The 68,100-nt window shown below is 32.7% G+C and overlaps 3 protein-coding genes across 3 annotated transcripts; 2 read left to right on the top strand and 1 right to left on the bottom strand.

Annotated features, from left to right (window-relative positions):
* The first annotated feature begins 9,715 nt into the window (after positions 1-9,715).
* Positions 9,716-16,962, top strand: LOC147063942 (WAP four-disulfide core domain protein 18-like). The gene is made up of 3 exons (XM_085958602.1): positions 9,716-9,863; positions 14,124-14,324; positions 15,862-16,962. Exons 1-3 carry the CDS (start codon positions 9,809-9,811, stop codon positions 16,002-16,004), a joined length of 399 nt encoding a protein of 132 aa, XP_085814728.1. The 5' UTR covers positions 9,716-9,808; the 3' UTR covers positions 16,005-16,962.
* A 718-nt stretch (positions 16,963-17,680) lies between these two features.
* Positions 17,681-41,376, bottom strand: Naglu (N-acetyl-alpha-glucosaminidase). Its single transcript, XM_085958582.1, has 16 exons — positions 41,143-41,376; positions 40,872-41,032; positions 39,470-39,645; positions 38,856-39,074; positions 37,060-37,221; positions 35,654-35,783; positions 34,663-34,808; positions 30,301-30,379; positions 29,544-29,693; positions 29,214-29,429; positions 28,790-28,876; positions 23,885-24,075; positions 20,963-21,083; positions 20,013-20,106; positions 18,744-18,914; positions 17,681-18,025 (listed from the first exon to the last, which is right to left on the bottom strand). The coding sequence occupies exons 1-16, from the start codon at positions 41,222-41,224 to the stop codon at positions 17,814-17,816; spliced, it is 2,397 nt and encodes a 798-aa protein (XP_085814708.1). The 5' UTR covers positions 41,225-41,376; the 3' UTR covers positions 17,681-17,813.
* Positions 41,377-47,629: 6,253 nt separating this feature from the next.
* On the top strand, positions 47,630-59,399 carry LOC147063940 (uncharacterized). Its single transcript, XM_085959123.1, has 4 exons — positions 47,630-48,165; positions 51,925-52,105; positions 56,603-56,681; positions 59,320-59,399. Exons 1-4 carry the CDS (start codon positions 47,630-47,632, stop codon positions 59,397-59,399), a joined length of 876 nt encoding a protein of 291 aa, XP_085815249.1.
* Positions 59,400-68,100: the final 8,701 nt, after the last annotated feature.

Below are 68,100 nucleotides of genomic sequence, written 5' to 3'. Positions count from 1 at the left end.
AGTCACTGACAGCTCCAACCAACCAGCGAATCTTTGGCCTGCCTCTTCTTCTACGCCCTATTGGATTGCTGGACATCACTCTCTTTGCCGGTTCATTGTCATTCATACGGTGCACGTGACCTAGCCATCGCAGTCTCCCAATCTTAATTGATTGAACTGCGCTGCAATCTTCGTACAGTCCGTAGAGCTCAGCATTATATCTTCTCCTCCAATTGGTGCCGTCTCTGATCGGTCCATATATTATACGGCGGAGAATTTTTCGTTCAAAAATGTTCAGGGCTCGTTCATTTCGCAGAGTTAATGTCCAGGTTTCCGATGCGTAGGTGAGCACTGGCTTTACACGTGTCTTGTAAAGAGTGCTTTTAGTTCGGCGAGATAGTATGCGGGACTTAAAATGTCTACTAAACTAAAACAGGCCAAAGTAACATTTATTCGCAGACATGATTCTCTTGTTGATTTCTTCTGTAATATCATTATGTCGAGTTACAAGAGAACCAGGGTAAATGAAACTGTCGACCGTATCAAACTTGTATGCACCAATATCTAACTTCGGTGCGCCTTCTCGTGGTGTGACATAGACAGGCATGTATTTAGTTTTTTCCTCGTTTATTTGTAAGCCCATTCTTTTGGCAGAGGCTTCTAGTGCTGTGAATGCCTTTTTCAGCGCCAATTCTGATATGGCAATGATGTCGATATCATCGGTATACGCAAGCAGCTGCACAGGCTTAGTAAATATCGTGCCGCTGCCACGGGCATCAATCTTTGCATCCCGTATCGCCTTTTCTAGCGCAATATTGAAAAGAAGGCATGCCAGAGCTTCACCTTGCCTGAGGCCGTTCAGTGATATAAATGGCTCGGATATTTCCGCCTGAAGCTTCACCCGGCATTGTACTGGTGTCATTGTCATCTCTACAAATTTAATTATTTTCGTCGGAATTTCAAATTCTCGCATTGCTTCGTATAACCGGTTTCGATTAATGCTATCATAAGCTGCCTTAAAATCGATGAACAGGTGATACGTGTTAATATTGAATTCAGTAGTCTTTTCTAGAATCTGCCTTAGAGTAATATAAATTATAAAGTAACACATGATCTCCCTCGTCGAAAGCCTCCTTGGTAGTGCCCGAGTATTCCTTCTACAATGGGTTCCAGCCGCTGGAATATCAGAATCGACAACAGTTTATATGCAGAGTTAAGGAGTGTCACCCCTCTGTAGTTACTACATTGTAGTTGGTCTCCTTTCTTGTGCAAAGGACAAATCAGCCCATCCTTCCACTCCTCTGGCATCTTTTCTGAAGTCCATACTAGGTGGATTAGGCTATGTAAATCTTTGAGCAGGCTTTCCCTCCCACATTTTATTAATCCACTCTGTAGGTTATCTATTTCAGGCGATTTGTTTGTTTTTAACCTTGACATGGCACCTTTTACCTCATTTTAATGTCGGTGGTTCTTCGTTATCATCAATGGCACTTTGTACTGATTCCTGGTCATTATATGAGTATTAAGTAGGTATATACCCTGAGTATTAATGTTAGTGTTGCCGGCATCATTATGGGGGGTATTTAAATGTTGATCAAAGAAACCCACCCACCGGGCAAGAATACGGTGTTTTCCTTGATAATCCTTGCACATTGTGATACGAGGCTTGAAACCCTTCCTAACATTATTTATATTTCTTATAGAACAGCCGGCTTTCTAGGGCTTTATAGTGTCCTTGGAGTAGGATCATTTCCTTTTTTAAATAATCACGTTTCTTTTTCTTGTGTAGTTTCTTTTCGTCACGCCGGCGCTTTTTACACTCATCGTCTGATGCCCGTGTTTTCTTCTGTACCATCATTAAGTAAGCCTCATTCTTTCTCGTAGTGACTTCGCGGCAATCTTAGTCAAACCATTCTGATCGTTCACCTGTTTTTCTAAGGTGTCATTAGCTGAGGATACTATCGCAGTCTTGCACTCTTCCCAGTGTTGATTCACCTCTTCATGGTCTATATTTTCTATAACTACCCTATATAAGTTATTTCAAATTCTAAATACCTACTAAAGTATATTTTTAGTCTAGAGTGAAAAAAATATTAAATTAAAAACTTTAAATAATCTCGCTTTCACATTCTTTCTACTTGCATTTAGAATTTCTTAATATCTTATGGTAAGTTAAACATCAAATATTGAATCTGCCAGAGTCTATAAATCAGCGCTCGAAATGGAAAATTTTGCAAACCGAAGCGCTCGATAATTTTACTAAAATAATAACATTGTTATCTAATTGTATATGACATATTTTATAAAAATAAGTGTGTTAGATTTTTTTATTATATGACATAATTTATCTGGCTCAGACGGTCAAATTATAATTTCCACAAGACGGAACGATAATTTTTGAGATTTTATGACCCGGAACGGTACTCCGGTGGGTTCTAGTCCATTTCGAGCCCTGCTATAAATGATACCTACAACCGAAAAGTTTAGGTGCATGAAACATTGACGTAAAAATAATTACGTACAGCTTTCTCTCTTCGTCCTAACTTCAAAACATTCAAGAAGTAATGTGTCATAATTGTAGCTATAAAATAATATTAATTTATAAAATTCTTTATCAATTGGCACGGTTTTGCGTGTTTAACAATGAATATGTGTTTTGAGGATTCCATCATTTCTATTAGGTAGGTACCTACCAGTTATATTTAGTTATGTGGTTAACTAGTTTCCGTTATAGGCATGTGAATTATTTTACTGTGGACTATTTTAATTAAAATTATAAAATATTTCCTGTTTGTGGCAATTTTAGTGGTTTACAAATACCTAGGGGTATTGTATGTAGGTATCGACTATTTCTATTAGGCGAGTAAAATGAAGAAAATAACATTTTCAACCAAAGATAGGTATTATAATTACCAATAACCAACAGTTTGATTATTTAATTTATTTATAATATGATTAAGGGGATAAGATTCAATTCGAGGATTGTTTCTAGGTACCTACTATCTTTCCAGTGTACCCACGGCTTATCGACTGCGTCTTTCCTCATGGCTTTCTAAAACCATTTTGGTTCCTAATGAATTTTGGTAAGTATATAAATCACACTATATAATTATACAGCCACATCATAATATATACAGCCAGAGTGGCGCACCCGGGGGGGGGGGGGGGGGGGGAGGGGCAAGGGTCCCTGACACCCCCTAAACATGAAAATTATCAGAATGATTTTAGACATTGAAATTGAAAGCCAATAAACTATACCTTTGGGCTTAGACAAATAAAAACACGGCAAAAAATGATTTGTAATAATTCTCCAGCACCCTTTTTAGAAAAAAATCTTAGATTTTAATTTCTAGCACAAAAATTTCGAAACACTAATGTCAGGTTTTTTTAGAAACCCAATCCCTAATGGAACTGTCAAAAAATTTTCGGTGTCCACCCGAATTCCGAAGCGGTGTAGGTCATGGCTGGGGAGGGCTGACAAGGCTCTAGCCTGGGCGCCCGGGCTGTGGGGGGGGGGGGGGGGGGGGCAGCGATAGATAAGTGATATAAACACACATCATAAATTAGCTTTAATGGTAAAAAAGTAGCCTGCGGGGCCATTCTTCATGGCCATGAACATTTTCAATTACTTATATAATTGTGCAATATATTTTATGATTATTATGTGTCGATACTTGACAGCTCCATTATTAAAGTTGATGTATTAAAAATCGCCAATAATTCACTGTATAAGTACCCTTAATTTGAACTAAATTATATAATGTTTGTAGACGTTTTAAATAGGATAAATTTATAATTGTATATATTATCATATTTCTTTAATATTTACACATGCTGTCTTTTCCACTTTCTTGTCATATTAGTTGTTATTTGTAATTAAGATATTTTTATATATTTGTATGTATTATGTATTATGGCGCATTGGCCAAAAGCTGTAATGCCGTAATACTCTTTTTTATAAATAAATAAATAAATAAATAAACTAAAACACAATTTGAAAAACGTTAGTGTTTCACACTGCCTTTAATCTTAGAGGTAGGTAGGGGGCCCGCTAAATATCCTAGCCTGAGGGCCCGTTTCAGGATGTGGGGACCATGGTGTAGGTACACCGAGTGCAATAGAAAAAAGACCGATAAACGAGGAATTAGGCTGTGAAGAAGAAAAAGAGCCTATGGGACTAATTTACATTCTCCTCCTTGGTCCCCCCCAATATTAAATCCTGGGTGCGCCACTGTACAGCCAGGCCAGCTTGAGATCAGCAGTTTTATGAAGATGAATAATTTGGAATTTTGGTGTAAGCGAAACCTACAACTTATTAGCATATCTGACACTCAACACCACATCATTCAGCCCTGCATTCACCGTAGGGATGGATAATTGAATTATAGTCCTGGGCCCTCACTGCGTCGAACGATACTTAATTGTCAAATTAAAAACACCAACATCACAGAACAGATAATAAATAGAATTCCGATAGGCTATTTAGTATAAATACCAATACAGTAATTTTTGACGCAGGGTTTTAATAAAATCAACCACGCATTATAGACGTGCAATAGTGTGTGTAATGCACCAATATTAAATGAGCGTCAATGCATAAACCGAGAGTAGTAAAGTTGTTAGTATTCGATGTATGACGTATTCTTGATACGTGTTTAAATTTATCCCGTATTCTTCCTTACTCGAGATTGGTTGCCGTTTCTCCTTACCTGTTAGCAGGGCTCGAAATGGACCGGAGCGCGCCGGAGCGCCGTTCCTGTTCGTGAAATCGGTAAAATTATCGCTCCGTCTCGTGGAAAAAATAATTTGACCATCTGAGCTAGATAGGCCATATCATAGAAAAACGAACACACCTATTTTTATGAAATACAAATAAAATTTTATAAATAAAGTAAATATCTTCAGAAAACTTCCGAGCAAATAAATCAAATATGTCAATGTGTTTGAAATGTTAACTGTAAGTATTAGATTTTAATTATTGATATACTTTTTGATGAAGCAACTGTCTCATTGAGTCTAATAGAAAACTGAAACTGACATGAAGACTATTGCAGTATTGCATATTCATAATATTTAATTAGGAACGTTGAAATACTTTTAGGGCTAAACGAATTAGCCTCTTATCACGCTTAGAGTGACGAGGCGATGTTGGACCTGGTTCGGCCACGTGCTGCGGATGCCAGAAGAGAACTTCAACCTGGCTTGCCTGTTCTTCAAGCCGACCGGATTCCGGCGTCGTGGAAGGCTGCTAAATACTATCTGCAGAGTGTATACGGCGGAGTTACGGGATGCTTGTTTTGACCTAGTACTAAGCAAGAAGACTAGGGAGCGTCAGGGATTCTTGGAGGCGCCGCGTGGTGTCCATATGCGTGTCCGGAAACTTGTACGTGTGCAATTCACCGTATCACACTTCACCGTGAAATTTTGTATCGGAAACATATGGCCGTATATTAAAGACCGTCCAACCTCTTTGGGTTGTATAGTACGGACATAAAATTCATGTCTAAATAAAACACGGTGCCGGTTTACACTTAACAAGAAGTCAGCAGCAAACGAATTTTGAATATAGCTGTAATACTGCATTATTTGTTAGGTTAGGTTAGGTTTTCACTCTTGAATTCATGAATTTTGCCAAAATCAGATATGAAAATAAAATAAAATTAACATTCATATCGAATCTAATAAAATTGGAGACCATATCGTATACGGTCATCTCTTTCCGATAAGAAAGCTCACGGCAAACTGTGCCACGGTGAAATGTTTTACATACAATTTACATTTAACTGTCCCTATACTCCAACTAAGGTGCGGATATGGCCGAAGAAGAAGATATGTATTAGCCCGAGGAGAAATCATATTAGGCAGTCTTGCCTATCGTGCCCTATCGGCGCCAATTTGGCGCCGGTGTTACAGGATGCAGGACACAATGAAAATCAAACAATTTTAATCACATTTTGATTTTTTTAAAAGTTGAAATTACTTAATAATATATGTAGCTATCATTTTATGATGTTAGTTATATACAGTCCATTATATTTTTTAAGAAATTTTTGATTTATAAAATCTATTTTTATTTAAATTTGTCAAACTAATGATCAGTTCGCTAGGTATGAGGTGTTTGAGACAGTAATAAACATAAAACGGCCCTCCATCTTCTAAATAACTTGAAGAGTATTATATTTAGCTCCAGTATTAGTATATTTTGCTTTTAATATTTATTTCTATCATGGACTTTTTATCTATGTCATTTTGTATAAAAAAAGGCTAAAAAAACCCAAAAAACTATTGACATTTTTTTTTCATTCCACTTATACACAAAGTTTACTTAAAATGTAAATAATTAATAGAACAATTCAAAACCTATAACTATTTAAAAGATTTATTTAAATTGAATGAATAATACATGAGTTATATATATTTTAGTAATCAGTGTGCCTTTTTAAGTGATCCTGAAAAATTGGCATCACAATATCACATTATATTTTCAAATGCAGTAGTGGCTTAGAATTGGTATAATAATATTAACCATCGAAACGATCATAATATATTATCTTGGCTACGATTTTACAGCGCTGTATGTAATGCTAATGACATTACGGGGGTTGGGACGTAGAAAACATACCAGAAAATGCGGGGGGATTCGTAGTTTCACATGTCTCCAGGGCTCGAAATGGACCGGAACGCACCGGAGCGCCGTTCCGGTTCATACAATCCCCAAAATTATCGCTCCGTCTCGTGTAAATATTAATTTGACCGTCTGAGCGAGATATGTCATATAATAAAAAAAATCTAACACAATCATTTTTTTAAATATACATATTGTTACCACCTACCTGTAGGTAGGTGTCTTCGCTTAATAATTTAATTAGTAATAAGCCGACATGTAAACCTGATCTCTAACTATACGGCTTAGTAAAACGCCTAAAACGCTTCCTTGTCTAATCATATTTAATTGTTTTATTTGTTCACAGGTTTACGTCACCGTTCGGTATGTATGTGTGTGCATCGGTGTACGTACGAAAAAATGTTTCCGCTAGAAAAGAATTAAGCGCGCGAAAACAAATCATAGCATCATAGAGTTCCTTAAATTCAACTTTTATGGAATATTATTCGATTTTTGTGTTCATAATAATTATATCCGATTATATGAATATATGTTATATGTATAATTGTTAAAGGTAAAGGCAACAGACAGGTTTACGTCGTAAAATCACAAATATTTATGTGAAGGTCGATGGATGATAATTACAGGGCCTATTATTATGTCAATAGGTACCTAGTAAGTAGTTGTAAATGCATGTAATTTAAACGTTAATCAAATCGTGTGTTTACTCCTGGCATAAGACTAAAACCGCGAGTTTATGCCGGAGATAGCTATTTAAATGCTCTAGATAAATTCATATAAAATCCATAGAATTAGATAGACGATATTTTATAACGTCAATTTATCCATCCACGTGCACAGAATATATTATCTCTTGATACTTGGTCCTTCTGACAATCCAGTAAATTCTTATTAAATAAACAAGAGGTAACATGTAGTACGAGCTAACGATAATAGTAGAATCTTTGGTCACCCCTTCTCATTATCTCTTTGGACCAATTAGAATAAGGGATGCTGCTATAAAAGAGGACGCATCCGAGAGATTTTTATCAGTCTACCGGATCATCCCTCGGGAACAATATCTTCTCTACTAGCAGCCTCTCTTCACAACACTCTGGACCAGTCTCATCAGTCTCGCCGCGCATCTCTTCATACTCTTGAACGCTGAAGTACTACCCGGCGAAATATCTTATCCCGTTTACCTACGGGTAAGAAAATTTCTCGCGCTTCGTCCGAAAAACCCACGTGTCTGTCGCCTTCACCTACATTGCCGAAGTATTGTACGCTGTAATTGGAAAACCGAACGTGTATATTTGCAGAGAAAATAATAAACAGAGTCATAACCGTACTCTCATTCAAAAAGGAAACATCTTTATTATTAATAACCCCTCACCGACTGAGCTAAGACAATTCAACGAACTACGCTTCCGCGTTTCGCTGAAGGGGGAGTTGTTAATATGTATAGAATTAGATAAGTAACACTGTTATTATTTTCGTAAAATTATCGAGCGCTCCGGTTCGTAAAATTCTCCATTTCGAGCGCTGCATGTCTCCGGTAAGACGTCAGCGGTCATGATACCGTGGTAAAGTTAATTCGCCCTAACCTCTCTTATTTTATAAATATTTCTTAAACTTCCTCTAACGCTCCAACCCTAGCATCATATTATTATCGTAAGAAAAAAGACCCGACACACTTGCACCCTATTGCACCAATTAATTCACCAGCGTGTAGAACGCAGGTCGTAGATCTTATAGTACACAATAATTATTTATTTGTGTGCATACTGTATTTATGTAGCTACTATAATAATTATGATTAATTATTAATGTCATCATTTTACATTATTTCATTGTAATTATCATGGTCTTAGAATCCGTTTGTTGTAGAACGCGATTAGAAGATTAGATAAATAATAGGGGAAAGGGTTGTACCTTGGGACGCTTGCTCTAGAAATTAAACCACTATAGCGGCGATAGTAGAAATTATGCATTATGTTTGCAACTATGTTCTCTATTTGTTCACCAAATCATTTTAGTTTAATAATTAACCAAGTCTTAATAATTAACCTTTGTGCTACCTTCAAAGTAAAATGTAGTTATCATTTTCGAAACGTATAAAAGCAAGGTATGTATAATTACCGATATTTTCTTATGTAGTAGGTACCTACTGTCGCAGCAATAATTTGTTAAAAAATGATACCTACCTATATTGCTTAGAAAATTTACTTTGTCAAAATGTATGCTTGGTTGTACCTTGAGGTACTATTCTGGTTTTACCTTGGAACATGTCCCAATGTACTGTAAAATTCTTAAGAAAGCAAAGGACTCATTTTGTATTCCCCAATGTCGACGACGTCATCATCGTTGGTAGTAGTACCTAGTCACAGTGAAAGTGTTGCCAACTCCAACAACACGCCCATGGTTCCATTCCTTCAATATTGTATTCCCACATGATCTTATTTTAAAATAAACTAGATGCAATAAAAATGAAACATAAACACCTAATAAAAAATATTTATTACTCAAGTTTTGGTTCACTTTCACATCATATAAACTACAATATTTATATAATATACCACTATGTTCCAAGATAGAACCATTATAGTACCTTAGTACCAGGGTACAGGTTGTACTTTGGGACATAAATAACCAACTTGTTCAACGGTGAGTGGTGATGTATGCATTGATGATAGCATAAATAAATGATTGTTAACTAAAATCTAACTACAGCTACTGCCTATGCAGGGGTACCTCGAGGGTTTTCTTATTCGAACAAAAGATGGCTGTACAATAATTTAAAAAAATGTCACGATGTACAACCCTTTCCCCTACAGTTTTAGTGAATTTGCGTGATTTACGTGGAATCCTAGTTGATAGATCTTAGAACAAAGTTCTCAAAACATGACTGAAAAACTGCAAGGCTTTTTTAATATTATTATTTTGCACTCTTTTTTACTATACATTTATTACTATTGAATTGGCTATTTCTCGCCATTACGAGATTGTAGCTAGAAATGAGTCGTCAGCATTTTCACACTAAATCCTTGCGGTTGACTGTTCATAGCAATATAGCCTTATAACTTATAACAAAGCAATCGGCATCAGTCTACTACTAGGTATAACTAGGCATTTAATCGTCAGTCGTATTTAGCCGAGTGAACACATTTATAAGATTCATTAGTGCTGAAGTCAGTGTTGCATTTAAAACAATTTGCATTGATTACGATGTCGCGATTCACAAGTTTATTTATATCTTGCACGTTTGTCTTATTTTTAATCGGTAAGTGAACAAGATAAATTAAGTTGTTTATTATATTATTACAAATTGACTATGGTATACATACATATTACATTTATAGTTACAATCAGGGCTTTTTAAAAAAAAAAAAAACGAAGATGCCGGAACTCACTTCTTGCCAAACTTCTTACCCACCAAAGAAAATTATATTCCAATATCATTTAAAGCAACTTTTCCTATGCCACGAAGTACATAAAAATTTAAGCAAACATATATAATTATATAAATATACAAATAAAGTTGTCAAAAATTAAATTGTAAAAACATCATATTAGATTTGAATAAAAGTATGTAGTGATTTCCATGGCCCCCAGTCCTGGATCTTTGGCGGGCTAAAGTTAAAGGCAGTGTGGCGCTCTATAGTAGCGTTTTTCAAATGGTGTTCGAGGTAAAATTATGGGTATTCAGTGTATCAACAAACACTAACCAAAAATACAATTACACAACCAGATATTTTAAAATGTTAATACGCCTGAAGGAAATTAGATTCATTTGCGAAAATTCGCGTTCACATTCATTTGAAGAAATGGTAATAGAATTCAATGCATATATCAAACGCGATAGTTTTTCAGATATGTCTTTTCATGAGATGATTCAGGAAAATTAACTTGTACTATGTAAGCGCGAACATTGTTTCGTCTAATTGCTTTTGAAACATTAAAAATACGGTGCCGGAACGCCGTTTCACCGCGTTACATTACAAAAAAGCCCTGGTTACAATCATAATAATATTATTAATACACATAACATGGAACTGGAGCAGTCTCAGAAACATACATAGGTATTATTAGAAAAATCATTGGGTTTATCGACTAATCAAAACACACGTTTATCGACTGATTATACAATTAAGCTACCGATACAGATATTTCCTATCGCATCTGAGGTATTTTCAAATTTCGTCAATAATGGGAATAATCTTTTGTAATTTCAAATGAAGATAAAAAACATCTCTACTAATTAGATTCATAAATGGATTTCTCCCAATTTTAGTTTTATGAAAATAACTTCTTAAATAGGTATTTAAATCAAATAGGTTTATCAACAGAATTGATTTTTTATTCTAAATGATTTTGAATTTGTAATAATATTATTATTAGAATCCCAAGTTTTGCTTTACAGAATCTTCCGGGTTTATTTTAACTTAGCTTATAGTTAGGAAAGGTTATCGATAATTACGAATTATTAATAATAACACGGAATTGTTTTTAGTTTCAAGACACAATAATAATATTATTATGAATCAAATTTAATCCATACTAATAAATACTTTAAAAAATCACCATTTAACCTGACAAATCGTCAACAAATGTAGAATATTTCGTAATCGGTCAGGCATTTTATCAAAGACCTTCAGTAAAGAATACTTTTACTATATTTAAATTCTGTGGCCAGTAAACTTTCGGCGCGAAAATATTCGATTTCAAGTGATACATAAACCGTAGCTATTTTTTTAGGTCTCATTAAAAAAACAAGAAACACTTACAAAGACTCTGATTTTATATTGGATACACGTTTGCTACTAACTTGTCTTATTGTAGAGACTATTTACACATATTTAAGAATACGGATATGCATACAAATAGGATAAAAATTATTGTTCTTTTGTTATTACATTTACGCATAAGCCATAAGTGAATCAAACGTAACATTTATTTTTGCATCGTATTCAGTTAGATACTTATAATAAGTAGATTGGTAAATACTATTGTCATATTATAACTTGATGACTTTAATAATATACCACAATATATAATTTTATTATAGTTACATATCTATTTACTAGGGCTTGTGATTTTATCGAGATTATAGAATTAACGAAATCACGAATATTTGTTTTCTCGAGAATTAAAGATTGGTTTTTTGATATTTTCTCATGAATTCTCGTAATTCACAAGAAAACGACATACCTACGGAATTATCTTTTCTTTATGCCATTTTTTACTGAGAAATTTAAGAAAATCTGTTCAGATTGAAAGTCGAGAGTCTTAAGCTCTTTAGTTCAAAGTCAAGGCTTTTTTTATTTGACCTAGAAATCAAATTTTCCTGAGTGATTCGATTCAGTTAAAAAAGTTCGGTTTCAGTCGGTAGCTTAGTCTAATGATTATTTCAAAGAAAAACTACAACTTGCATAAGGTTAGTTAGTATCATAATTTATGCACTTATTAAAGTTTGCCAAGTAAACGAATTCAATGTTGGTAATATTAAGAACATTCAGGCGGGTTTTAATGTCTGACGGTCATTAAATCGTTAACCGAAATTAACTTTAGAACCTTGATAATGGGGACAGGTTTTCCCATTTATATAACATTTCTGTTATTAAGTCTCTACTTATTCTGTGTAGTAAATATTTTATAATATCTACCTAGCTATCATATATATTATATTATTATCTTTGAATCGACGGGATGTTTAAATCTGACTCACAATGACGGTTAAGGTCAAAAGAATGAAGCGGATTAAAATTAAGTTAGTAGGTATTGATAATAATTAATGCCTTTTTATTTTGACTCACACGACTTGTCACGACAGAAACCTTTTTCGGAACAAACTTCTTGGCTGTTTTTCTTCTGAGAATGCTATTGAACCACCAAATAGGTGAGTGTGAACAGTGAATCATTATACAACCACAATAAAAACGGCATAGGTAGAGATTATTGAATTAGAAAATAATAAAACAGTTGGTATTTATGTTAATTTGTTATTAAAACTAAGACTTGTTAAATAATATTCAAACCAGGGCTCGAAATAGACCGGAACGCGCCGAAGCTAGAATGGCCATATTATAACAAAAAATCTCACTTACTTATTTTTATAAAACACACATAAAATTACATAACTACATAATTATTTTCAAAAAATTTAAGAGCCGTCCGATTCATGAAATTGTCCATTTCGAGCGCTGATTCAAACCAAATTAAACACTTTTCTTTCTTCGTCGTTTCGAACTCGTTGCAGACGCCATTCTTTTTATCGATGTGTACTGTTCAGTGTATAGATGCGAACGTCGTTCAGTGTGTCGAAATATTACTTTAATATTTTGTCAATATCAATATTTGACGAAATATTTCATCAAATCAAGGGATGTTTTTATGCAAGTGAAATTTTTCACCTAATTCAATATTTTTGTCTGTTTAAATTTTCACCTTTAAAGATTTTACTGCAGAATTACTCTGGATCTGTTTATGCATAGTCCGCTCCAATTTTTAAAATTAAATGCTGTAAGACTGCCATTTCCGGATTTTTATTTTGAAATCAATAAAATTGCTAATAATGATTAATTTTATAGACGGAATTTAAAATTTAAAGCATCCGCATGCAAATTTTATTTTTTGAATAGATACCTAATACATTATTATTAATATCATTTGTCATGCAAAATTATGCCATAAAAACATAGGACATCACCTATTGGAGGTCAGCCAACAATATAGGACAATCCTGTTTTTATCTTCTGTTTTTTCTACCCGGAACATTCCGTTTGAGCTGTACCTACCAAGCGGGGGTTTCAAATGCGACGCCGTTCTCTGCATTGATGTTTCTTTGAATAATGAGTTCGGTCATATTGTTATGTTATCATGTCATGTTGTGAACGTCTTAAACTTATAATTTGTAATGTCCACGATATGTTAAAAATAAATTGAAAAAAAAAATTATACTTATGTCCTGTCATAATGTTGACAACGTATCGAAATTATGTAAAGATTCTCGGTCCATTTCTATTTGTTTGTCAGCCTGTCTCGGCAGTCAAATGAATTTTGATTATACGTCTATAGAGTCACAATGTAGTGATACCTTCATGCCAATTAAGAGCGAATCCTATTCAGCCCCAAGTTGATGTTGAGGTCTCGATTGCTATGGAGCCATCTCATTTTGAAAAAGACACTTCTTGCTATCTCATTTTTTTTTCAAATTTACCGTTTTCACGTCCTGTTGGATGTCAGCGATAATTTTAATGTCGGGTCTCTAAAACGTTCAACCCGGTAATACCGAATGCAAAAGACTTCAGTAGATCCATGCTAAATTCACCTTATCACCTGACGCCTACAATACAATAGGAAAACGCTTTATTTGAGGAAAATTGATTTTCTTTTACTGTTACATGCTAAATCAGCAAATTACAAGGTAATATTGAAGGTATTTAATTAGAAATGAACACATAATTTTAATAGCTTCTTGATAATAATACACATTGATATTATATATTATAAGTTTAAATTAAAAATGGCATTTTGATTCCAGATGGAATATGGTGTCAGCAAAATCCGTTCCCCGCTGCTATGGAGAAGCCTGGGTCATGTCCGCCGCCGCTCCCTCGACTCATATGCTCCAACACTTGCGACAATGACAGGAGTTGCAAAGGCAACACCAAATGCTGCCAGACTTCTTGTGGAGGGACCGTATGCTCAAGACCGGTTGCACAGAGAAGGGATATAAATTTAGGTTAATATTGCCACCAAACCAATGTTGGATGAACGCCTCCCTTAAGTTTTCGCTGCCATGTTATCTATTTCCGCCAAATTTAATCAGTTCGGTGGGTTTTTGGGGGACCTAGTGGCTGTTTAGTGCTACTTCGGTATCATCTTTTGTACTGGGGCATTTGTAATCCCGGTGGTGAACCATTTGGTGATAAAAAAAAGTAAAAAGTAGGGCAACGTTGCTTGGAAAATGTGGCATTTTGCTGGGCGTAGCACGGAAAGAACACAAAGTAATGTAATGGTTAAGGAGGGAGATTAGTGTAAGAAGAGTAGATTAGTGTGAGATTAGGGAAGGCAGGTGATGCAACATAAGAAAAGGGCGGCTAATGAAGGAACGAACTCATACTTCTAGAGCAGTGAGGGTATTCAATAAAGCAGACGATAAAGGTCGCTTTATTATAAAATATCGACATCTTAGTTTTAAAAAATAATCAAAATATAAAGAAAATTATAAATATTGTTGTATTGTAATGGCGGATTATCACACGAGCAATATTTTAACAAGGGTGCCTTCGAACCAGTCAGCACCACAGACCTCCACGTACCTAAACAACCACTATTTGAGAGTAGGTTTTGTGGAAATGCTGATTCGAAGTCTGCTTAAGGGTGGTACTTTGCCTAGAGATTTTGCTGGTAGGAATACAATGTGATAGATGTTATCAAACCAGTTTTTCATTTTCAGACCAAATATTTCAATATTTTATGAACATAATGAATTTTCAATATAAAACATAGTAGCGGTAGAAAGGTGGAGGTAGGTTGTTAAGATCTGACATAAATAGTGCACATTAAACTTTGTCAGTCATTCGTATTTGTTTTTATTGAACTAAGACTACAATTATTTTTAAATTTATTAAACCCTGCCTAAAGCAAACCATAGTAGATAAAAATATTATTCTATCTATAAAATAGCCAAAATTATTTATGATTTAATTGCATAATTTAAAATATTTTATAGATATATGAGTATTTTTTGACTATTATTATTATCTATTATGGCTTGGTGATTTCGCGGGGTTTAATTGAATTTTAAAAACTAACCAACACCATCTGTAAATTTGTAGTCTTAGTTCAATAAAAACAAATACGAATGACTGACAAAGTTTCATGTGCACTATTTATGTCGGATCTTAACAGCCTACCTCCACTCTTCGCCAATGATACATAGTAAGCCGGCTAAAAATTGCTGAACTATCGAGAAAACGTAGATTCACTTAACTGAAAATAAAAAAAAATATTGTAGTATCTTGGAAGCGCAAATTTTTAATTGCACCACTATAATTACATAAAACATACTTTCGAGAGAGTTGTACGAAAATATAATTTTTTACTAAAATTTATAAAATTTATAGGAAAAATAACATCTTCAACTCCTAAATTTATCACGGCTTGAGAATGCTGGAACAAAGTGTTGAAATTTGTTCAATGAGCATATAGTTCTCTGCCCCTGGAAGTGGTAATCGTAGTTTACTTTTTCTTCAATTATATTTTTCTATTTACAGAGAAACCTGGAAGTTGTCCAGACTCCACCGACGGTACGTGGTTCTGTTCTAATACTTGTTATTCTGACAGCGACTGCCGCTTTACACTCAAGTGTTGCCGCAATAAGTGTGGAGCCAGTACCTGCTTACGGCCAAAAGAATAATAAGCCTATTCAAATATTTATATTCACACCAAAGAAAACTGAATGTGTTTTTCATATGTTTACTGTGTTAAACCAAAAATCATATGTGGCAATCTGCATCTTTACAGGAGAGCAAAAATAGTTATAACTCTTGTCATTCAAATAAATCTAACCTCTAATTTTCGCCATAATGCTCTACCACCCTTTTCACTTAGCACACTTGTGGGTCTATTCTATACACAAGGCGGCTATCAACGGTAATTTTTCATATTTATGTATTGAGGTATTATAATTATTACAATAAGTTAGCCGTCTAAACTGACTATCTCACTCTAAAAGTTAACACAGTCAAAAGAGGGCTGTTAAAACATAGTATTTTTTGACAGTTCAGACGGTTAACTAATTGTAAAAATGAAGCACCCCAATAAATAAATATGATACACTATCGTCAATAGCTGCTTTGTGTATAGAATAGACCTACCTGGTATATTGTAATTTGTGTAATAATAATGTTCCAAGTAAAACAAAATATTTATTAAACGCTTATGCTTTCCATGGTATAATTGAATTTTTACAAACTACTATTGAAAAAAATGGTTAAGTTAAAACTAATGATTATTTATTTGGTTCACTGATACTATTATTATTATTTCGATAGACTATTTTGTTAGATGGCTACAAACGTAACTGCATACTTGAGCGATATACTCGCACAAGTATACATGACCGCCTTATAATCTCCACACACAAGTATACTTGAACATTGCCATGAAACGTATCCAATTACCAAAAGTATTCCCAATCAAGTATGCACTTAGGTATAAAGCTGTTTACACTTGAAATTTTTATTTATTGTTTTACATTAGAAAAATGAAATGAGAGATTCATATGAATATCTTTATTTACAATATTTTTATAAAAATGTATGTATTGACATCACACTTTATCAATAATACAATAAAAAATATTAAAACTATGAAAATATGCATTTATTTTTATGTTTAAATCCTATAATATAAAAATGTTAAAAATATAATATTATGTGGGTATACAACAAAAAAATAACATCACAATAAAATTAGACTAATAGTTCCATTATGAATTGTAACTAATCAATATTGTCATGGAGATAAAACATGTGTGTACATATTTAAGAAATCTTCGACCATTTAATGGAGAGTACTTTTATTATTGTCTGTGCCTAGGAGAGAGATTGCCATACTGAATGATAGAAAATATGACATTAATGATTATACATAATATTATATATTTCTTTAATTCTAGTTATAACTAAAGCATGGCCTATTAATAGTATGAAACAATGGACCTAGTTTCCTATAATAACTGTGGCAAAATATAGAGATAGAAGCGTTAAAACTAATGTCTTTCACTAAGTCTCTTTGTCATGGCAATTTTTTTTTTTAACCTTAAATAAAGTTTAAAAAATTCTATGTATGCAATAGTTTAAACTAGTGTCTATGGCTTGTTTAAAACTCATTCACTGCTGACCAGTTAATTACCACAACTCAGGCAGTGCTAAAGACACGCCTGGCGTGTAACAGCAACAGTATCAAAAATAGCGACACCAAACACCAACACAAGTTTTGTTATTAATAGCGAAATGATTGAACTGTGTAACGTGACACAACAATACAGAATGGGCAAGGTTAAAGCCAATTGACAATTTGATTAATTTTATTAAAGAAATCTGATATGGTAAGAAACATATTTTTAAACTACTTGATAATTCATAAAGACATTTACATTCATCAGGTATTAGGTAGGTGCCTAATACTAATAAATTAAGATTACATGGAAGACATTTTTAACTTAATTATTTTTCAATATGACATTGTAATGATTGCTCTGAAATGTGTAACTGTTGATCTCATCTTCTTCAACAAGTTGCATTATTCTATGATGGTTTGATGCCCTCAGATCATAAGAAGGTTTCGCTATAATATTGATAGGCACATCGTCAAGTTTCTCCGAGGTTTTTGCCCACTTGTCATAAAGCATTTGGGCAATTTCAATTGTATCTCCTGAAATGAAAATCATGATTACAAGTTATGTAGGACACCTTACATTGGACACAGACAATCCGAATGTCAGGAAGATTGATAGAGCATATCCGAAAAAGATAGACAAACGGTTATTAACATGTTGACTCTAACATCATCATGTAAATAGTATCAGAGCTAATATGCTGACAATGGCCGAGCGGTTACGCGTCAGGCTTATAATGTCGTGGGTCCCGCGTTGGAATCCCGGGTCTGAAAAATACACACATGTGTATTTGGACTCAGAGTATGGACCCAATAAGTTAAGAAAGTGACCAGCAGCTATTTTTCATAAAAAACAAAAACCTGTTAATATAACAACCTCTACCCTGTGGAGGCCTAAATTCTCCTTAGGATCAAATATGGCGAAAATAAAAAAAATATATAAAATCAGAGCTGTTAGAACCCCAAATTTTTAAAAAGGTTCAGTTACAGCAGAAAAATTGAATGACGATTCCGGGGTCGGTTTCGTCAAATCAAAAATCAGAAAAACAATTCTTTATTTCGGTTTCGGTTCATTAAAAAATTAACATATTCACCGACGTGACTGACACTGAATGAATCGAAATCTTCATCATTACTATTACACCCACAAACAACACTGTTTAGCCTCTTGAAGCAGCGGACTCCAGACTTGTTCAAAATGGCCGTTAGGTACTGAAAGTATAATGATTTTAAAACGGAAGAGTTGACACAATACCTTTTGATTTAGTGGGATATGCTGTTTTATTCAGCGTGAATGGTCTTTCAACCATTTCAAATATCGAAATCTGAACAGCAGTCTTGTTGAATTTGTAATCATTTTTCACTGAATTCACCATGGCTCTTAAGAAAGTCTGCCATCTAGGAAGAAAGAAATCTCCAACGATTCCTGAAAAACAAAGCAAAGTACTTACATTTATGTGATTAATTAATTTAAAATCAAAAAATGTTGTTCTTTTTAATTATTTCTGCCCTCCTCAGAAGTCATCAATCAGCAGCTCTGTACAGATTTTTATAGTACATACATAGGTATTATGGAACCAATCTAGCAATCTATTCCATCGAGAGAAAGCATTTTTTGTGTACTGCACCATTCCTTATAAAATGATATTGTGTACATTAGGCCTGGGCAAATTTCTTGGATGAAGGGCCACATTAGGAATATCAAATGAACCGCGGGCAGCAATTAAAATACTATTGAAAAAAAAAAAGAATTTCAACATAACAAAATAAATGATTCTCTAATAGCCAACAATTTAATGAGACATATGAAACATTTTACGTTTTTTAACATTTTTTTTAAATTTCAGGTAGGTATTGTAGTTGAGATTCTTAAAATGCTTGTAAATGTTTATCGGTGATACTTGATCGTAAAGAGTTTCTATTGATATTCATAATTGAAAATGTTTGTTCACATATGAATACGTGTATTAATTAAGGCACTAAGTACCAAAAAAATAAAAACTGACATTTTTATAGAAAAATGTTCTACATACCAACGCCAATAACATCAACTATGGTCTAAATGCCTCAAGTAAGTCAAAAAAATACAGCAAAATATTTAAATCGTGCGTGTTTTATTTATAACGGTGTAAGTACCACTGCAGTGGTCAACGGCATTCAATATAAAATGGCTGACGACGGTGTGTTAACAATTAGGGAAGCTGCCGAGATTGCTTCACACTGTGAAAACACATTTTTCAAAAGGTCTCCTTCATGCAATTTTACTGCAATGACTCAGTATTTTGTAACGACATGCAATATTACTTTTTGGTATTCAGAGCCTTAATTAATACATGTACTCATAGTATGTAGGTCGTAGGTGGATCCAAAAATAACCAACATTTTTCAAACAGAATCTTTAGAAGTTCGAATTTGTCCGAATTAAGAGAGTTGTAAAATTTGCAGATTTTTTCTCGACGGCCCAATTGTATATAATTTCACCAAATAAGATATTATTTATCAACAACTAATTTTAATATCTTACCTGACCATTGCTTATTGGCATAATCGACAATCTCGCCACTTGGTCCCCACAGAGTTATTTGATTGCGAGCATTATATTCAAACAGTTCTCTGTCCTAAAAAAAAAATTAATCGATTAATCTGTGACAAGTGTTTTTGTGACTATCTTAGGCTCCCCGCCGACTACGATGGATTGTCATAACCACAAATCACAGGAAGTTGCAGGTGTGAAATTCCATGCTAGGACGATTTTAATGTGAGAAAATCAGGCGGCGTAATGGGGGGAGGGCATCGTTATGAGCTGTCCTAGTTGGCTATAGATTTTTATAGTCTTGAATTTTTTTTTGAGAATTCAATTTTTTTTAGCCAAAACAATGTACATAATTTATAGTTATTTACATTACACATATTTTCTATGTAACATCTACTCATAACGTAGGAAGGTAGGCTGCGGTAGGTAACAGAAAAGAGACCTTTTTTACCATGGCATATAATGACCATATGGGCCTCCACCGAATGGAGGTTGTATTAACAGATTTTTTTGTTTTTTTTTTATGAGAAATGGACGTAAGCCACTCGTTCAACCTACTAGATTTAAACTCACATTAAAAAACAACATAATATAAATTTATCAGAGCTGGCATTCAAACCTGGGACCCACAATATTATAAATTGACGCTGTAACCATGTGTATTCCACTAAAAAAAGACAACATGCACTAAAATATATATTTTACAAAAAAAGTTATGCCGAACCAGATAACATGATTATAAGAAAAAGGTACAATTTAAATATATATAATTTAGTAAAAAAAATGATTTTTTTCAAAATTATTCTAGAAATGTAATAGATGTTTTATTATTTTTTATATATAAATATATCGTTATCTGAATTATCTTCATCCTCAATTAGTCAGGATGATTGAGGTTCTACTCTTGGTCTTATTGTGGTAGTGAAAAGATGATTAAGTACCTTTTCGTTTTTGGAAAGAGATTTAGCTGATTCAAGCCATGAACCCAATAGAAAGTCCTCATTTGATGCAAGGATGGTTTCAAGATCTTCAATAATATTAGTTATCAGCGATGAATGGTATCTGGAAATAACACCATACATTATATACATTCTATCAAAAATAACATGTGTCTTAAAAATTGTCTAACAAAAATTTGATCTACTTCGTTATAAGGGAGAGAATAACTATAATTAGACATTGATAAGTAGATTGCCACATTACCAACAGGAGATTAAAGCAGTTCACACTAATATTGAGTAGTAAAAAGGGTTACCCACTACAAATTGGTTGTATCCTCGTTTTAAAATTGAGAATATGTAAAAATCAATATGCTTAATGTTACGTTCTACCACGGCTAGAGACCAGGTTATTTGTATTTGAATACAGAGCGTCGACCCATTGGGTGACAACTAATCCTCGTAAAAGCATGTTAAAGATCCCTCTCTCCCAAAGATTTACCATATAGATACTAAGTATAGGCTTTTAGGTTATTTCACAAAAATTTAACGCATACATATTTTTTGACATTTTGTAAAACAATCAGGGCCGTTCATTGGTAGACCTAATGGTAGATATGCAGCTAATGAAGTGTGGCAGATTGATATAGAATAGTGTGCAGCCAATGAGGCTAAACTGATTGTGGACTCTTGTACGATTTTTCCTGGTAAAGAAGTCTTTACGAGCACAGTGAAAAATTTCAATCTTCATTGTTCCCCCCACACTGATGAAGTTCACGTCCTGTATTATAACCAAATAGTGAATTACTGAATATTATTACAGTTAATCAATTGGAACTCAATGCAAGATCAGAGACACCACTCATGTTTATTGTTGAACAATTTATGATTTCATTTTGTTATATGAAGCGCTTAGTTTCAAATACCCCTAAAATGGTTTTTGAAAAATTTTGAGTTAGATATGTATTTAGATGAATATTTTTGTTACCTATATGATGGCCAAAGATTCAACTTTAAAAACGCCATAAATCGTCAATAATATAAATATATATAATATATAAACATAATAATATAATATATAAACAATGTGCGATAACTACAGAGGGATCACAATTCTAAACGCAGCTTATAAAGTTTTCTCATCTGTACTGTATAGCAGGTTAATGATCTATGGTGAGGAAATCCTGGGAGAATACCAATGCGGCTTCCGACCAAATAGATCTACCATAGATCACATCCATCTCATGAGGCAAACTATAGAGAAAGCGCACGAATACAACCTGACACTCCACCACCTGTTTATTGATTTTAAACAAGCTTTCGATAGCGTGCATAGGGATAAGATGCTGCAAAGCCTAAAAATACTCGGAATTCCCTTAAAACTAGTAAGGCTAATAAAGACCACACTGACGGATACTCAAGCAGTTGTCAGTGTGCAAAATGAGCAAACTGAAAGCTTCAAAATCGAATCAGGTGTTAGACAAGGGGATGCGCTATCCACTATGGTATTTAACCTTGTGGTGGAATTCATAGCTCGTGAAATCAACATAAGAGGATGGGTATATAACAATACAACGCAGATGTGCGCTTATGCTGACAACATAGTAATTACAAGCAGACCCAAACAGAGGATGATCGACCATGGTGGCACTATGAAAATAAAAGCAGACAACGCTGGGCTGCATATAAACCAGTCAAAAACTAAGTATATGGTCAGCACACGCGATCAGGTACCGCTGCAGAATATAGACATAGGACAGCATGCATATGAAGGGGTGGACAAGTTCACGTATCTCGGATCCAGCTTAAATACCCAAAATAAGACAGCAGAGGAGATAAAAATCCGCCTTATCTCCGGGAATAAATGCTGGCATGCCTGCAAGCGACTGGTGGGGTCGAAAATTCTAGGCTGAAGAAGTAAACTTCTAATATATAAAACAATTATAAGGCCAGTGGTCACTTATGGCTGTGAGACTTGGTGCTTAACTCAAAACGAGGAAAACAAATTAGCTGTCTTCGAGCGCAAAATACTCCGCAAAATCTTTGGACCACGTTGGAAAATGGGAACTACAGAATAAAAATGAACCACGAGTTGGAAGAGCTGATTGAACAGCAAACAATCATAAGATACTGTAAGTCCCAAAGACTACGATGGGCGGGACATGTGGAGAGAATGCCTGAAGTTAGACCGCCAAGGATCATGATGAAGTGGCTACCCCAACGGAGACAGAGACAAAAGAGACCCAGAGGCTGTCCAAGAAGGAGATGGGCTGACGCCGTAGAAGTGGACTGGCTTCATATAGGAAGACCCGGTAACTGGAGAAGTGTGGCGAGAGACCGGAGTGAGTGGAGAGCGGTTGTGGAGGAGGCCAAATCCCACTCCGGGATGTAGCGCAGTGGAAGAAGAAGATAAATCGTCAATAAGTATAATCAAAAATTAGGGTAAATTTCAAAACCCGTTAAAATGGTTGGGTGTGCTTTTCAAATACCCATAAAATGGATAAGCCAAAATACTCTTTAGAATGTACGAATTAAAGTAAATTTTACAGATTTAATAGATACGAGTTTTTCTAATTTTTCTCAAAACTACCTAAAATCGTTTAAGGGGTTTGAAACTAGGCGTTTCATATGATAGTACCACCCTGGTACATTGGCCCAGTTGGAATGGTCATGGTTGGCAGGTTTGATCTTGCATCCGGGAAAAAAATGAATGTTATTCTTCATATAAAATCCTATATGCTCCGCTTAGTACTGAACATGGATTAATAATATAAGTGATGTGACAGCTGATAAGAATTTATATCTAAAATATTTACGGCACCAATTTTAAAGAAAGTTTGTGCAATACATACATCCAGATATAACAGAAAAAGGCCATGGTGATAATTCGCTGATAAAAAAATTAAACATTCAAAGATTACTTACTCCAGAGCGGGTAACTTTTTGTCTTTAAACGCTTGAATCAGCAAGGGATACGCTTGATCTCCAATATACTGCAGACTTTGTCTTGTAAGATCAACGAGATCATGTCTATAGCCTTGTGATGAGCCCAGATTGTTGCGAGCATCCAAGAGATGCTTCCATGACTTCATCAGATCGCTACTTGAATACCAAGTCTGTAAATTAAAGGAAGAATAGGTTTTGGAAGATAAGGTACTAAGCTTCTCAAATCAATCTTCGACCTCCTCATTACTTAATTTACATGTGGCGTGGTTTTCTACATTTATAGTTAATATGTAATTAACTTTTCCTATGCACTCCTTTTAACTGGGTGTATGGCATACACAAAGTGTTTACACACTCTGAGATTATGTGCACGCAAGGCCGGCCTTAGAAAATGAGCATGTATACACGCTGTACTTTACACTCATTATACTAGCCCCAGTTGATTGTTTTAAATAATTTAATATATTATACACGCTGTCATCTCTTGGAGTTGTGGTGTAATACGAGGGTGGGTCAATAATTCCTTAGAAAAAAGCATTAAAACAGTTTTTATTTTTGTATTTTTTTTTATTTCTCAACATAATCTCCTTGGAGCTCAATACACTTGGTTAGACGTTTCTCAATTTTTTTTAAACCGTCAGAAAAATAAGTTTTCGGAAGGTCCTCAAAATAAGCATTTGTCCGATCGATGACTTCTTCATTTGAAAAAAAACGTTGTCCACTTAGCCATTTTTTTAAGTTTGGGAAAAGGAAAAAGTCACTGGGGGCTAAATCTGGCGAATACGGTGGGTGGTCGACCAATTCGAACTTCAATTCTTCAATTTTAGCCATTGATCGTAAACATGTGTGAACACGGGCATTGTCCTGATGAAAGAGGATTTTTTTCCTGTCTAAATGAGGCCGTTTTTCTTCAATTTTGTTTTTTAGCTGGTCCAATAAAGATGCATAATAATCCCCTGTTATTGTTTTTCCTTTTTCCAAATAGTCAACGAAAATAATTCCACATGCATCCCAAAATACTGTAGCCATAACCTTACCAGCTGATTTTACGGTTTTCGCCTTCTTTGGACATGGTTCGCCTTTCGCAATCCACTGATTTGACTGTTCTTTCGTCTCGGGAGTATAGTGGTGTATCCATGTTTCATCTACAGTCACAAAGCGACGAAAAAATTCATCCGGATTGCGTTGCATGAGCGACAACAGGGCTTTAGAGGCCACCACCCTATTGCGTTTATTGTCGACTGTGAGCAAACGCGGCACCCATCTTGCAGAAAATTTTTTCATGCCCAATTTGTCATGTAAAATAGAAATGACGCTACCTTTTGAGATCCCTGTAACCTCAATTATCTCACTCAACTTTAATCTTCGGTCACTTAACACCATATCGTGGATTTTATTGATCATTTCTGGTGTAGTCACCTCTACAGGACGTCCTGAGCGTGGTTCATCCTTTGTTGATGTACGACCACGTTTAAATTCATTTAACCAGTTATAAATAGTTGCAAGTGAAGGAGCAGATATGCCGTGAACTAAATCCAACTCATTTTTTATTTCCTTTGCTGTTAACCCTTTTATATTAAAATGTTTAATAACAGCTCTAAACTTAATTTTCTCCATTTTTGTAAACAAGCAAATTTTTTTTTTAAATGTACGAGAAACACACAACAACCCGACCAATCTGATTGAAACTTCGCAGCATACTGAATCAGTAGTGCCGCTGCAAGAAAACAAACCGCTTACAGTACTAGTCGCGCCACCTGTCGGCTTTTCCAAGGACTTATTGACCCACCCTCGTACTTAACTGAAATAAAAATCCTTATGATAAAATCGACACCTCCTACGTAAAAGGTCGGAAATGCGTTTCTGGGTATTTTGTTTTAAAGATAATAAAACGATAAACGATTATAAGATAATAAAACAAAAATTAATCAACAATTTATAGGCATAATTAAAAACTTAGGATTCCAGCATTTAAATTGATGTTATGGTGTTTTTAAAATTTATTAAAATCGTACTACTGAAAAGTTACATTTTACAATTCCGACCCTATACATAGAAGGTGTCGATATTGTTTTAATATATTTCTAAAAAAAGATATGTTTACAAGGTTTTATTTTTTCATAGAAATTCGCTGGCCATAATAATACCTGCGGGAATTTAATGGGTTATCCCATTGATACCTCACTTTTTTCTTTGATGACTCAAATCAAGTTACTTAATCGTTTTTGTACGTTGATCTAATCTTAAATATATTTAACCCTTTGGCTACTGCAATGTTTTTCAAAATCCGGGCGAGGATTGCTACCAATAATTGTCGATAAATTAAAGTATTGTATTATTTTTAGACACCTTACCACTCTAATTGATTCTGCGAAATCGGAATATTATGAAAACACGTTTCGTAATTAATTTATCGTTTTGAATAGATAATGAGGCAATTAGATATCCCGCGCTGCATATACTGTTAGAAGTAATTGACATATCTCTTTATCGCTCCATCATACGTGCGATCGCGAGAGCGAGCGAAATGCACGATCCCCGCACAAAGTTTTGATTTTTACCAGTTATTGAAACAATCGGTTATCCCACATGAGGGATAATATAAAGTACAGTATAACCTTGTTTTTACGTGCCCGGAATTCACGTTTTCCCGGCAATTGCGTGTAATTTTTTCAGTCCCGATGCATTTCAGTGCATTTAATACCCGCATTTACGTTATTCTTTCCCGCGATTTACCTCGGAAATATTCAAAATATGCGAGTTACGCGCGCTTGACAATGATTGGGTCGTGACATTCGAACGGCGTAAGGTTTTTGGAGGGAAAACTCCATGTCTTTAGAACGGCGCACGGTGATTGGTCGGCGAGCGACGCTGTGATTGGCCCGAGTTCGGTGCATAACAAGGTGATTGGTCCATTGGTCGCCATCTTTTCTTTTCGCATCGTGTTTGTGTTTTGTATACACTCCGTCTGTCATTATTCTGTCATCAGTCTTACAAGTTCGCGGTTTATTTATTTCATATTGCTTTCGGTTCGATTATTATTCATTTTTACATCCTCATTCTTTCAAACACATAATGTCTAACCAAAGGAAAGCTTTGTCAGTGCAAAAGAAAAGGAACATTCTCGAAAAAGTGAATAAACACGTTGGCTCACGCGTTTCACTGGCCCGAAATTTAGGAATACCCATTACTACTTTGGCCACAATCATCAAAAACCGTGAATCTATTGAAAAAGGCACTATTCAATGTGGACCCAGGGCGAAAAAACGTATGTACAACAGAGCGTCGAAGTAAGAAAAAATGGAGGAGATTTTAAAAGAATGGTTCGTCAGTGAGCGGGCCAGTAATATTCCCGTCGGCGGTACAATCATTCGTGAAAAGGTGCTGCGCATCGCGAATCGACTAAATATTGAAGGATTTACTGCATCAAATGGATGGATAGATCGTTTTAAGAAGAGGCACAATGTAGTCTACAAAAACCTACTTTACAAGCTTTGCTGATATTCAAGATGACACTTTTAAATGTTTATATAGTCTTGAAAGAGAATTACATAACAAAAAAACAAAAATGCTACAAACTAATATACATGATTTTTTTAATAAAAAATAAAAAAATTTTCAATAAAAATTTTGATTGAATGTTGTTTTTTAATAAAACGTTATTTTTTTAGAAACATAAAATTTATATTTTATTTTTTTCAATACCCTCCTTTTACATTTTCCCTCCAATTAGGTTTTTTTTTTCAGTCCCTTAAAAAATGTAAAATAGGGGTTATACTGTAGTGGAATTAGGAAACTACCCGGCTGAAAAGAAAAATTTTGCATGGTGACCTCGTTAAAAGATCGCGTACAAGATGCGTGATTTGTGAAAAAGGTCTTTATGGTGTTTTTTTATTGGAAAATTTAAAATATGTATTGTAAATGATTATTATTTCATTATTTTTTTTATAAATGAAACTGTTTTTATATAGCACAAATCCACTTTACTTTAAACACTGAGTTGAATATAAGACTTTCCCATTGTTCCAAATCCATAATATAAAATAAAACATTGTCCTTCCACCAAGAATTTGACTGTAAACAAATTTTTATATTGTAAACTGAAATTTGTATTTGGAATTGTTTTTATTGTAAAAAGGGTGATGCCATGAAAAAAACATACAATAGTTATAAGTTCTAAACCTACCCAGTCACAAAACATAATAATATATGAATCGGGTTATATTACACGACAATAAAACTAAATAGATAAAACAATGTTTCGTACCACTGGTGCAGTAGTATGTTCTCAAATTAACTTAACATTTCAGGCATCAACAGCAAAACGACGATCGTTGTTAGCATTTCTGGCTATTATCAAAAACAATGATATATTGTTGCATAGCATTCTAAGTGATTTGAAAAAAAAAAGGAATCTTAAATTTGACCAAATTCGTGAGTGCCAAAGAATCATAAAAATTATACAACACTAAGATGAGAAATTCTCATGTTGACATATCGTCGTTGCGCCTTCAAAATCGGCATAAATGTCCATAAATTTCACAAAAAAGGTTTTTTGCATCAAAAATTTTATAATAATTCCTGATGATTATGATAAAAGGTATTCAAGAATTGCTTTAAAAATATTTCGATGTTTTAGGCGACAGGCACTGTAATTCGCATTATTTTTAGCCTCCTGTAAAGTTTTGAAAAATACACAGCCAATTTTGAAGGCGCAACAACGATATAATGAATTTCAAATATGAGATTATAAATTGTCATGTTTGGAAGCCAATGGAAAAATGTTGTTAGGAATTATCCACAATATTAATTGTATATTATTTAACCGTTTAATCAGAGTGCAATCTTAAAAAACAGGAATTATTAAAAAAAATGTTTCGTTACCCAGGTTTTTATATCAAGACTAGGACGTTTGTTGATCACGTATTTGCCTCTTATCTTATTCAGACCGGTGTAGTTGTAAACACTTTTCTGTAAGAAAAACAATCAAATAATTTATTCAACCTCAAAAATATAATAATTAAGACGATGTCTTTACCTGCCAGAGGCACATAGCGGAAAAATACGAAGCTTGCAATTTAAGACATTTTTTTGATAATTTACAATTTCAACTGTGTTAATTAATAAATATGTATCTGAAAACATTAAAAATAACAATATTTTTTATTTTAAGTCAAAGATAAACTTACAATTATTGTAAAAAAATGTGAATTTGTTAAAGGACCATGTCGTCATATTTATTATTAAAATTTAGTTTATTAAGTTTTCTATGCTGTACCTAAGAGATTTTTGAATATGTCTTCCTTACCATGAGAAGACTCCAAGCTTCTTTGGCATTATCATCGGATGCTCCATATCGCCGGATGGAATAGTTTTTTGCCCAGGAGTCTAAGTCAACAGGATCATCACGAATTGCGGTTTCCAGCATGAGGTCATACATTATGTAGTTCTGATTAATACCCTCGGGAGTAAGGCCGACGCCAATCATTGTACTGTTTACTTTGTTTCTAGCATTGTACACTTCCTATAGGAATATGTAAACAAAGTCATATTTATATACAAACACATAATTATATATTGTCACTCGAATGCAGAACTATCCTAAGTAACATTTAAATGTTTATGGTAAAGTACTAACATTATTTATACTTTGGGTGTCTCCGAACATTCCCAGAGTCCCGCCAAAGTTGTGTAGCATACACCAAATGAAAGGTTGTCCGTAGTACATGTCAAATCTGTCATATTGTGGCCACTGTTCGGACTGAAGATCCAAAACTAAAATTCTACCCTGGAAAACAAAATATTATTAAACTAATTTTAATATACAATAACAAAAATATTAACTGAGGATTTAGGACGCCCACGGTATTAAAATTCAAATCGACACTATCCCTTCATCTTGTGCGAGGTCGGCCAGGTTTCGTCTGCCTTTTGGCTATTTAAATGTCAGTTTTTTTTGTCATGTGTGACTCGTCCATAGCCCAGCCATCTAAAGTGGCACAATTAGCTGAACTGTACAATGTGTGGGCCCCCGTACAAAGCGTACGGCTTGTGATTGTATCTTCGTCTCCACACCAACTGTGTGTCATTGATGGGTCCGAAGACACTCTTTCCATCTTGTACCACGTTTCTGAGGCATACATGACAACTGCTTTAATACCTTGGAGAATTTAGAATGATCAGTTTTTATACAAAAATAATTTAAAATAAACTGAACATATTCAGTAAATTAATCTGAAATTTCATGAAACAAATTGTTGCGCAATACATGGCTTCATTGTTTAGGTATATTCAAGGTTCAACAAGTTTATAAGGTAAAGTATTATAAAATCTAAAATAAAATTGATAATCGTATGCTATAAAAGAAGAGAGTTACTGAGAAGGTGCAATCTTACTTTGGAAATACTGGTGAGAAGTGAATGAACCATAAGAGGGGACCAATAAGAATCAATGAACATCCAAGCTTGCAGTAACCTAAGACAGTAGCGTTAATAATATATTTAAATTTCAAGGAGATAAAGAGGTTTAATAAGCATAGTGGAAGATAGCATTACATTTAGATTAAGACCATGTTTATCCAACAAAACCACATACGGTTATAAGCCACACAGCATACGGAGCGTATGATTTGGGTTCATGGAAATTTCGTACATAAGCATCTGGCCGTGGCCATACATTGAATGCCTCTCTACCATAAGTCGATTGCAAATTTAACACATTGCAACTGACAGCCCACGTTTGTCGTCAATTATTGTCATACTTGTTTCATTATAATTGAGTGAATTATTTTGATTATTGTCCAATGGTATTATCAATTTTACTATTGATACTATAATTGCTGCTTCATTTTATTCAACCCGCTTTATTTATTCTAAACTTTGCTTTCGAAGATGAAACAACGATGCAAATTTGACAAATGAAAAATGACGCGTTGATTTTAGTTTGTTAGCGTTGCATTTAGAAAATGTTCACTGTTGGACACGGGCGTCATCCTATTTGCCTTCATTGCATCCTGTCCTGTATCTTCTGGATCCAGCCCAGTACAGTAGCTTGTCTGGTATCATCCATCTATTTGGTAGGGGTTTTTTGAATACTTAGATGTCTCTATTCTAGAATCTTTGGTTTGGTGGGAGGACCAGTTAACCCTTCTATTGGCATGACTGGTCCATCGTCATTTACTTAAGTAAGTCTTGTGATGGTAGAGGGACATGGTTTTCATAATTTTTTTTTACTATAAATACTTCTATAATGGCAACTACTATGTATAGTATATATTTCTATTTATTAAATTTAAGAAGAAATTACTACAGTCAAACTTGGTTATTACAAGGAAGATGGGACCGACTGAATTTGCTTGTTATAAGTGTCACTCATTATATCAGAGAGTAGGTATTTTTAAATGAGCGGCCACATAACACAAAAAGTCGCAATTCAAACAAAAATACACAATTAGAATTAATCCCCGAAAGAAGCATGGTATTCATAAACTACAAAAGAAGTTGTTTATTGTAATGAATGCTGGTAGGTACCTAGAGACTTCACAAACCTTGGATTTTTACATGCAATTTCAACCATATGCGTGGATACATTTTCAATATTGTCGGCGAAAACACCAATTAGATAGGTACTTAGACACTTAACTAGTGTCATAAACGTAATCCGATTTCGGCGGCATCCTGTCCGGTCGAATTTTATTGCTTAGGGTCGAAAAGTTTTTAAATGATCGACACATTAACAGTTTTAAGAAAATTTTTGACGATATTTTACCTCGCTATAACCGATAAGTAGCTCATTATAAAAGTGAAGAAATGATAAATGTATGGAGAAAATCATAAACTAAAATGTCAACGAATGTTTCGACGTCACATCCGAGATCTCGCTATATTTGGGATCGTAATAACCGAGTGCGACTGTATTTATTAACTAAGAAAATAAAATAAATATATATAAATATAACTTTTTAATAATGTAGATTTAATATTTGTAGAAGTGTCATATGAATTGGTATCTATAATAATCTATAATCTATAATCAGTAATAAATATCTATAATCAGTAACTATAATATACAATATCTCTAAACATGATATAACACAGGTATAATAGCTCGGTGTCGTTTGGGCATAACCTGATAACTGCTTTTTTGGTCATTTTATGTTAAGAGTAAAAATTGGGTCACTATAGTATTATCTTCCATTTGGTAATAACCCAATTTCTATATTTCACTTAAAATGCTCAAAACGCTATTGTAATAATATGATGATATGTGAACAAACACAGTGGTTAGTTTGGTCAAAACATGACCAATGACCTTATCATAGTTTGATCACTGATAAGTGACCTTATTTTCCTAATTAGTGAAATATTTGACATATTGTCATATTCTTCTTCAGTTATTTATTTTAAAATGTTTTTTTCAATTTTAAACAAAAAAATGAACTGAAATTTATGTGGGCAATTCAAAGCTTAAAATGGCTCTCCTGTAAATTCAACATTTTGCAGTTAACAGGTTATGCCCAAATGACACCGAACTGAAACCATAAAAATGTTGAATGCAACCTTGTAATATTGAAAGAGCGATATATAAATGATAATAGTTTGTATTAAAAAAATATAATACAGAAATTATTTGAAAAAAGCATGGCAGTAGATAAAAAAAACATATTAATAAGTTGTAATCCCATTTCAAGCTATATTAAAAAAAAATTCAACAATACAGATCTACAAACTTATCTGAAGAATGGGATGGGGGAGCCATTGTCGAAAACTACGCAATCAAGACTCGTAACTGGACAAAATCTGACATTCGAATGACATTTTCAAAATGGCGTCCTATAGTAGTTCGTAGTTCCATTTTTGGCTATTCTACAGATAAGTTTGTAGGTCTGTACTAAAGCAATTCTACATAATCAAACAATTTGGTTTAACCACTCTATCGCCGAGCGCCCGCCGGTGGGCACTTTGTGATGTCATTCACACGCCACGCGCCCACCCGTGGGCGCTTTGTTTTAAAATCGTAATGAACGTGTCTAATTATTTTTTTTAAATGAAAGACACCTTCGAATATCCCAATGAACCATACACCACACAGAAATATTCATAAATCAAAGTAGTTATCAAGACAATACGATCTTTGTATCTAGGGCTGACACATATGCCGGCGTAAAATGACATGACATCACTGTTGGACAATTTTTATTATTTGTTTATGTAAGTCTTTTCTAAGTGTCTAGAAACGAAAACGGCAATAATTGATGAAGAAACGCCTATTCCACTTGTGAACAATGCTGTTTTTGTTTCTATAATTTTTAATAGCCATAATAATTTTACGACAGGCGCCTCATTATTCATATCCATAAGTTGAGTGAATAGCTTTATTTTTACGACTTCCATAATATAAAATTAAAAATAATTTACCCGATAAAAGTTACAAGTGACAAGTGACATGGGTAGCTTTGTAATGCGCTGTCCAAATGAAGCAATACTTTGCCGCATTTTCGAGCGAGGCGAGACGCGCCAGACGGAAATCATCGCGAGTGCGGCTTGTGTGGACATCGCGAGATTCAAATCGTATCATGTGGGCAAAACTTTATATGTATGTATTGCAGTAGTGTTTTATTATGATTTCCGATAGAATAATATTAGATGCATGGTTATATTTGCCACTTATTTATCAAGTAATATTATATTTTTGTTTTATGTTGAGCGCGTTTCAGTGTGCATTTCATAATTTTTCTAAGTTTGTAATATTGTTTCGTAAATTTTCGGTGAATTTTATTATTCCTAAAATAGAGTACCTACCTATAAACATTGATAGTGTGTAATAGATATATTTGTGTGTTTGTGTTTTGTCACCCTTCAAAATGAAAGATGATCATAATAATCCTGAGCAAGAAGCCGATGATATTTTATTTTCGACACAAGAATCCGAAGATGAGAAAATTATTGAAATAAAATAAAAAATCTAAAAAACACTATTATAGAATTTTTGATGAGATGACCCTGAAAATGATGACCGTGAATAGTGATGACCCTGAATAGTGAAGACTGAATTCTAAGTGAAAAAATACATCAATAATAATAAAAGTGAAAAAAATACTTATATATAATATAATAATATAAAAAATAAATAAATATTGTTGGGTGACAGCCCTGAGTGAAAAATATATCGTAGTTTTCCATGAAAAATTAATACAATCTATGTTACCATACATAATATGTGAGTATTACTATACATTATATATTTATTTCAACTTTTTCTATTTTTTTTAGTTTTTTAAAAATGTGTGGCATATAGGTGTTAATTTGATTTTAACTCTTGGCGATAGAGTGGTTAACAAACACAATCATTGTTATTTGAAAAATATCAAAACATTATAAGCACAATTCAATTGTTTTGTTTCCAAGGTTAACCAAACATCTGTTTTTATAATTTTCTTGTTACATTCGGTTTGTGCGGTTTGTGTAACACTTTATCAATATTAAATGGTTTACGATAGAACAAGTTGTTTGATAGTATATAGAAGTTTTTGGGTTATGTATGGAACTCACCAGAGGAATAGAAGTTAAGAATGCTTGAACTTTAGTGTGAGTCCAGTAATAAAATTCATGGACAAACATCCAGTTTTGAAGCAACCTAAAATATTTGGTCTAATCAGCTTAGAAAAAATGTGTTAATAAAACCAAGAGTAAACACGGTGCTATTGTCTATTTATACAGTGTAATATAAAAAAAAACAGTGATAAATCAAATGCGTACCAAATGGCGTTTGGGTCTATGTTGGTCATTGATGTAAATATTGCACTACCCACTGCTTTTAAAAATTCCGGATCATCTGAACTCGGCTTCATTTCATTGAATGGATCACTGTTGTATACATGTGACGCACCAAATTCGTTTATAATCTGTAGTAAGAAATAACAAATATTATTTTATTTGGACATTGAAAACCTTACAATCTAATTTTAATATATTGATGCTGTTCTAATGTAACAAGGTTGCATGTTACTACTTTATCAAAATATGATGTGCAAATTACTTTAAATTATGTAATCTAAAAAAAACTACACAACCATGTAGTATTGAAGCAGGATTAAAGTAATTATAAATTAGTTCTTCATGGGTGGACCAGGGGCCTTATGTTATAACTTGTGACATGAAGTCACCCGGCAACATGACATAATTGTGACGTAACCTCAATAAACGCATCGAGGTGAGCCGCCCAAGCACACGACTCATCATAGATATTATTATGCTGAAACACCTATTTGTGTATGGGGACAATGAATAACGCCAGTATTTGAATAGCGTTAATTTCTCGAATGCTATTATCACTCCAGTAGTACGTCACAATGATGTCATATGACGTCATGTCGACCGGGCGACTTCAACTCGCGAGTTACAACATAAGGCCAGTGGGGTTCAGTAATAATTGTCTAAATGAGTTTCTATTTTGTATAACTTGGCTAGTTAAAAAATATTATTGTTTTATAATAATAACGATGTATTACACATGCATAGATTTACTATTTACTGCATGTAAATTGTAGTATCAGTTCAATAAAAACAAATATGTATGACTTAACAAAGTTTAATGTGCACTATTTATGGCGGATCTTAACAGCCTACCTCCACTCTTCGCCAATAGTATTCATAATATATTCGGCGAAGATACAAAAAGAGTGGAAAGTTGAAATTATTTAAAGAATATGACAAGTATAAAAAATGATAGTAAAATGACGTATTTCACCTCTGTTAGAAATAGTTGTCCAACAAATCCAAATAGAGGGTCAGTTGGATCTAAGTAGAATGGACAGCAGTAGTCAGACTTAAACCGATTCCACGGCTCCACATCAGCCATTTTTGCATTTGGAAATAGTCTTAATGGACAAAAGAATTAAAACATTAGACATCTCACATACCTATATTATATAATTATTTTTTTATAATTTTGATAATAATTATTATCTCTTTTCAGCTTGATAATATTTGAAAAAATACAGAAAACGGCATTAATATTGACAATATTATTATATAATAACGCAGTCTACAATATGAGTAATATGTTGCTTTGTTTTCACGGTTTTACAAGACAGTCATCGGATCCGACCTGGCTTATGGCTCAGAAGGTTTAGAATAAAATGGCATCCGGCGAAAAAAGTACAACTAGAAGCTGTAATGTCTTTTTGTGGAGCCAAGAATAATAAATAATAATAGAGAATCATACAGCATAAATTGAAGAAACGCAGCCCTCAAAAATTGTAATACGGAAAACTGAGAGGAAAAAAACACCACATTAATGCGATCTCGAAACTGGAGAACTGCAGCTCACTATACGCATGCGTGTGAATAGAATTTGAAGGTGACCAAGATCCACATGAGATTGTGGATAATTCTTTGTTAGATAGAATGAAAAAAATCTTGTTATTAATTAGAATAACAAAGAATATAGGCGGGGAAATTGGGCTTAATTCGAATTTATATCAAAGGAACATGACGTGTCTATGTTCAATTGTAAATGCATAACATGGTCAAATTATTGATTTTCATGATAATGGGTCATGCTTAAAATCTCAATGAAGGAATTGAAGATCCAGAATATTATGAAGCAAATAATAATTCTGTAGTTTCAAATGATTCTCCGAGTATAAAGATAATGTATAAACAAGAGTCATGAATTTTATTGAATGACCACATTGTGATAAATGAACGATGATAAGTAGTGTACATAAATGACACAAATATTGACATTATAACATATTTGAAATGTCAGTGGCGATTGTAACACAACTGCCATAATAGTGAAAGGACTGATACGCTAATCAGAGAAAATAAGGAAATAATAATAACTGTATTGGCATGAATTTAAAATATCGTCTCTGTTCTGGCAGAACACACTAACTGGAGAATACTAGTTTTGAGTAATTTGACTTTGAAGTTGTTAAAATGTTTGAAATGGTCTATCATGTGAGTTTATTAAGTAATCGTAAAAAGGATGACTTTAAAATAAAGACTGTGTATTTATTAAGAAGGTTTCCAGGCGGAAAAGTTTGAAATAAGGAACATTTTGTTATAACTAACTCAATATGCAATTTTTTTGAATTAGTGTCTTCTGCCAGAACAGTGACGATATTATAATTTAATAAGATTCTTCACCTCTTGAAAGCTCTAGGGACGTGTCCAGAAAAAGCAGGTAGTACAGGGGTAATTCCAAGATTGTTCATAGCGTTTACGATGTAATGCTGCAGGTCTAGAGTTGTCCGATGCCATTGATCACTCAAAGGTCCTCCCCATCCACGAATATTTCCCATTCGCAGCCTGTCACACAAAGAAAATCATATTCCTGTTATGGGTTATATCGGAAGAGTACTAATAAAGAGGCAGCATCACACTCATTAATTACTTACTTACAGCGGTTAAAAAAGATTTAATAAAAGGTTAAATTGGTAGTACTAAATAAAATCTAAATAGAGACTTCCTGTTAACACACTTGCTATGGTTACTTACTTACATAATTGAAATTTTATGCAATTTCTCAACTAAATAATGATAATTATTTTATAAAAATGTATTCATGGTTTCTTATACTAATTCCATGCTTTGTCTCTTGAAAATAAATTGCAGAAGAGTGAAGTTTGCTAAAAATGAAAATAAAAAGACTTGCAGCCATTGATATACTACTAGATGAGCAGTTCCCATACAAGTGTCATTTTAAAAATGTACCACAAAAGATATTACGAATATTGTCTTATAATATTTCCTTGTAGGTATAATGCGTTAAGACAGTTAACATGGATTCCCGAATTTCACCCGTATTGCCCTGGCTGTAAAACTAAATTTGCGTTCTTGGAATAGTGAACCTAAGGGTCTGCAACGCAAAATAGACAGAGCAAGTCGTCATGCGCTGACTATTAGTTAGAGTAAGATGCAAGCTAGATCGAGCTTACTCAGTAAGTTTTAACAAAGGCCGAGTCGCTGAAAATCGGGCGTCATTTTAAGAAGCATATGATTTATCCAGTAGTATATCAATGCTTGCAGCTAACTTAATCATGAGCCTTATGCTTCAAATACATTATGATCACATTATGTGCTGTCGTGGCGACAAATTTTGTCAATGGTTTCGTCATAACGCAGAATATTTTGAATGATCACTATCTTTATAAATTCAATGATAGAGAGTGCCAACTCTAATGTATTAGTATTTTGAATTATTATTCATTATTCATGCTAACGTAACGTAACATACGGTAAAATTACTTGTGATATTGCATCCATAGATAATAATTTAATAGAAAATCCACAGAGAAAACCATTAAAAACAAAGAACGACGCGAGTCGAAAATGTGTAGGCATGCAGATAATAGAAAAAAAAGTTCACTGATTAGTGCGGTTCATGATGTAGTACGATACGCGTGAGGTGACCTCATTGTTGTTCTGGCGATTTCGGCAGATTTTGCTAACTGACAATGTTCGTTAAAAGGTCCAAAATGTACTATGGGATGGGAGCATCAGTCTGATAACATTTTAAATACCTACCTACCAAGAAAAACGACATTACACACTTTTTTCCGGTAGTGGCAGTTTATTGCAGCACGTGACAGTACATAACGTAATGTTAATGTACTTGAAACATTAGTAACTCTATTATCGGCATCACATTCATATAGAAAGGCTTCATCTCTATAGAAGAAGGTATTTTTCTTGGTTACATCCCAGAAACATTGCGAATTTTTCTATATAGCTGAAATTATTGTGAAAGATCGAAATAAGATATTTATCATTTGAACATTAATCGGATACAGTTAATGATCATTTTGGTGTAAACAATCAGTAAATCAGTAATCAGTTGTGTCATTTTACCTGTGTTATAAACTTGAAGGTGCCATGGTCGAAACTATAAGATACAGCAATTAGATTGGGGTAAGAATGTCTTGAGTAAAAATTATATTTACCATGAAAGAAAAGCCGGGCCAGAGAAATGTTGTTGGATTTCTTTGTCTGTTAAATTAAGGTTTCTATAAACCCTTTGCCAAATAGCCTCTTGACCGTGGGATGCGAGAGCCATGTTTATTCCATTCAAAGCCATCCAGTCAATGTGATTTCTCCATTCCTTAAAATCCCACCATACAAAGCTATAGGAAGTCGTGCATACATTTTGGTAGTAACGGAATCTGGTAAAGTAAAATGTTTATAAACATACCATATTAGTGTGATGTTTGATAGTTTTGACAGAAAACAAAACATAGTCATTGAGCGAGAGAAAGTGATGCAATAGGTATCTATTATATAAGTGCAGTCGAGAATAGCAACTTTAACAATTGTTACATTTGCTGTAGGCATAATTTTTAATATTATAAGTTTAATATTATTCCACTATAATTACAAGTTTAAGATTTTTTGTGACTTGATCAAAATGATTAATTTATTTATTTATACAAAAACGTTTTAAACTTTACTATTTGTAAGGTTTCTTAATCTGAGTATACATTTGAAACTTTTGATTCTTCGCACTTATCGCAGTGGCTTGTAGAACTGTAAGTTGTTATTACGATTGAAACAGGTTTACCTGTCCTTTGCTGTAATTGTGACGTCAACATCAGGTAAAACTTCTGGTAAATTTAGTTGCTTCACCTTCCATCCAATGTGAGCATTGCAGTAAAACTTTAGATAGTGGTGGAAGCCCCATGTCGCGGCAACACCACTGCTTCCTGTGATTTGTACGCGCCCATCTTTCTTCACTAGCTGATAACAATATTAAGTGTTTTTACATAATTTCGAGAGAAAGAAGCACCTGCACGCTGGATTGACCAAACCAAGAAGTTAATATGATATTCACTAGTCTTCAGAATTCGCTTGGTTGAGTTCAGAGGGTGTAAAGTATCGTTAGTCATTTTTTATTGTATGCCTTTAGCGGTTGTAACTAGAGTTAAAGTTAGAAGGGGAACATTCTAAAACCCTGTATACACGTGCATGGATTTACTGCTGACAGTACGTATTATTGTGGCCATAACAAGAAAATGCATGTGTAAACACGTATTATCGTGCAAGTTGCAAGATTGCATGCATGAATCAAAAAAGTTTCGAAGCTTCTGAATTTTTACGCGATAGTTGGAACTTGCATGACGTATATGCAATAGAACGATAGTGGCGAACCTGCCAGAAAAATACGGACACAATTAAGCAGTGAATTTGCTTGAAGAATGAGATTGGCGAGACAGTCAGCACTGTTACGTGTCAACAGTTATTATCGCAATAGTTTAATTTACACACTATTGGTGCCAGTAAATCCATGCACGTTTATAGGCGCTATTAGTCTATGAAATTGCCTAGAAATGTCATACGTCACTGGGTATTACAAAATTAGACAGTACAATATTCCAAACCAAATAAATGCAATACAATGGTTTGTGAATTGTAATTAATGGTACAAGTCGGTTATGTGGAATACAGCGGCAAACACATTTTGAAAATAGCCGATATACTGGATTATTTGTTAGCTTAACCTAACCAAACCTAACCTAACCTAAACTAACAAATAATCCAGTATATCGGGTATTTTCAAAATTTATTTATATATACGAGTATTCCTCATAACGGACTTGTACCTAATTAATAATATGGCACACAGAAAAAACAGGTAAATGTGCCACAGATGCCGTCATGAGATTTTATAACTTTCTTTTTAGACCAAACCTAACCTAACCTAACCTAATCTAATATTACCTAATATAATCTTAGTTTGTGGTGATGATGAGGCATCAAAATGTATGAAAATTTCAAAATTTTAAATTAACAACTATTATTATTGGATCGTAAAGCCTATGCGCCGACAGAAAAAGGTATTTAATATAATTGTCTACAAGGAATAAACTAATAAACTGTTCTCATAAATATATATATATCACATCTGCGGCACAATTACCAAAAAACAATATTGATCAATCAATTATAGGTAGCTTTCAACAAACCGTAAATCTGTCAATTCCTTCGTCAGTATATTCCGAATTCACAATTACATTGAAGAGATTAGCCTTATCTGGTATAAGTCTTTTAATCACCCCAAAAGCTTCACTTTCTTGGACATCGTTAGAAACTGAAGTCCGAATCCGTTTCAAATAAGGAAACTCGTCTGTGGAGTGCAACAAAGAGAAAAGATAAACATTTGAAGGTTATGTCATTTGACGTTTGCTATGTATTATAAATTGGAATGTATTGAACGATTAAGTATTACTTATTTACCTATTTTCGATGCGCTTGACAATTGAGAGACTAATATGGTTAATAAAATAATTTTTAAAACTGAACATGAGTATTTTGTCATATTATTATGATGATTAATAATATTATTTCAAAATCCAGCACAGCTGCTCTGGCAGAAGTATAAGACAAGAAAAATGCTAATGATGACTAATTAAGAATATTTAAATATTTTTTATGAATTCATAAGCAACACTTTTTCAGTTTGAGGTAATAAACTATAAGCAAATTTGAACTCCCGCGACTCAACCGTGACAGATATTTGATGATAAAAAATCATAAGCAATAAAAAAATTGAGATACCCAGTAATGCCATATAGCAAAAAAAAATCCTTTACTTTCCCTATTTCGTGTAAATCGGATGAATGGAAATTTCGTGTGAATCACATGAGATGAGATTGATGAGAATTGAGAGTCACTACTCACTTGGTGCCATTTTTTTCCATTTCATTATTATTTTATTTAACATGGTCACAAAATGACGTCCTATGTAGTGCAATACTTAGGGGCGACAAAAAAGAAAGAATGCGAAAATTAAAAAATAAAAGAAAACTTACTTAAGTATTTAGGTTTATATCTAGTTCAGATCGATATATGGGGGTTTAAAATACAAGTAAACCAAGTTTAGTCCACTATTGTCCAAAATTGAGCGAACTAAACCAAGAGGTGCATATTACCGAGAAGTGTTCGGAAAAAATAGACGGTCTTCAAGAAAAAAAAATATTACTTACTCAAGTTATCATGAGAATATACTACTTAGTCCGTGTATGTATCTATAGTCTATGTCCGTGTACATTTTATTTTGGTATTGAGAATACATCAGCATTATTGGCTTTTGGTCTACTTGTATTGTGTCAAGTATTGACCTTTCAAAATGTATGTGACAACCTAAGAGACTTGCAATCGGGGAACTCGGAAATAATGGGAACTGAAATACCTAACGGGTGTGGAGAAAAAGGCAACTGATCTCGAGTGTGGAAGAATATGGGATAAACTTAAAAACCTGTAAAGAATACGCTTGTATTTCGTTCTGACAACTGGTCTCGTTTTATGCATTGACGCTCATTCAATATTGGTGTATTTGAAGGTTGCAACACACACTATTGTATGTCTATAATATGTGGTTCATTTTCGTAGGACACTCACACATTCAAAACCCTTCATCAAAATGTAGTGTATTGGGATATAAAATATCGAACTTATGTTTATTAATCTGTTCTGTGCTTGTAATATTATTTTGGATTTAAACTGATGAATTTACAACGACTATTGATTGTAATTCTAGGCTTAAAATTAAACGGTTCACTTAAAAACACTTATTGCAGGTGTGCTACGTAATTTACAAAATTTAATACGATACGAGGTTGTGTTGTGTGTTTTTTTTAACCTTGCAAATTTTCATCTGTAGGTTAAATAATGTTCTGCAAACAAATGGATAAACGAGATATAAAACCGAATCACTGTACAATACCTAATGAAGATATGACTTTCAATATCACAATATGTACAAATCTGCAAGTAAACAAATAAACGTTGCATAAAAACTGTTTACAAACATTTAATATTAAAATATTTTTTTATATCTGCAATTTTATACAATATATACGCAAATATCCAAAGAGATTAGGCCCATCTCTTTGCAAATACCCATGGTATTTTCACTTCCGCCGCGGATTGAAAATTCTTTTTATACATTAGCATTTTTTAGACTTTTACTGACAAATAAATTAGTGTGGGCATGTCTGTGGGATTTTTTTTATTGTTTCATCAATCATCAGATGATACATAGCGACGCGTGGTCTCGTCAAATATTATTTTGATTAAAGCGGTAAAATTTGTACGATGTGGACTATTCAAACAACATTTAGTTTGACAGCAATGCTTGCAGGTTTATGCGTGCGTTGAATTTTAAACAAATGTTTGTGTATCTACGTGTATTTGTACAGTGGCAAAAGTAAACAAACAATTTGTATACTTTGATTGCGGTCAGATTTATATTAGACTGGATTAGAGTTGTGTAAATGGTTTAGCCACACGTGTCGTTGACAAACACGTTTTAAAACGGATGTGTTCGTAATTTTGAAAAACCCAGTTTTGTCCATAATTTTGAAAATCATAGGTTCATAATTTTGCTTAATCCGACAAAATACCCAGCATATTGAAGGAGAATGGTGTCTTTGGGGGAAATAATGATATTATTAGAGAAATAAAGAAGAAAAAGGAAAGAAAGGAGCAGCGGGATTTTTTAACCAAATATAGCTATTTAGCTATATATGAGCTTTTTTACAGCGCTCGAAATAGAAAATTTTACGAACCGGAGCGCTTGATTATTTTTACGAAAATATTAACACTGTTACTTATCTCTCTCTTCTTGGTCGTGCACTCATGGCTGAGGATCGTGACCACATTTAAATTTCGCTATCCTTTGAGCGACCAAGACTTTCCATCCTTCTCGATCTTCCACTTCTCTCAGGGCAGAATGGATGGTGCCCTGTCAGGTCTTTCACTTGGTCGCTCCATCGCGCAGACGCTCTTCCTCTGCTTCGCCTTCCCTGGAGGCTACCCAAAACTACCAGTCTCTCTAGGTTGTCCGGTCCGCGCCTGACAATATGTCCAAAAAACTGCAGAATTCTTTTCAGACATATCGTCGAGAGCCGTTCCTTTATCTTACTTATCTAATTCTATACATATATGTATTAAAAAACAAACGATTGTGTTAGATTTTTTTATAATATGACATATCTCGCTCAGACGGTCAAATTAATATTTACACGAGACGGAGCGATAATTTTGGGGATTGTATGAACCAGAACGGCGGTCCGGTGCGTTCCGGTCCATTTCGAGCCCTGGTTTTTTTTTTTATTTAGAAAGCTTTTTAAGCTAGATGGAATTCTTCTGCAATACATGTCACCCAGCTAAATTAAAAGGTTGGACACCCATATTTTAGAGGAATAGTTACATTGCCTACGGATTTAGAGAACAATTTCTGAGACATTTTCTGTCACGTATATCGTCGATTTAGTGAGTTTTGCGACAACACTGTCGCGTTTTAGTGGCTCTAGGACACAGCTGCATTATGTCCTTAAATTTGTCTAGGAATTGTTCACTCTTCAAGAGACATGTCAATGACAACTACTGTGCAGTTTTTTTTACAATGTCCATCATCAAAGCAAAACAAAGAAATACACTTTCACAATAAACTTGCGTATTACCAATTAGTGTATTCTAAATATTGTATCATGACGTTTTGATTTACTTACCAACACAGAAGACAGCATCAAGTTTCTCATTAAAATATTATACCTAGTAATTATTATTTTGTTTATAATATAAAATATATTATTTGCATTTTCCCAACTACTATCAAAATTAAACATATTATTTATATTACAATTAATGAAGTTTATTGTTTTCGATAATACATACTATTAATAGACACCATTATTTACAATAATTAATATTTTATTAATATTCCGCCCGTAAATGATGGTGAAGTGTTTTGAGACGTCAGGAGTGTCGTGAAGGTGAAGAATTTAGGAGACCATGGCTCGATTTGAGCTGTAGCACTATCGAAGAAAATGTAGATGAGAAATGTCTGAAAAACAAGTCGAATTTTTCGTCTGTTTTCAAATTTTTCAAATTTCTCTTCCTATTATCATATAAAATTGTCTCTAATGTGAAAATAATGTTTTTCATTATTGTCCGTTTTGCTTTATCTCTCTTTTGGCAGATGGCAGTAATGATTTTTCTTATGAATTGTGCCAAAAAAGATAAGAATTTACAATTACAAAAAAACGGTAAAAATCAAAGATGTAGAAGAAAAATCTACTTCTATGTCTAACAGTGATTCCTTAACTACTATTTTTCTTTGGAAAACCCCTTGCAATCTTGGGATCATTTCTTTCCAAAGATTAACGTACCTACATAGTACTACGGCTACGTAGTCGAGTAATATGAGAAGCCACATTTTTAATACCATTTATTACAACATAATATATTGAAGAAACCCTTCTGTCAGATGGAGCGTTCTGTGATTTACTTATTAAAAACTCTGAAAGAAATTTCAGTTTTTCATAAGTGCAATTTTGCTATCTATACAAAACGAATATAATGAAGTGCTTTATCTGTTTCTTTATAGTTTTTATAAAAATATAGTATATTGGGGGTACGCGTTTTTAATTTTTTCTGTCTTAGGGGTATACTATCAAAATGTTTGGAGACCACTGTAACAACGAGTTAAACTATCGCAAATGGAGGAATGACAAACTTGGACAACATAAGAGAAAGTAGTGGCATATCAAACTGTACCAAAGTTCGAATAGTCAAGACTCTGGTCATCTTCACCTTCATCCTTTGTTATGGTGTTGTGACTTAAACCATAAAAAGAAATTCGTAAAATTGGTGCCATTGAGATGTAACAAAATTCTGCATTTGAACAATCAATCGTTAGCCTTTAGTGACAACTGTAAAATACGTAATATTTATGTATTTGAGATGTGTTATATTGCAGGCGCATGGTCGGCGTAGAGCTTGAATATATCCATTCCGAGAACTAAGAGAAAATAATAATTTGGAAAGGCTCATCGTCAGCAGAAACACCAAAAATCGACAAGGAATAGAGATATGGTCGGCATGATGGTCCGACCAAGTGAAGGAATTTATTATTCTCTCAACGTATTCATTATTTATGCGGATGGTGAACGGGGGAATGCAGGGATCACTGGGAAAACATATTTTGGAAATTTGACAGAAATTATGATCAGCAGCAGTGAGTGGTAAAAAAAGTATAAGTACAGAGAAGTTAAAGAAAATGTCTTTTTCTTCATATTCCAAATTCTTCCTTAACTAAAATGTAATATCATTTTTTAACGTCCAAGAAAATAAATTTATATTTAGTATAGATAATATTGACATACCTATATGTCGACAGGTTTGTGAATAAGAATTAAAGCAAAAATTATATTTTTAATTAACTATTTCTTTTATTCAACGAATAATTCACAAGATTTAAGAATGTACCATTCTAATTATATTATATTGATGATGAATTCCAAATTTTCACGATCCTAGCCAGTAAAGTTAATTACCTACCCAATAAGGTAAATAAAACAATCTTTATTTAACAACAAAGAGGAGGCGATTTTCTTTGACGCAGATAACGCAATCGATTCATCAGAAAAAATAAAAGGGGCCTCAAAACAGTTCAAACCAATCATACAATTACTAATTACAACAAACGTGTCCATTCTATAAGACTTAAACAGATACGTACCTACATAGCCACAAAAAAGTAAACCACTAATATTATTATATTGTATAACCGTCATCTTGAATAATAATTAAGTTTGATTTAATGATGTGATTTCCAGTGTTTATTATATTTTTGAATTTTGTCTCGAAATCAGTCAGTGCGTCGGGCCTCCACGTCCCTAAACCTGCCACTGACAACAAATTATAATAAAATATTGTTATTTTGATAGGTTATAATTATTATGGGATTTTTAAGTTTAATTGAACTGCGTCACTCATTTCTCCAAAGCAAAATTATTTATCTTTACACGAAAAACACATATATAGTTTGTGAGAAAGGTGTACTTACACGTATTATAATTAATACAAATGCATTATAATATATTGTACAGTTTTCTATTGTTTGTGAAATAATAATTAGTCACTGCAACAGTTGTAATTTAATGAGGATTATTTGTTAGCCTATCACTATTATTCAAAAGATTTAAGTGAATACACGGTATTAGGTATATTGCCGATGTATGGTCAGTAATTTTTCTGTGCCTAATATCGTTTTGACCTGTGTTTTTAGTAAACATACATAATTCTGAAGACACTCATGATACATTCTTAAATCTTGTGAATTATTCGTTGAATAAAAGAAATAGTTAAATTAAAATTGTGTTTTTGGAATTTAATAATATTATGAAGTTATAGGTACAACAATTCTGTTGGATGTCATTTCTCCGAGCACCCTTATTTTGTAGCAGGGTTTTATGACTACGGTATCCACGTCCACATAAAAAGTAGATGGTACGGACGTCTCCGCAAGATATATTTTGCCTACCCATTGAGTTTACCTTTCCCGTTTGCTATATGGTATATGCGCATTAATTCAGTTTCATCTAACAAGTCGGTGAGGTGTGTTTAGCTTAGGCTTATATAATAATAATAAAAAAAAATCCCAACGCAATCAACTGATAATAACACAATTAGATAAGTCCGTCAAAAAAGTGGTTTGTCGATAATATGTGACGCCAATGATTCTAAATTTAAATTTGATGCAATATTTTTGAAATCGAATAAACAAAAGCTGTCGATTAAACGTCATTGTAAAAAAGTGCCATAATTAATACAGAAAAAAATGATTAAGTTAGAATTGAGTGATTATTCTAATGGGATGTTACGTGATTGCTCAGAATCTGAATTATCAAAAAAGGGTCGCTATGGGAAGCCAACAATGTCCGAGTATTACGAAGGACAAAACGACTATGAAACAAAGGAAAGGTTTTTCAACTTCGATCACACGCCGATAAACGAAATAGATATTGAAAACGGTTGCTACGATATAGTGATAGTTGAGGGTTGGAAACCAGAACAAGGCATCGACTATGGCAGCCAAGACAGTGAGTGGAATGGAGAAGGTGAATTACTTGCTGAGATTAGCGTGGAAATGCAACCCTTAAGTCCTCCAAGCAGATGCCTAACGCCTCCAGAGCCTGAAGACTGCGCAAACCTTTCTTGGCTGTTAAATTTTCGACTGGATGACCTCATCAATTCTCATAGTGAAGAAGCGACTGTGGCAGCTTCTGATGGAGCGAAAAAAGTAGTATCAACGTGCGATAAAAGTCCTGATTGTCCACCCGAAGATTCAGCGGCAGGGACGAAAGATACAGTGGTACAAAAAAAGCCTCCCTACACATACACAGAGATGATTGAATTGGCTTTACGAGATAAAGGAGAGTTGACAGTGTCTGGCATCTACCAGTGGATATCGTTAGTTAACATTTTCTACATTTTATGTTAAATTTAAGGTGTAATATACCTACGTAAAATAATATTATGCAGAAACACCTGCACGGACGAATATTTATGATTTAGTAGTAGAGTTCCGGAATTTTAAGTAGGACCTTTTCTGCGCAGTAAGTATTCCATTCCGATTTACTAACTGCTCTGCTACCTTATGAGTCGTAATGGGAAGTGTATTAGCTATACACTGTTTATACAATATAGCTGGATTCAAGCCATCTTTTGATAATATTTTTCACTCTAGTTGACAACACACTAAAAATAACGTTTTTGAATCAAAGGCATAGGTGTTTGTGATAGTGTTTAGAATTTCTTAATTCTCCCTATATGAAGTAGAGTTTAAGCGTATGGCCAGATTAAAAGGATAGGTCTAGGTAGGGAAATTATTCAAATCGACTTGAAAGTTAAATAAGTGGTTCACAAGCATAGTGAACCAAGTTCATTCTGGTTATTTTTGAGTAAGCTAGGTTCAAACATAATATTTGAGTACTTCTTATTCTGTAAGGGTATAATTTCCCTTACATAATAACTTAAATGTACTCAAAATAACACTTCAGAATTGAAAATATATCCTTACAGAATTAGACATACTCAAATATTATGTTTAAACATACCTTACTCAAAAATAACCAGAATGGCTGGTTCACCATGTAAGTGTAAGTGTAAGATTTAAAATTATACAATATTGTTTTCATCATTCTGTAAATGAGGCGTTGTTGTTAAAAGGATCTATCTATTTTTACTATTACAAGAAAACATGTTGATGTTTGTCTATGTTTATTACAAATAAAATATAATTCTACCAAAATAACAGCATTTAGATAGGTACAACGCAGTTAATGGAGCGCGTAATAGATGTTTAGGAATAAAATACGCATAAATATGTATACGCAGTACGAATCCCTTTCCACGCAAAAATATATAGGTACATATTTTACGTATTATGTAGTGATGTGAAATATTCTCATTTGTACTTATTTATTCGTCAGTTCCTTGATTTTATTAATCGTAATAGAAGAAATTGGTGGGACTTAATGATCATGAAAATATAATTTGAAGGCTGTAATATTTTTATGTAGTTGGTAATTGATTAATAGAAGTAAGTATTAAATTTAGAAAATGTAAATATTATTGTCTCTGGAGTAATTTGATATTGGCACGTGTTGTTTGACGAAGGTGTTGTTAACGTATTCAACAAATATCTCGGCAATCATTCACTGGCTCGTTGCCAATTGCCAATATTTTATCAATACTAACTTTCTGTTTATTGAATCACTTGGAAAAGTTGTTTATCCCGTATGCACGGGTCATTGAATGATCGATGCAATAATGGAAGCCTAAAAAAAATCTTTCTCGAATAGTTGAAAAAAGTTTGGTGGGGTAAAACGATATTACGATGGGGTCCGTGGTGTGGGGAGCTTTTTACGTCAATAAGTGGTGCTATCGGTGCCAGGCTCTGCCCGCATTACGCGCGTGACGCCTGGCAGTCAATTGCATCCCCATTTCTAGCCCAATGTTATCATTGTCATGACATTTTATTATGCCTTTTGGGTAAATATTTACAAACTCTTTTTCATACGATTCACCTTAACCAAAGATGTTGTAGAATTTTCTACAACAACTTATATCTTAACAGCCAAGCAAACTAACCATCTGAATATTATCAAAAAAATGAAAATAGATAAACATCTTAATATTGAATCAGGTTGCAGATTTTTTCAATATACATTACGTATATTTAAGTATGGTTCAACGACCTTTTGATTTTATAGAAAGAAAATCAACATTAATATGAACGAAATTGATTCTTTTCCGATATGACGTTATGCGATACTTGAATATGCTTTCAGATATTGGAATAGAATATTATTTTCAACGTTGATAATAATGTGAAAAAGAAAAATAATATTATTATCCTCAAAATTAAAAATGAAATGAAATTATACCTACCTACTTTTAAAGAGTGTATTTGCTTATTTTTGATTTTAATATAAGTACCTACATACCTACAAAGTTAATTATAATTTATGTACTTATACTTTAATGTTACACAGTATACAATGTGTAGTTTACTGTTAATATCTATGCATATATTGTATTGATAAGAGGAAAGACTATCGACTAATACTCATGATTGAATCCTGATTCTGGCAAAGAATCACATATTGTTTTTCAATGTGTGTTTGATGTATGGACCTGATACTAAGGTTGAGCAAGTGGCTAATATTCATCTATCTTAAAAACAAAATTTTATTAATACAATCTCCACTCTTTGGAGGCTCATATTATTATGATTTCCTTGGGATCAATATATAATATTAATATATTATATTTATTTCAAAAACTATTACATGGTTTTTTATCGTAGCATATATGTGTACTTATGTCTGGGATGGAGAAACTGCTTTTATTGGCCGATAAATATTAATAAAATTTGCTCTAGCACGATTACAATAATATCTTCAGATTTGTGTATACATATTTATCATAATTTGGGATCCCAACGCAGGTATATTATAAGGGGTTACCAACTACCAAATCGTTAACTGAAAATAACATTAACAATGATGCAAAATTCTATATCAAAATATATTTTTAATAATATGGACCTTCATCTGAGGAAATGTTGTACAAACATTTGTTTTGTAGGTGTTTTAGAAAAATGCATTAGTGTTTTATTTTAATTATTTATAGTCCTTGTTTTTTCGTACAAGGTGGTTGTTAGTAATTTTGAGCAATCACAAACACAGGCTTTGAGAAAATCACATAAATATATTATGTCCTCACCGGGATCGAACCCAGTGCTCCCGGATGGAAGGCCAGCGCCTTACGCACTGCACCACGAGAACCGCCTAACATACATTAGTCGTAGGTAAACTATTATAAGAGTGGCACCGCGGGTATTGCTTCCTAAGCGATGGTGCCCATAGAACGCGTCGAGCGGGCGAAGTCGGCGTATTAAGTGTTTACTAATAACCATAATCACACGTCTCTCGCCGCGCATTACCCTTCACCTATGTAATAAGCGGCCCAAGCAGCACAAAACAATTATTTTTACAGCGTCTCTCATAACAAAGCAATAAAAATATTATATTATTTCGGGGCTTGTAATAAATATTTACGACGACATTATTCAACCAGCGAAATATAGGACACGGAACAAAGAGTTCTCTGTTATAAAATAATTGCTTTTCGCCCGTCGATCGACGACGCCTCGAGCAGCGTAATTTTGGTAGCCGTGTTCAATGAATGGACTTCTTTGTATTTTCATTAAATCGTATCGCCGAGAAGCGAAAAACGGTGACTCATGCGGCAAGCGGGACGCAAGGCATCGTCAAGTCCAGTGGGCGCTGGCGTATTTGATTACGTTGTATTTTTGATGATTTACGTGCCACTTGTAGAAATTTTGCGCGAGCGCCGCACTCGCTGCGTCAATGGGCTTTATGCCTAACACTAAAACAGGCATTACAGCAAATGACATCAATACACCTGTGAATCGCCCATAGTGCCACTGTCGAATGATTTATTTATACATAACGTCTAATTATAACAATGAATAAAACGAGAGAAAATGTAATGCTTTATAATTCACATTTTTTTAAAACTTTTATTTACTGATAATTTTTAATGTATTTTGCAGCATAATTACTTTTTTTGTCATGAATCAAAATACATTGGGAATCAGTGATCTAGTGATACCTCATTTTAACGAAACGATTCTTTCAGAGAGAGGTTTCCCTTCTTCAGGCCACAAGACGATCGCTGGAAAAACTCAGTTAGACACAACCTGTCGATCAACCCTCATTTTCGAAAAGGCGCGAAGGCGTCGCGGGGAGCTGGTCACCTTTGGACTATTGCTGCGCCCAGTGCAGCCTTGGACCGAGTCCTCGCGAATGCCTTCAATGCGGTAAGAACATTAACACCTTCGTCATTAGGGATTCCAATCCCGGGATCCCGAATCCCGGGATCCCGGGATCCCGAGCTATTTTCGATACCTATGAATCCCGGGATTGATTGACATAATCCCGGGATTTCGGGATTGATTTTTTTATCAATTTTTATGGAAAATAAAATAAAAGTGAAAATATAACAGAAAAAAATACTTTTAATAAAAAATAACTACATTAGAAATAAACTGAGTTTGAATGAAGTTTGATTTATACCCATGTCCCATGTGTAGGTTGCCGATTCATTTTATTTTTTCACATAAATTATTAAAAATGGAAACATTGGAAAAAAACAATGCTTGGCACTTTTAACAAAGTAATTCCACTATGATACGAGTATCATACGTTTTACAGCAGTTTCATATTTGGCTGACTAATTAGATTTATGAAGCGGAAAGGCCATAAGTACGCTATGATTATTTGCTTTACTATTTTAAATCTCGCTAATCTATTCATTAAGTCTTTACTATCAGAAACAGCAATCTTCTATTAAATTCACATTATTATTTATATTACAATATTATATTTTACTCCGTTAAACTTGTGTATTTCCAAGATTGATCGTATACGATATTAACAATAAATGTCTTAAATAGTATAAATTATACTAGATTTATTTTTGACCGAGTTTATCAATGTTATTTGTAAATATAAAAATTTTGTATTAACAATGGAAAAAGTGATCCCGGGATCAGAATTTTGGCTCGGGATTGGATTCCCTATTCGTCATAATATGCCAAATGTGTATGTTGCCATCTTCGAACACTCATTGTCTTTTGTTAGGTTTGCTAGTCTAGTAAAGGGTTTGGTAAAACAATGGTAGCACTTTAAAGGCAAATGGAATTTCACTATATGGATCATAGATTCCGCCAACTATTGTATGCTATTATGGGTAAACCCTCATAAAATATGCTTTAACTCGCATTTCTCTCAGTATTGAATTAATGCTAGGAAATTATTTGTTTTATGTAGTAACACATAGATAACAGTGCCTGTCAAACATAACACAAAAATATTTTCACGATTTATATAAATAATTATATAAATGTGCAACTATCCCAACTGAATTGAATGTGTTCAAATGGCAGTTGTTTTACTTATAAGTGCGAGATCACACCACACCATTATACATAATTTATTGTTGGCAATGTAGTGAACGAAATTGGTCCATTACGTAATACGGATTATATTGTTTTATTTTGATAAACAAAATTATGTATTTCATACACCATCATTTTATTAATCTCTTTTCAGAAATGGTAGTCTAAAACTTAAAATCCGTGTATTTAATAATCAGCTAATGTGGTTTTATTATTAGGTGTAAGAACGCAGTGCATAATATAGAAAAATAATTATTATTGTCTCTATCACGCATGGTTTTATTACAAATCGAAAAACTAAATCAGTACATAGGTAAATAAAACTATTAAGAATATGTAAAAAAAACTATAATAATTTATGAATCGCTTTCGTTTTTAAATGTAGAACGCAAGCCTACTGCAATATCTGTGTTTTTTTCTATTTAAAAAAATATCGAATGACGGAAAACTAATTTGCCTACTCCAGTGGGGATGTCAATTTGTCGTTAATGGAAAATACCTTACTACCAATACGTCCACCAGTTTTTAGGGATTCCTGCTAGCTTAAATCTAAATAATTTTAAATACTTACAATCGTATTTTCCTTCGTTATGAGAGCTTCAGTTCAAATTAATGACGTTCATTTGAATTGCGCAAAACTCAAGATTATTCAAAGTGACCCACCACCGTTAAGTGCTTACTCCATATCTCAAGAGTTGGATGAAATAAAAGACCAACAATACAAAATTCAAAACCAAGTGAAGTACTTAGATATGATTCAATTGAATTTTATTTATTTACATATTATACTTAGTGAATTTTACAAATTACAAAAAACGTTCACAACATGACATGAAAAAGAGAAGAAATAATATTAAAAGAATATTAAAAAAAGAGTGTAAAGAAGTGACTAGTGAAAGTATGTACATGGAAGATAAACCTAGACTCATTTCCACGTAGGTTGAATAGTATAAATATCCGAAGCTCTTTGGTTGAACGAGGTTATTCCCCTCCCGAGACATTACCAATGACGTTACGTTTACACATTGGGAGAACAAACAACTGACGTTTTATTCTAAAAACCAATGCCGATACCGCTAATAAAAGCACGTCTAAAACATAATATGAGTTCTAATAGTTTATAGAGAATTAACTATACGCTTGTGTTAGGCGGTTTAAATTATTGACACCGAGTGATAATTAAATTTATTTTTAAGATAAGTACATAGTAATATTGCTTTATTACATTTTTGTGTTAAATGTTTTCAAAGAATTTTAATATATTTTTAAAAGTATACAATTAAAAATATATATATAATATACTTTTAAACATGTTTTCCTCCAAATGATACCTGTCACTTCGACTCTGATTTATTTCAAAATCTCATTTAACGTTTACATCTGAAATGTTTCCGTAGGCAACTACATATGCAGAGCAATTAGATAATCATATATTTTTTATTGTATTCTTTGCACTCGAGTCACATTGTTGTTCACTGGTAGTAACAGCGTTATCATCCCCTCTGTTGTAAAATTATTCAATTAACGCTTTGTTATGAGTTGAAACGTGATTTCATAACTTTTAGATTATCCGCAATTTGCGATAACGGTGATGTCGCATCGATATGCTTCAGTAGCCTGATAGTAAAACAAACTTATTAAAACTTGTCAGATAACTCATCAGTTTTCATCATCATCATCATACATCAGTGACATCATTACTGTCACACTTTCCTTTATATTGTAAAACATTGTAGATGAGAAACAAACTTAAGGTACCTACCTACTTATTAATTCCACAGTTTTGAGTTGGTGATGTTGACAGGCGCCCTGTTTTAAAATCCTGATGATGGGTTTATAGCCAGGAAAAGCTGGCAACATAATCAACTTAAAACTGTTTTTATATTATTATATCTATTTGTGACATTGAAGATTTACACGTTAAATTTTATTAACTGTCGATTCGTGATGGGAAGCTATTATATTAAAATAAATATAATAACATAATATATATTATTCAGGGCTCGAAATGGACCGGAACGCACCGGAGCGCCGTTCCGCGTCGTGGAATCGGTAAAATTATCGCTCCGTCTCGTGAAAAAAATAATTTGACTGTCTGAGCTAGATAAGCCATAATGAAAAAATCCATCACACTTATTTTTATAAAATACAGATTAAATTTGATAACTATGTTCATATGTTCAGAAAATTGTCGAACGCTCCGGTTCGTAAACTTTTCCATTTCGAGCGCTGATATTATTATACTTTATTCCGCATAAAGCAGCGGCTTTGCCTACGCCCACAATGGCTGAGTAATAACATAGTAAATAGTGAGTTTCGGGTTTAAATGTCGAGTCAGGCAAAATTCACCTGTTGTTTTTCATTCTGTATTTGAACCCAGAGTACATATAATGAATCTGATAGGCTGAGCAAAAGTGGCTAGCATCAATTTATCTTAAAAAAATCTGAAATGGAATTTAATTATGTGGCGGCCATGATCCACATCAGATTGTAAAGTCAATAGTGCATTAAAACGACTTAATTCGTTATTAATTATGTAGTTAGTGTGTAGTGAGAGAGGTTATTTTTTACTGTACTTACATGATAATATGGGGTATGATAAGGATTTTCCACGTAAATGTTATTTCCACCGATAATATATTGCAATATATCTATATATGTATGCAAGTGTACTGTGTCGTGAAGAATTCAAATTAATTAATTGTAAATATTATCTCTAATACGTAAAAAAAGATTAGAAAATAGTATAAGTACTTTTACAATGATATCTTTACAAAAAATCATTAAAAATGTATACATTGTTAAAAAAATAGCAAACACCTGTCATTTTACAACCAAGCTGTCTAAAATAATAACTACATTACCTACTTGAACAATGGTTTTCTGTTTTTGAGAAAAGTAACTGTCGAATATTAAAAACCCTTCAAATATAATAATATAGTATTTCATCCTACCTATTTATATATTATTGAGATACAATTTTATTCGGTAGATTTAGACTTAACCCCACAAGTTAGTTATTTTACTATACCTGTATGTTTTGAATATCACACCGTTATCAACACGACAAACATAAACGATTTACAGAAAGATACCTAGTATTTTGGCAGGTAAACGTTATTATGTTTTTTTTCCCAGATTTGATAAGTTTCCAATATTACATGTCACTATTATTACATATAATTGAAAAAATCACTTATGTATTATATGTAAATGTAACATATATTCAAATGCGGTAAATTATAGAGGATTTTGTAGACGTTGTTGAATCGATCAGTGCACCCAACCTTTTCAAAAAAAAATTCAAGTTCCGAGTTGTGAAAACAGAATAAAATGCATTTCTTATATAATTTTCAGCGGAGGATGCAAGCGGTGCAGAGTTTGGAGCAAGAAGCCGCTGATGCGGCAGCGAGTATCTTGCAGCATCACAACACTGGTATATAAAATATAATATATAAATTAATTTTACTAATACCTAGTGTATAAAACTTATACATGTAAACTTGTTACTTTATTAAAATGTTGCTTGATCTTCTTAAGAGGGGTTCTTATACCAGCAGAGGCACCTAGCGGAAAAATACGAAGCTTGCAATTTGAAACATTTTTTTGATAATATTCAATTTTAACAAATCGAGCTTAAATGTTGTGACCATACCTAAATAAGATTTCATATAAATAAGGATTTCAAGCTATACATATTAATATTTTTATAAAAATCGATGTTTTTTAAAATAAATATAAAAAAAATAAAACTGAACTAGTCAAAAATCTGCACAAGAAAAAATAGAAAACTAAACTAAATTTTAATAATACATAATATGACCATAAAATATAATGTAATAATAACGTAACTGGGGAGATAAATATGTTTTGATTATGATTGATTTACAAATATCAGTTTATCTTTGATTTAAAAAAAATATTTTTCTTTCTAATGTTTTTAGGTACATATTTATTAATTAATACAGTTGAAATTGTAAATTATCAAAAAATGTCTCAAATTGCAAGCTTCGTATTTTTTTCCGCTAGGTGCCTCTGCTGGTATAAGGATCCCCTTTAAGAAACAAACTACAATCTTCTTTTAAAAAAATACTGACGGAATTCATATCAAAGATGTTGCAGAAAATCTTATTTTATTGAGTTGGAGCTTAAAAACATGAAAGTGAAGCAAAAAAGACCTCTGATCTAATAAATTTCATACAAGCTGTAAATAGTACAGGACAATCAATTTATTGATGACGATGGTCCGTAAATTAAGTACGTCACATTTTTGTAATCCTCGTAAAAATGATCGATTTCAGTACAATGTTCTCATGGCATATTTTTATTGTCAGATAAAAATGAGTTTTTGTATTGATGGTTTTGTTACGTTACATTTTCTATAGCCCGCACAAACCCCTTAGTCACAAATCATCACATCGCCATAAATAGACGAGCCCTGAGGTCAAACTGATTTCGATAGGGCAACTATTATAGAGGGCTCCAACTAGGGTAGTATAAGCGCTTCTTCGACATCGTCGATCCATGTAGATCTTTCAATATAGTTACTTCATTAATTTTCATCTTAATTAATTCATTTACTCAATTATGTTAAAAATGTAAATTATTTGTGAAAAAAGCATGATATTAAAAATAAATATGTACATACATGATCCACGACATTTAATGACACTCATTAGAGTTTATGTCTAAAAATCAATCATAAAGATTTTATGTGTATGTATATATTTTGTTATATTTATATTATTATTACGTGTTTCCGCTTAGGGTGGACATGTATAATCATTACAGTGACTATGAGTCGTGATGATAATACAATTAGTTTTCTATAATGTCAGCCCAGTCTTAGAAGAAAGATTAAAGTATTTCTTAAAATAATCACAGTTATAAAATGTTCTCATTTTCCTGAAACATTATATATTATTAATTCTGATTTTTGTGAGATCGAGAAAGAGAAAATCTTATTATTTAAAAGAAAGCCTTTCTATATATTTCATAATCTTGGCCGCAAGGCTATTGATTTAAATTATATTGTAGAATTAAAATCAACTGATTTAAAATTATTTCACCTGTTTTCGACCAACGTTAAGACATCGATAATAAATTTAATTAAAATTTCTCATAGTTCGTCATAAATAGTCGTCATGTTTTTACTAATTGCATAGTAATCAATATTATTATACTTTATTTAACAAAACAAGATGTTCGTAGCGGAAATTTGTATTAGAATATATATGAAAAATGCGCGTTTTCTTGTAAATTATTAATTAAAAACTATGTATCATTAAAAACAAAATAAACGAGGGAGATCAGTAAATATTTAATGCCCCTCGAAGCGGAAGAAATCAGTCCTGATCGTTTTTAAATTAAGTAGTTATTTGGATTAAAATAAATGTTGTATTATGATTTATACAATTAAAAAGTGCCATTTGAATAGGTCTTTAATCGGTAATGATTTTTTGTTTTGTTTTGATGGTAACCTACCTTCCTTTTTATATCTATGAGTACCAACACTAGTTTCACGCTTCGGTTTAATCGAAAAATCATAATTTTCTTTTTACTTATTGATGTCAAATTATAATGAATTTAAGATAACAGTAGATACGCTCGAAAAGGTTAAAGACACGAAAGAAAGGCTGACTCGGAAACAATTTTCGTGAAATTTTATTATTCAGAAAATTTCCAATAATTATGTTAGGAAAAAATCATACTTACAACGTTGGATCACCATTTCAGAATAACAAATTCTATTTTATCTTTTTGGAATCACTCAAAAAAACGTATTGTATCTACATTAGCATGTATTAGGTAATTATAAAGTTGTATTATAATAATATAAGCTTCAATACAAATAAAATATTTTCGACTCACTCCGTATTTATTTTCACTAGAGTCTAAAATACAAGATGATCAATCTCCACACTGATTAAGCGCCTACTTACTTCGTTAAAAGGGTTTTGACGGAGTAAATAGTCTGTAGCGTGTTTAATAGCAAAATGTATGAATAGGTAGTTAAAATGGCACCCGTAACATTATACTTTTTAATGTATGTACTTACCCTTTTTTCTTCACAGAATTCATGAATCCAGTGTCGGCGGAGTTGGTCGCCGCAGAGTGTGGTCTCTTGGATGCCGAAATGTCATTTAATTATTAAGATAATAATAACCTTCCATTAAAAACATAATATTTTTCCGATTTTTAATAAGTAATGCCATCATTAAATTTTCTGTTTTTTTTGATATGAGAAATGTACGATTAAAATATTGATGTAAATAAGTCCATAAATTAACAATTAACTCATTTTATTATAGCGTGAATTACTTAAAATTCATTTTCATAATAATGGCGACGAAGTAATATGTACTTCTATTAATTCTATAATAGTAATATAGAAAATTATTTTACTAAGTATAAAATTAATACGCCTTATTGACTATTTACTTACTGTAAAGAAAAAAGCATTTCAAACAAGATTTCTGTAATATATATATATTCAAGTAAATGCAAACGAAAAATAAATGCATATAAAAATTGAGAAACAGTTTACTTGACAATATAATTTGAAATATTTTATAAAATTTATCCATCACTCGATACATATATTTATTATTTATATGTGTTGAATACTAAGTTACAGATGCATTTTCTAAACGAAATATAATCATTTTATCTCAGGAATATTATACATTGTTTATTATTATTTTCAGTTTGTAAGTTACAAATAGTAATTAGTTAGTTATTTATTTTTATATGTAAATGTCGTGATTGCATTAAAATAGATAAATTAATATTTATTATATATATTAAAGCTACTCAATCGAAATGCACTGAGTTGTTACTTTCTCCTAAATTTAGCTTTTTGTTTTGAGAAGATTATTGATGTACAAAAATAATGAAAAAATCGCATTTTTATTTGTATGGATTCCAGCGTCGGTATTGTGACCATAATAAAGCTCAACACAATACAACTGATTATGTTTTATTTTATAGAAAAATCTATATTAACAAAAATAAAATAATTAAAATTAATAAAATTGTTCAACGAGCGCACATTTTATAACAGTTTTTTTAAAGCAGATAAGTAATGTTATCTAACCATGTCTTTGAATTTTAAAATGATTTACCTTTCTTTTTACAGTTTTTAGATAGCCACTTATTTTTAAACCTTTTTTAAATTGTATAATATTTAGTTTTACAGTAAATTGCATGTTTAGTATTCAGTATTCGTATTAAAAGATGGCCCTAGTAATATTACAGTAATACTTCACTTCGATTTTAATTATAATACTCGAAAGTATAACACAACGAGAATTATTGCTCAAAAAACATTACTGTATATTTCAACAATGTAATATACATTGTGGCTCTTCTGCGTATAGATATATATATTTTTATTTCGAATAATAATATTATATTCATATCCTGAAACAAGCATGACAGTTTAAATGAATGTTTAATTTTACACCAAACGTAATATATTTTTATGTCACAAATGATTTACGTCTATTTGATCTGTCTTTTTGTCATTTTAATCAATTATAAATCACGAGTATGTTGGACACTGATTTTATAACTTAAAATATTTCATTGAATCACGTTAAAATACATGATAATATACATACATATATGTATTACTAGAAATCAGAAAATGTGACCAAATTGTTGATTTAACCAACGGCGGAGATCCTGTTAATTTATATACACAACGAGATTTTTGTACAAGAAAAGATACTTAACGTATATAGGCTGTATTAATACAAAAAGGACACAAGCAAAAAAAGGTAGCTTGATTGAGTATAATTCAATATGGGAGGACTTACCGAAGTAATAAAACTTTATTTCTCTGAATTCAGTATATTTATATAGGCACATAATTTTGTGTTTCAGATTGGTTTTAATTATAAGAAAAAAAAAGATTTTTTCTAAATTAGACGGAATAAAACCTACCAATCAATTACAATTAAATTTGGTAAATTTAACATTGATTTGATTTTAAAACATATAATATTATAATCATTAAGTTTTTACACTATTTCTAACCCACATTTTTTTTAGATTTAACCCTTTAAATCATTTTTATTAATATTAATAACCTCCCTGAAGGATATCAATTTTAATATTATTAATCTTGCGTGAAACTTTTTTATGTTTAATAAAAACTTTATAAACCACTCCACCGAGAATAGTTTTTTGCGATGTAATAATACTAATAGGTAATGGCTGTCAGAAGTCAATTATTTTCGTTATATATTCTGCTTCCAAATTTTTATTGATGGACACATTAGAATAAAAAACTAAAATTAACAATATAACACAATAATCTGTTGATATTTGGCTAACAAGTTATTGCATTGTTCAACCCTTATTTACTAGTATGTTATGCTGTGTATATGAAATTGTGTAGTCATTCATAAAGTAATTGAGGTGCTGAGAATTAAACGACTACAAGTGACATACTTAATCAAAAAAGCGAGTTAGGGGTAGTTTTTGGATCACCATTCACCACATATATTATTATTTATGCATGAAACAGGATTCAAACATGTTCCTATTTTGTACGAGATACGTGGTATGAAAAAATGTTAATATTTTTCATTCATAACATTGGATTACATTTCAAGAATAATGATGTTATACACTATAGCTTGAATTATCCGCTTTCAGACACTAAAAACAATAACAAGGGTAAATAAGTATACATATTTTTATCTTGAAATAGTAAAAATGCATTATTGGAGAACAATAAACACCTCATTTATATAAAAATATTTTTTTGTTCAATTTGAAATACCATATAATATTACTTTTGAAGTCGATTTATTCAACTTGGTCATCTGTGCAAACTTGTATTAATTAATAAACACTACGAATGTTATTTAGCGAGACCCAGTCGGCTTCAAGAAAAGGTAAGTCAGATTGAGACTCTTGAGGCATCGGTGACAACTATCTGAGCCAGGCCCAACGTCGTTTCTTCATCTCAAACGCACACCCAGTACCCGCCATTCTCGAAGCTCAGCATGATGTAGTTATTCTGATTTTTAGAAAGGTTCCATAACAATACACCGAATTGCGATAGCCCGGGACTGCATTCACCTGAAATACAGACATGAAAGGTAGAAAAACATGTGTAATGGAGAAATAAACAACGGGTACATCTAGGTGAGTCCCTCTACCCGTACCTTATATCAGTACTCTATCGCTGTCGCTGCAATCTGATTACTTTATATATTTGAGTTTTATCTGAACTTCGGAACGTTTTGATGTAACAAGACGAGGCTTCACTAAATTGGTACCAACGAAATCCATACGCGGTGCAAGTTTGATTAAATTAGTCTAGTAACCTTTGAATACAGATAGCCAACAAATAATTAATATAAACCTATATTTTGTGCATAGCTTTCATGGATATAGTGAAAACGCTAATCAAAATGCAAATATTTCAAAGTCACAGGCAACACTTCAATTGTATTATTAGTAAAGATGGAAGATAATCAGCTTGTTTATAATAGCAACATTAATTTGCATTTATATCTTGTGTTTTTTGACATGTAAGTATTTATTTGGTTTATCACATTAGCTACCTCTTAAATTTAGGTCTCATAGTAATATTATATAATATTATTTGACGGGTTATTTATTTAACAAACTATACAAGTAATATAACATATAGCTACTCAAATTGTAACTAGGTATACTATTAGTCAAATCATTAAGAATATGGGGACATATTGTTTTGTTAGATTTGAATTACGGTATTTACTCTCCTAAACAGCGCACATACCTCCTGAACGGCTCGCCATTTTGATAATTCAAATAGAAATTGGTCCTATAAATCAAATAATTCTCGACAAATACAGCATGCTCCATATTAGTGGCATCACGATTATAAACTAAATCTTCCATTGGGCGATTTTAGTTAACATTCGTTTCGATATAATTTTATTACGGTAACAAAACTGGTCGATTCTGGTATGTAACCTTCTTCTTCTTTTGCCATATCCGCCCCTTAAACTGGAGCATATGGACACCAGACGATTATAAACTAAATCTTCCATTGGGCGATTTTAGTTAACATTCGTTTCGATATAATTTTATTACGGTAACAAAACTGGTCGATTCTGGTATGTAACCTTCTTCTTCTTTTGCCATATCCGCCCCTTAAACTGGAGCATATGGACACCAGGCGGCAGTGGCGAAGACTCCATACTAGGCGATTATTTAAAGCCTACCTTCTTAAGAAAAATATTTTTTAATTGCATATTCACATATTTATATACTTAATCACTTCATTATTTTATGTTATATAAAAATAATTTATTTTGCCAACGAGAGATGTCGTATATGTAGGAATGTATTATAGTATTACACAGTTTACAAAACAACTGCAAAGGTATTAAAAAATATACCACAGCGCGCCGCGCCGTAAATAAATAATAAACGCCGCGACGTCTCGACGTAAATAAATCTCCGATTATGTGTGAAATAATTCTGAATTTTTTTCGTATGGACTTTACGTCTCGTAACCTCAGCAAGTCTGCTGATTTGTACGAAATAAGGTAAGCTCCTATCGCAGAGCCTAAAACATTCGCGCATAATAATGTTGTCACGACTGCACACTTTGTCCAAAATCATTAATAATTAGATAATTAAAAAAATAATTTCAACAGCGTTTAATCGAATATTAATAAATAAGTAAGTATAGATTGTTTTTATAAATAAAAATAAATTTTATCTAATGATTTTTGATGGGTATAAATGTTTTGAAAAATACGTAATTTAAACACATCGCTCATTTTTATGTCGTCAATGAGTTTTTGAAGTTTCATTGAATTAGTGTGTCGTTATATCGTACTATTCTCGTAAGTATACCTGACAAGTATGCTCTTTTTATCAGATCTCCATAGCCTACCTCTTTCCAAAAGTCACCCTTCGCCACTGCCAGGCGGTATGTAATAATATGGTAACACGCTGGTATGTAATATCATGTTTTAAATTCGGCGTGTAGTTTCGGATTCGATAGCAGCTATCAAATTGGTCATCAAGTGAATTTAAAATAAATGCCACTAATAATAAAGCCGAAGATCATTCATATCGTCTGTAGTAACTTATAGGTCAGTAGCGAAGTAGTTTTACCATGCAATAGTCCGGGTTGTTCTGATTTGATATATGTAATATAGAAAATATTTCGTTCCCCAAATTTATACCATTGTTCATAGCTGCAAATGAAACTACCCTGTTTTGCGTTGAAGTTTAACGAATACAAATTTGTCGCCAATTATTTTTGAAATCCCAACAATACCAATCTCTTGGGACAATTATTGGCATTTAATTTGTATATATCCAATAACTTCAGTGTTTGTTGACATTGTCGCATCGTTTATTGGAAGGGATGATGTAGAGAAAACCAATCTACTACCAAACGCACGGCACGCGGCTTCATTTAGCAATGCAACGGGTGGCGTCTAGATGTATCTATAGTCTATGAATCTACTAAGTACTTTCTTCAAGAGTTGATCGTCTCTAATGATATGCGAAGGTCTCATTTTCCAGTATTGCTCTGATGTGAGTGAAAAAATGCCACAATATTTCCCAACTTCGTCACAAACATTGTGTAGATATATGTGCCTGACAATGTCACATTGAAGCGGATAAATACTACATAATATTATTGTCTTTTATTTAAATTTATAAATAATAAACAAGTATCATGAAATATGCGCAAACGGAGCTTTTTGTATCTTTACAAAGTTTTTTTACAACGTTTTTCTTAGCTCGTATTCTTATTTGTCCGGTGGTTCTTTGTCCGGTACAAATCTTGCAATCGATTTTTAACTAACTTTCCGACTAGCTAGACATTTGTAACTTTTAGAATATATCAGAACACCATGCCAATGCATTTTTTAATACTTTTAGCCATCTTTAAGTAGAATTGATTCAGTTGATTCTGTCTTGTATGAAAAGTTATTTCGGAAGAGAAGTAAAACTATTATTGGTTGCTAAGTGGGTCCTAGCAACTAAATTATTATTATTAATTTTAACTTTAATTTTTAGTAATTTTTAACCTAGACCTAACATCCACTTCTCATAATAAAAAAATCTGTTAATACAAACTACCACTCTGTGGAGGCCCAAATTGTCCTATTAAGATCGGACATGATCAAAAGAAAAAGAAGTATTTCTGAAAACTTTTACATTTTACGTTGTACACCTATTTTGCATAATATAATATATTGTTTTTTATGAAGGTTTATTATATATTTTTTTCCATTTATTGGATTGGGTCACACGTGAAAATGGGTCAACTTGTTGGGCAGGCATGTTTTAAGGACAGAAGATATGAAACCACCCAAGATTCTCTTTTTAAATATAAGGAAAAGAAAAAGCCTAGACTTCGGTGGTTGTTTGAAAAAATAGACACCATCCCGGAGGCTAAAGCAGTGGAATAAGTTTGAAAAGATCACACTGGGTTGCAGTGTTGACGATAACGACTTGTCGATAAAGACAATGCTAACAAAACTTAAATTAAATAAAATGAAAAAAAAATATAGTACCTAATAATTTACTTAAAAAATATATTGTGCATAACAAATTATCAACAAAGATAATGAAACATTCGTAAATCTTGTGTGTGTTCAGTATTTAATAATAAATAATAATTTAACAGATTCTTAATTTTAGATGTATACAACATGATATTTAGATTTAAAACAATTACAAGATAAAAATAACTTTTTATATATTTACAACGTTTTTAAATTTTCTGTTGAATCATATAAACTTGACCTTGACTAGCTTAAACGATCAAAAAAATTTGTAATTGATAGAAATAATACTGAAATGTTATTTTGACATCTCATATTGATTTCTATAGTAACGCACGTATATATTAATAATTTAGTTGCTAGGACCGCAGACCCCTGTAACCAATAATGGTGTCGAAATAACTTTTCATACAAAACAGAATTAACTGAAAATGAATTCAATTATACTTAAAGATGGCTAAAAATATTTAAAAAATGCATTGGCATCGTGTTCTGATATATTCTAAAAGTTTCAAATATCTAGCTAGTCGGAAAGTTAGTTAAAAATCGATTGCAAGATTTGTACCGGACAAGGAACCAGCGGACAAATAAGAATACGAGCTAAGAAACACGTTGTAATAACGGTTATAATAAAGCAAGTTTTAATACAAATACAAATAGAAAACATTATAAGAAAAAAAAAAAATGAAAACATACACAACACACCACTGAAGATAGTTACGTACACGTGTCATTATCAAAATCTAATTTGTCTTTTTGTAGAGACTGACCCCGAAATACCCCAAGATTATGTTCATAAGTACGTTAGCAGCTAGGAAATTGATATTATACGTACCTATATTTTAATATTGCCGTCAGAATTTCATTATCTTTTGTACAAATCTTTTCATGCTGATTTGACAAACAACACTAAACACAAAAGTCAATTTCGGTGGGAATCAGAAATAATTACAAGATAAAAAGAGCTTTTTATATACCACGTTTTTAAATTTTTTGTTGAATCATATAAACTTGACAATTCTATGTATTAATAATTAAGGACAAATAAGGCAAGTGTCAACAAATCATTTTTTTGCTATTTTGCAACCATCAAACAAATATATAATACTGAAATGTCATTTTGATTTCCATAATAACGCATGTATAAATTAATAATAATAATTGGATTACGGATTTATTCCGAAATAACTTTTCATACAAAATAGAATTAACTGAAAATGAATTCAATTCTATTTAAAGATGGCTAAAAGCAGCGCTCGAAATGGAAAAGTTTACATACCGGAGCGCTCGACAAATTTTCTGAAGATATTTACATAGTCATCAAATCGTATGTGTATTTTATGAAAATAAGTGTGTCAGATTTTCTATTCTATGGCCTATCTAGCTCAGACGGTCAACATATTTTTTCCACGAGACGGAGCGATAATTTTACAAATTTCACGAGCCGGAACGGCGCTCCGTTCTATTTCGAGCCCTGGCTAAAAGTATTAAAAAATGCATTGGCATCGTGTTCTGATATATTCTAAAAGTTTCAAATGTCTAGCTAATCGGGAAGTTAGTTAAAAATCGACTGCAAGATTTGTACTGGATAAACAACCACCGGACAAACAAGAAATACGAGATAAGAAAAACGTGGTAAAAATGGCCGCTATGACGTTTTAAAATTCTATAGTAGTGATTTAATAACCCTTTATAAATGCATAACGCGGTACAATTTATATTGCAAAAACTCGCATTTTAACGACGCGTTATCTCGGAGAATGCATATTTTACTTCTTTGCTTATTTTACTTATTGTCGCAATGCAAGTGTGTGCGGTAATAAATTGTCTTTACCAAACGAGCATTCATTAGCCCGGGAATGGCAATGGGTCTTTTTGGTTTCGTATTAATTTTTTTTGACCCGTTTCTGTCATACGTGTTTGGTTTCGTTAAACCATTTATGAAATCAGAATTTTAATCTTCGTACACGCTGAAAACACTATCCCCGGAATCAGAGACCAAAAATAATATTATGTTGATCTTCTTATGACACTTCTGCAAAACCGTAAATACGAATTGAAAGGGAGATTATTCTATTCATGGCGTGTCCAAAAAAATCCTTTGTACATATTTTATCTCTTACCAAACAAGATTAGATTTCACCTTGTGACATTTACATTTACAAAACACGTGTCTGAATAAAATCAATACATTAAAAAAATGATATTACTTTCTAAATCAGTAAAATTAAATCATAGTATCTCATTTGGGTCGGCCTAATAATGTAATAATTTTATTATAACTGTAAATTTGGAATTTCAAAAAGCTTGGAA

The sequence above is a fragment of the Rhyacophila brunnea genome, unplaced genomic scaffold (assembly GCF_057557595.1).
Source record: "Rhyacophila brunnea isolate RB1 unplaced genomic scaffold, BYU_Rbru_1.0 scaffold_8, whole genome shotgun sequence".
Lineage (NCBI taxonomy): Eukaryota > Metazoa > Arthropoda > Insecta > Trichoptera > Rhyacophilidae > Rhyacophila > Rhyacophila brunnea.
Note: the sequence above shows the minus strand (reverse complement) of the source record. Positions and strands in the feature narration are given on the sequence as shown.

Coding starts and splice junctions, on each gene's coding strand:
- LOC147063942 (XM_085958602.1), top strand. CDS start 9,809: ATGTCGCGATTCACAAGTTTATTTATATCTTGCACGTTTGTCTTATTT. Junction 9,864..14,123: donor GTTTGTCTTATTTTTAATCG/GTAAGTGAACAA, acceptor TTTTGATTCCAG/ATGGAATATGGTGTCAGCAA. Junction 14,325..15,861: donor GAGAAGGGATATAAATTTAG/GTTAATATTGCC, acceptor TTCTATTTACAG/AGAAACCTGGAAGTTGTCCA.
- Naglu (XM_085958582.1), bottom strand. CDS start 41,224: ATGACAAAATACTCATGTTCAGTTTTAAAAATTATTTTATTAACCATA. Junction 41,033..41,142: donor GTCAAGCGCATCGAAAATAG/GTAAATAAGTAA, acceptor TGCACTCCACAG/ACGAGTTTCCTTATTTGAAA. Junction 18,026..18,743: donor ATATCCCACTAAATCAAAAG/GTATTGTGTCAA, acceptor TTTTCATTTCAG/GAGATACAATTGAAATTGCC.
- LOC147063940 (XM_085959123.1), top strand. CDS start 47,630: ATGTCCGAGTATTACGAAGGACAAAACGACTATGAAACAAAGGAAAGG. Junction 52,106..56,602: donor TCGCGAATGCCTTCAATGCG/GTAAGAACATTA, acceptor TATAATTTTCAG/CGGAGGATGCAAGCGGTGCA. Junction 56,682..59,319: donor CTTGCAGCATCACAACACTG/GTATATAAAATA, acceptor TTTTCTTCACAG/AATTCATGAATCCAGTGTCG.